The 53,554-nt window shown below is 32.0% G+C and overlaps 1 protein-coding gene across 2 annotated transcripts; it reads right to left on the reverse strand.

Moving 5' to 3' along the window:
• Window positions 1–20,444: 20,444 nt before the first annotated feature.
• On the reverse strand, window positions 20,445–25,101 carry LOC134680713 (integrase/recombinase xerD homolog). Of its 2 annotated transcripts, none has more exons than XM_063539913.1 (2): window positions 23,940–25,101; window positions 20,445–22,246 (listed from the first exon to the last, which is right to left on the reverse strand). In XM_063539913.1, exons 1-2 carry the CDS (start codon window positions 24,682–24,684, stop codon window positions 21,234–21,236), a joined length of 1,758 nt encoding a protein of 585 aa, XP_063395983.1. In that variant the 5' UTR covers window positions 24,685–25,101; the 3' UTR covers window positions 20,445–21,233. The 2 variants fall into 2 exon arrangements, with proteins under 2 accessions (XP_063395983.1, XP_063395981.1); XM_063539911.1 differs by lacking the exon at window positions 23,940–25,101 and adding an exon at window positions 22,482–23,622 and having other exon boundaries at window positions 20,447–22,246.
• Between the last annotated feature and the right edge of the window lie 28,453 nt (window positions 25,102–53,554).

The following is a 53,554-nucleotide window of genomic DNA, read 5'->3' on the forward strand; positions in this document are numbered from 1 at the left end:
AAAGCAATCATAAAACATAAGATAATTTCAAAAGCATCACGGAGTCAGCGTTCTTGTATTATGACTGATAGTTGTCATCATACCATATGACTACAATTGTGTAACATGAGATTTACGGCAGAATTTATATGTTCATTTTACGATAATAATATTGCAGACGTGACATCTAGATACGATTTACACGCTGGTGTCCACTGTAAAACACGGCAGGCTTAAATATCCTGATCCAACAATAATTTATCAATACTTGCTTTGCGTTAAGAAACATCATGCGATAATTGTGTTTAATTTTTTGGAATTAAACGCAATTTTCCAATATGACTGTAACTGATTGATGGAAACTTGACTCAAAGATGGCGGATGTTTGACTGATCGAGGAATGATCGGTGATTGAAAACCCATAGAATCTGACGGATTTGTCAAAAAAGCTGTGTGAGAGTTACCACTAATACAGGCAATTATGATTCAGTAAATTATTTGTATGCACGGATCGGACAAATACGTATATTCATAAAATACTACAGTAACTGTGAAACGAAATCCACTGCGTTTTTTTATTTATCAATATTAAAATTGTGTTCGCATTGTTTATAAGATATGCCAATATTTTATCTTTTTATTAAAATTGATTCACTGGTGTTGGCAGTTTGTTATTTGAAATGCCTCTGAAAATTCTTTTGTTATTAAATGATAATTATTTAAGGATAAATATGCATACGCTTTTGTTTTTGTTGAACAAATTAGCATTCATTTCTTAATGAAAATTTCATCTTTTAGTAAAAATAATTGTTAGCTGCCAATTGTTTTTGGTACTTTCTGTTATTCAGGAATGGTTGTGATAAATTAAATATGCTGAACGTCATTTGCAATGAGTCGTTAAATATTGTTTGAGGCTACTTATTTTATATCTGATGTAAAAATAAATAAATAAAAGTAAATGATATTTAAATCTATGTTTGTGATGACTAAGAATGCAATTCATTCTTTCTTTCATTGGTGTCATTGATAAAAAGTACCAACATTTTTCTGTCTATAAAATAATAATGCACTGTTGTTTACAATAAGTTATTTGAACTGCCTTTTGATAATTACCTTTTTTTTTAAATTTGAATAATATATTTATGAGTAAGATATATCTTTTTGATTCATTAAAGGGGCACTAGTTAAGAGATATATACCAAATTATAAAATATGATCTATTTTGTTTACTCATTCATGAAAGTGCAATAATATATCACTTTTAGCATCAAGTATGGTGCAATTTTGTCGAAATAAGGTAAGAAAAATTGATTTTAAATTATTTATTTACAAGTGAATTATTCGACCTCATTGAATCCGTATTCAAGTGAACTTCACCTAAATCCCTTATCTAGAGATTAATAGCGCATGCATTGTGCGTATTCAGTTCTTTAACGGGAAAGAATGTCAACATGGACATTTAAACAAATAAAAGATCAATCATTTAATTGATTGATTCGATCCACAAAAAATCAATCATATTTGTATTCTCCACTTTTTTAAGTTCTTTTTGTTTCTTACAGATGCCATAATGTTTTAATTACTTTGACATTTCGAGAAAAAAAATCTGCATACAGGTCTATGTTTTTAGTTATCAGAATTCGATTTCTTATTATTGCGATGATAATTACCTAGTCGCATCATTCGCATATATTAAACAAACTGTCAATAATTTTCGAATTTACAGAATAAATTGATTTTGTTTTTTGACTAAGGGATTGTCATTGTGATATTATTTTAAACTCTTGTCAATTAGTTATCGAAAATGAAATGAGGCATTTTTTAAATTTTTTCTAAATATTGTGTGGTCACTTAAGCTGGGGTCACACATTCACGATTTTTACTACCGTTCTTGACAGGACCATTCCCGATTAAAATTTATTAAAAGTCTGATCAAGATCCTGTGAATCGTGGATGGAAATTCAAACTTAAATTAAAATTTGTAAAAAAAATAATTTGATCACGACAACAATAAGATAGTGTTCAGGAAGCACCGATATTCAACCGTTTCTAAGCGAATAAGTCCCGATAATCCCGTTCTAAATTCGCTTCTAATCCGATTTGTATTTTTCGCCAGGTAAAATTCGACCGAGTCTGTCACGACTGCGTCCCGACTCTACCGAATGTAATCCGACTGAGATCAGACAGTGACCAGACAGTGAACCGACGCTGACGGAAGTTATTTGTTCGAAAACTGTCGGCATGTTCGGGATGATCAGGTACTGTCGGAACGTAATCCTATCACGATCCGCTCTATCGCATTGCAAACGGCTTTGTCTGGTCTCAGTCGTATTGTATTCTGTAGTTGTCGGGACTCTGACGTGGGTATCATTGACGTATTTCGTATTAATAACGGGACTGTTTCGGAACGGTTTCGGCATAAAACGGTTCGCAATCGACAAGATCTGGATGCAATCTGGACTCAATCGGCAGAAAAACAGCTATGAAAAATTACTCCGGATCATTCCCGTTCCACAGGACACCGTCCAGAATACACAAGACATTGTTCGGAATTCGATCCAATACAGCAGAATCTGTCACGACATAGCCACGATTGTAATTCGATTAGACAAAATCGGCTGAGTTGCCCCGAATGTTACGGGACGCACCTAACTGTCGGGATGCTTTGCCGAACTATTCGGACCCTTCCCGATCCGTAGGAATCTGTTACGAACTAAAACGAATGCGTTCAGACAATGATAAGACATTCCAGATAATTGAGGATACCAATCCGACTTTTTCACTTTTCATATCGTATTGCTGTCTGATCTCAAACGGGAGCAATAATCGGCAATGTGTGAACCCCGCATTATCAATCAAACATATAAACCGAAATCACTGAAATGGCACGTCATATATATATATATATATATAACACAAACAACATTTTCCAAAAGACCAAAAAAGTGAAAAAGTGTATTTAAACAAAACGCATTTGACTAACAGGTCGAACAACTGATGTTCTTTAACCCTGCTGACTGCCATTGGCGATTGCCAAATAAAATTGATCACAAGATGTAACAAAATGGATCTAAATAAATTTAATACTAAACAGAAAAACTTTTTAAACTTGTGGCCGCGATGTTATGCCACAAACATACGGTGTCAATATATTTTAGTACACCAGATCCGGATTTCGACAATAGATGTCTCTTCAGTGATGTTAGGGATCGAAACGGTATTTGGAAGGCCATATAAAATCCTCATTTTTAATGCGTTTTGTTTAAATACACTTTTTCACTTTTTTGGTCTTTTGGAAAATGTTGTTTGTGCTGTTTTTAGACCCTTCTACAACGAAATTTGTTTAACATGCACACGTATAAAAATTGCGGTTTTTATCCAACGCAATCATAGGTTTGAACGTAGTTTTCAATTTAGACTCGTTTATATTTTTTGTTTGGGCTTTGTATCATATTTCCCCTCCGGTTTATATGATCCGTTCATCCTATATTGACTCTTTAAATTCAAGAGTTTATCTAAAAAATGAGGGTACTTTTTCTAAAAATGAGGATTTTATATGGCCTTCCAAATACCGTTTCGATCCCTAACATCACTGAAGAGACATCTATTGTCGAAATCCGGATCTGGTGTACTAAAATATATTGACACCGTATGTTTGTGGCATAACATCGCGGCCACAAGTTTAAAAAGTTTTTCTGTTTAGTATTAAATTTATTTAGATCCATTTTGTTACATCTTGTGATCAATTTTATTTGGCAATCGCCAATGGCAGTCAGCAGGGTTAAAGAACATCAGTTGTTCGACCTGTTAGTCAAATGCGTTTTGTTTAAATACACTTTTTCACTTTTTTGGTCTTTTGGAAAATGTTGTTTGTGCTGTTTTTAGACCCTTCTACAACGAAATTTGTTTAACATGCACACGTATAAAAATTGCGGTTTTTATCCAACGCAATCATAGGTTTGAACGTAGTTTTCAATTTAGACTCGTTTATATTTTTTGTTTGGGCTTTGTATCATATTTCCCCTCCGGTTTATATGATCCGTTCATCCTATATTGACTCTTTAAATTCAAGAGTTTATCTAAAAAATGAGGGTACTTTTTCTAAAAATGAGGATTTTATATGGCCTTCCAAATACCGTTTCGATCCCTAACATCACTGAAGAGACATCTATTGTCGAAATCCGGATCTGGTGTACTAAAATATATTGACACCGTATGTTTGTGGCATAACATCGCGGCCACAAGTTTAAAAAGTTTTTCTGTTTAGTATTAAATTTATTTAGATCCATTTTGTTACATCTTGTGATCAATTTTATTTGGCAATCGCCAATGGCAGTCAGCAGGGTTAAAGAACATCAGTTGTTCGACCTGTTAGTCAAATGCGTTTTGTTTAAATACACTTTTTCACTTTTTTGGTCTTTTGGAAAATGTTGTTTGTGCTGTTTTTAGACCCTTCTACAACGAAATTTGTTTAACATGCACACGTATAAAAATTGCGGTTTTTATCCAACGCAATCATAGGTTTGAACGTAGTTTTCAATTTAGACTCGTTTATATTTTTTGTTTGGGCTTTGTATCATATTTCCCCTCCGGTTTATATGATCCGTTCATCCTATATTGACTCTTTAAATTCAAGAGTTTATCTAAAAAATGAGGGTACTTTTTCTAAAAATGAGGATTTTATATGGCCTTCCAAATACCGTTTCGATCCCTAACATCACTGAAGAGACATCTATTGTCGAAATCCGGATCTGGTGTACTAAAATATATTGACACCGTATGTTTGTGGCATAACATCGCGGCCACAAGTTTAAAAAGTTTTTCTGTTTAGTATTAAATTTATTTAGATCCATTTTGTTACATCTTGTGATCAATTTTATTTGGCAATCGCCAATGGCAGTCAGCAGGGTTAAAGAACATCAGTTGTTCGACCTGTTAGTCAAATGCGTTTTGTTTAAATACACTTTTTCACTTTTTTGGTCTTTTGGAAAATGTTGTTTGTGCTGTTTTTAGACCCTTCTACAACGAAATTTGTTTAACATGCACACGTATAAAAATTGCGGTTTTTATCCAACGCAATCATAGGTTTGAACGTAGTTTTCAATTTAGACTCGTTTATATTTTTTGTTTGGGCTTTGTATCATATTTCCCCTCCGGTTTATATGATCCGTTCATCCTATATTGACTCTTTAAATTCAAGAGTTTATCTAAAAAATGAGGGTACTTTTTCTAAAAATGAGGATTTTATATGGCCTTCCAAATACCGTTTCGATCCCTAACATCACTGAAGAGACATCTATTGTCGAAATCCGGATATGGTGTACTAAAATATATTGACACCGTATGTTTGTGGCATAACATCGCGGCCACAAGTTTAAAAAGTTTTTCTGTTTAGTATTAAATTTATTTAGATCCATTTTGTTACATCTTGTGATCAATTTTATTTGGCAATCGCCAATGGCAGTCAGCAGGGTTAAAGAACATCAGTTGTTCGACCTGTTAGTCAAATGCGTTTTGTTTAAATACACTTTTTCACTTTTTTGGTCTTTTGGAAAATGTTGTTTGTGCTGTTTTTAGACCCTTCTACAACGAAATTTGTTTAACATGCACACGTATAAAAATTGCGGTTTTTATCCAACGCAATCATAGGTTTGAACGTAGTTTTCAATTTAGACTCGTTTATATTTTTTGTTTGGGCTTTGTATCATATTTCCCCTCCGGTTTATATGATCCGTTCATCCTATATTGACTCTTTAAATTCAAGAGTTTATCTAAAAAATGAGGGTACTTTTTCTAAAAATGAGGATTTTATATGGCCTTCCAAATACCGTTTCGATCCCTAACATCACTGAAGAGACATCTATTGTCGAAATCCGGATATGGTGTACTAAAATATATTGACACCGTATGTTTGTGGCATAACATCGCGGCCACAAGTTTAAAAAGTTTTTCTGTTTAGTATTAAATTTATTTAGATCCATTTTGTTACATCTTGTGATCAATTTTATTTGGCAATCGCCAATGGCAGTCAGCAGGGTTAAAGAACATCAGTTGTTCGACCTGTTAGTCAAATGCGTTTTGTTTAAATACACTTTTTCACTTTTTTGGTCTTTTGGAAAATGTTGTTTGTGCTGTTTTTAGACCCTTCTACAACGAAATTTGTTTAACATGCACACGTATAAAAATTGCGGTTTTTATCCAACGCAATCATAGGTTTGAACGTAGTTTTCAATTTAGACTCGTTTATATATATATATATATATATATATTAGTAAAATGACATGTGTTATATCTGTAGAACATAAACGAATAAATAACCATATAAGTATGCACTTACTATGGATTTTCTTGCAGCCTCGTATAAATCTTTGTAGAATAAAAACCACTGCAACAACGACTGAATTGATATATGTAAGGTTGTGATTAAAAATGTAACATTTTATTGCATAAAGAACTATCACACATGAAGCATGAGGTGATATGAGTAATAATTAAGGACACGTGAAACAAATGCATAATCAAAAGAGGCTAATTTTGAAAGTTCTAAATTGCCTTACGTCTAGAAAATGATAAGAAGACTATACCTTTACACAGTAGACTTTGAAGAATTGGAGTTCTAAGTTAAACAGAAAATATCAAAGATCTTTATTCAATTAGAAATTCTTACCAGGCTTCAAATTAGTAACCCTCATGAGGTACCCTAATTCTGAACATATACACTGTAAGACAAAAATTTGAATTATGTTTGACGGTCTTTACCCCGTTGCAAAACGTTCAAATATTTTGCACACAAGCAAAATAGAAAATTTAAAAAAACTTCGTACACAGAGATAGTTGAATAGATCTCAGTTTACCATATTATTATGGTGTAAAAAGGTATTTAAAAAATACATGCATGCAGATTTATAAACATGATATTTAATTAAATATATATGTAAAGCTTTCTTTAAATATTCACATTGTGAAATAAACGATTTCTATCAAATGGTGTATAATGTGAACAAAAAAGTCTTGCCCTAAGTTGGTCATGTTATTTGTATAGCAGTTGACGTTATCAAAACTTTATTATGGAAGATAAGATTGAAATTTGTGTATCCTCAAACTTACATTTGTTTAAGGTTCTGTTTTTGAAAAAGTTAACCGATCAAAACATTAACTATTATCGATCAATATCCAAAAGTTGATCACCAAGGTCTGTAATTTACCGATTGTTAAACAAATAATAGTTCTTTGTATAAATCAAAAAGTGTTTTTCACTTGTCAATATATTAACATGTTATAAACGGAGAAAAGGCATTTGTTGCAAAGAGCATTTTGTTCTCAACTAAGTTTAAAGAAATACACAAAAAACACAACTTTTAGATGAAAAGTAATTTACGCAGGCATATTATGTCACAATAAAAGAACATATAATTTGAAAATAAAACTGATTTTCTGTATACTTTCGTTTTTGTATATATCACCCTTTTGAAAAAACAACATGATGACCAATTACAAAATTCATGGCGTTAAGCATGGTAATGAACCAAATATAACCATTTTAGTACATCCAATATATCTTCTTTATCTATCTCAATATAGTTATATATCATTTAATTAAGGAATGACTGTAATATTTTTTCTGTCTATAAAGAAATAACATCAAAAATGTGGTGCACACTGAATAACGCGCGTAGCGGGTTACTAAAAGTGTGCACCACATTTTTATGTTATTCCGAATAGGCAGAAAAATATCACTGTCATTTCCTATAATTTAATTCTAAAATCCATTTTAAATTGGAGTAAATCATGAAAAAACGTTGATGAGGTCACGGTCACATGACAAAATTATGTCTATTGGCTGATAAACAAAACGACATCAGCCAATCAGAAGACGCGTTACACCCAAAATTAAATAATTCAAACGTATACTGAAGTTTTAGAAATATATTTTTAGAATGTCAAACTCCTACATTATCATGATGAAATCAAATTTAAATCATATTTAAATACATATACGTGTACTCACCAGGATATGATATTAATGATATGAAAACACCAACTATTGCATTGGAACGGTTATCTGCAATGACACATAAAAATAAGTACAGGGTTCAAACAGTTAAAGTGTGGATTTTTTTGTTTCTTCTACATTGTAAATAATAAGTTGTAGATGTATTCAATGCGACATGAACAACAATTCTTATACATGAGGTTTAATTTGAAAAATATAGGTATAACTTTTATTTTGTTTCGATCGAATAGATTTTTTGACGTTTAACATATAATGACATCCTTTTCGTAAAATAAAGAACAAAGTTTATATACTAGTAATTGAAAAATCAAAGCACAAAAAAACTACTCAATCGTGATATTTATCTTTTATAATTCATTCATCAGAAACTATTAGCTTGCATGAAACAATCTATTCTAAAAGATCTAAAATATGGCAGTCTACTAGTTTTCCGAAATTTGTAATTTTGCACATGATTTGCTTTCCCCATATTATGACAATTAAATTCAATTCAATATTTTATTTGCTTCTAGCCTTATGCGTAAAATTACACAATACATTTATAAAAGATACATTTTGTAAACATAAGCCAATCTGTACAGATTTATGTATATATATTATAGAAGCAATAATGATATACAAAATGTTGTTGTTTTTTGTTTTTTTTTAAATAAACCTATAGTTTTCTTTACAACACAAAAATTTAAATATACGATTCTTTTAAATCGAATATTATTTAAAGATGATTTTGCTATGATAATATATAAAATTTACAAAGTAGATGACATAATTTTATGAAAAAAAGTTTGAGTGAAGACATTACCAAGATAACATTGAATGGTGAGATAATCTTGATTAAGAAGGAATTGCGGTTTTTTATATTCCTCTTTAACTTTTGGCATTCCGGATGAATATTTGTTTAAGTCATGTTTTGCATATCATTTCTACATGGGGAAAAATCTGATGGTTGATCATGAAACAATATACACAATTGTTTCAAATAAGAAACTAAGATATTGCTGTTGTTTCAAATATGAAAATCCTTGACAACTCATTGTGTTGTGTCAATTGATCTGACCTCAACAATAAATCATTACGAAATGCTTTTTTCTCGTTTGTAGTCAGAAAATGACCAAATCAATATTTCAATTTAGCACTACTATATTTACATAACTTGTACAGAAAAAAACACCTTATATCAGTCATTGATATTTTCTTGGATGTCAAGTGTGGACTACACCATTTGTAATACATCGAGAATGACACCATCAAAGCAATGGTATAAACCCAGTGGTTGGGAAATATCGTGAACATTACCTGAGTTGTAATCTACGAGATCATTCTATGAAATGTGACATTTCATAATAGCTCATAGATGCAAGAATCATTCACCAAGCTGCAATTACGTCGACACATTCAATTGAAAACTAGAATACATAATAACAAATATTGTATATCAGGAAACTGTGGAATCTATACAGGTAAATTTGTTTGAATATCTTGAACAAAGTGGTAATTGATCGTAATAATTTTGTATATAAAGCAACACAATCCTTTTTTTATTATCTGACTGCACTGTTGTCGAATTTATATAATCATATATTATGTTTTTTTTTCTTTTTCTATTACAACTTACTTGTAGGAAAATGTTTGTTGTACTTGTAGTCGTCAAAGCCATTGATCTTCAATAACCAGAATGTATCAACCCTTTCAAAAAGAAATGATGGTGAATTAGGTAATTTTTTCCAGATAACATCAAAATTTGGCACCATAATATTTGTTGATTCTATTAGAAGAAAAGATATGTAATGGCACCATTGATTCGTCGTTTTGGATTTAGATTTGATGCATCAAACAAAATTTGTCTATTAGAATATGTAAACATTTTCGGTCTCGAGCGTTCTGATTATTTTACCCGTTCTTTTTATATTTTAAAATATGTATTTTGGTCGATTCAGTTGCTATAGTTATAAGTGTATGATTAACAATGAGACAACTGTCTACCAGAGACAAACTATCGTGGATATAAACAACAACAGATCATGCATCATACGGCCTTCCACTATGAGCAAAACCTATACTATACAGTAAGCTTTAAAATAGTCCTTAATATAACAAATTGTAAAACAATTCAAACGAGAAAACAAACGACATAATCTATGATTGGTTGACCATTATGGAATATCAGTTTCACAGATGACGAGGATATGTTCTTATAGTTATTACAACAATCCTGTCCAATTCCTCGTGAATATGACATCGCCGAGTAAAAACTATCACCTGAGCAGCTGAGACCAACCCCGTTTTTTTATTGATTTAAGCTGCTTAGTGTTAATCGGTGATGTTTTGTAGACTGCTGTTATGCTTTCATTTTTTTTTCTATTTCAAATAATGCTTTGGTATGTACTGTCTCTTCTTTGTGTACAATAAAGTTAACGAAAATCATACAATAGACACCAAAAACAACAAACAAACCACTGAGTGACAAGCCCCTGACTTGGAATAGGCACTAACAACAATTCATGTATAGAAGTATAATTATAAAGATCAGTTCAGTTTCTTGTATATACCTCCATTAATGGTGGAGCACTACCCAAAGGGTATAGTTTTAGCAACTATGTACACCTTAAAACATAAGGAAACATTTAATTATATACAGATGACTGAATTTGGTTATAATACTCACTGAATAATAAACATCATAATTAATTTATTAGATTGTCATTATAAAGTTTTTAAAAGATATATAATTATTCATATGTGCTGGGGTATAAGAAATATTAAGTAACAACTGCATATATTTACAAATAAGAATTAAAAGGGTCTCAAGTTAATCTTACTTATAATTATTAGTTAAGAGTGCTAAACATACATCGGGATCTATAATTAAAATGTTATTTTATAAAACTTATGTAAAATGGTTGGGGTATGGAAAAAATTGTAAGCTATAATATATACATAAAATTTTCTTCAAAGTTTAATTTACTATATGGAGATCTTGTCATTATTCTTTAAATTATAACTGATATCTTACAATTTTTAAAAAGAGAAGATTTATTTTTAAAAACTTTTTTGATCAAGTTTTTTGTTATCCTTTTTGTGCGCAGCAAGTGCATCTCATAACAAAGATTTCTAGCCAGAGTTTCGAAGTTTTCATACACAGTTGAGTAACAGTTTATGTCCTTGCTAATACAGTCCATTATGAGCTGCAGTAAATTCCCTTGTTGTATGATCTTCATGTATGTTGAGGTATCAATTTCATCCATTGTCTGTTCGATTTTTGAGCAGTATTTATATCTTATTTGCTCTAATTCTTTGCAGTGTAGAATAAAATGTTCTAGATCTTCATTTCCCTGATTGTACACATCGGGTTAACTTTCGGATCGAACTTAGCTCTTTTGGCTTGGAATATGTACGTTTGAGTACTTATTCTTGCTTTTATTTCTCCTGCCTTTACATCTTTACTATTGTTTTTTACACTTTTCCATAGATTGTGAGCTTCATTTAATGGATTGTTCTGTATCTGTATGTACTTAAGTGATGTTTTTTCCAATTTTTCATTATGACATTCATTTTTCCAGTATTCCTTGATCTTTATTCCTACTAGTCTTTTCCATTCGATTTTATTCAGTGGATTTTCTAGGTAGTAGCTACTAGATTTCAAATTGTATTTTGAAAGAGTTTTTTCTACTCTGTTGATAAAGTCTTTTCCTCTTTGGTCTGAAAATACTATTTGTCGGTGCAGAATATAACATTTTATGGTTCCTGAATTTCGAACAATATAAGAAGGTAAATACATTTGTGTCTTATGTGATAGCAATAGGTTCTGCTCCTACCAGGGTATAGACAGCCATATTTGCTGTATTATTTGGAAGCCCTTGAATTTGTCGGAGGATTTTTCTCTCTGCCAGTTCTAGCATATCCTTTTCTTTTGCAAGTAAGTTCATCGCCTCAAGTCCGTAGATGCTTCTTGGTACTGCATATGTTCTCCTTAGCTTGTATGCAACCATGGGTGAAAATCCCCTTCTGACATGTAACCCAGCTCCAAGAAGGCTGTGTATTGTTGCCCTACCGGTTCTTATTCTTTCTGAGATATTTGCACGGTTTTGATCGTTTCTTTTGATACCTAGATGTTTTGTTTCATTGGTTATACTGATGTCATTGTCTTCAAATTTCAATGTTGATATGTTTGAGCCTTTTGCATTGTATAAAACAGCTTCAGTTCTAGTTGGATTGATTTTGACTAGATCTCTGCTTGTATGGTGTTGTACTATGTTTAATATTCCTTGTGCATCTGCAGTACTATTTGCCAGGACAGCAATGTCATCGGTACATGTTGGTGCAGGGACTTGTACATCACCAATACATGCTCCAAGTGCACTTTTTAATATGCTATCCAGTATGACGTTGTTGTAGCATTTATATAGTGTTGTAGACAGTTTTGCACCTTGTTGGATTCCTTGTAGCACCATTACATCTTCTGTACATTGCCCTTCCCATTTAACCTTAATGCTCATTCATTTATACAAGTTTCTCAGTAATATCCAGAGTTTTCCTTTTATTCCATAATGGTACAGCTTCTTGAATAGGATTTCATGGTTTAGCTTGTCAAATGCCTTTTCTGCATCAAGAGTTATTAAGATCAGCAGTATCTTTAATTTCTTACTTTCTTCGATTGCTTCTGATGTGAGGAATGCTGCACATAGTGATGATACTCCTTCTGTAAAGCCTCTTTACAGGGAGTTTTGTATGTTGTTAAATACAGAGTCAACTCTATCCTTCAATATAATTTGTAATATTTTTGCAAAGGTTTCAGTTGCTGTTATTCTTCTATAGCTAGATGGTAATGTTTTGTCTTTTTCTTTTTTTAAGATTGGTGTTAGAATCCCTGTCTTTAGGAAGATTGGTACATCCAAATATGATAATATTAAATTGAGCAAATGTACTGTAAGGGGAATTAACTCTTCCATCCCATGTTTGTAGTGTTCTGCTGAAATTCCATCTTCATCGGGTGCTTTTCCTGCTTTACGTTTTTCTATAGCTTTATTTACTTCCTTTACATTAAAAAGATCTATGCCTTGACCTTTTGCCCTTTCTATGGATTCTATTATATTGTTTTGTATTTCTACTAGCTCTAGTTTTTCAGAGTCAAAATTTTCATCTAATGTTGGTGAAGCTAGTTGTTGGAAATGTTCTTGCCAGATGTTCATTATGCTTGGTCCATCTTCTACAGTCTTTTCATTCAGTTTCAGTATCTTGGTGTTAGTAAGTGGTGTTTTTCTTTGCATGTTGATAAGCTTGTAAAAAAGTTTTGTATCTGCATTTGAAGCTTTCATAATTTTTCCCGCTGTTGATTCTCTCTGCGAGGCATAGGCTTGTCTTTGTGCTGTTCGAAGTATTCTCTTTGCATCTGTCATTTTGATTTTGAGCTCATTAATTCTTTCTTGATATGCTCCATGTTGCCTCCATACTTTATATGCATTTTTTGATTGCTTTGATGACTTATCTATTAGTTCATTCCATATCGCCTTTCCCTTTGATTTGATTTTGATTTTTCTTCTGTACTTTGGGATTGCAGCTTCTCTGGCTTTATGTAGCAATTTTTCTAGATTTCTTATATCTTGCTCAATGATTCTTTTTGATTTTTGCATGAGTTTTGGTAGATCTTTATTGATGACTTCCTTATAAATTTGATGGTCGCAGTCAGTCCATTTAGGTTTTGCTATGATAGTTGTTGCTTTTTCTCTGACTTTTTCAGTTGGCTATTCAGTGTCAAGATAACAGGTCCGAGGTATTCTCTTGGTCAGTATCAAAGACATCAATTTTTCTGATTTTGTTAATGATTTCTGAGTTACTTTTGAAGAGGAAGTAATCAATTTGTCCTTTCGATTTACCATTCTGGTGATAAAATGTTTCTTTTACTGGGCATTTCTCAGTATTTCCTATACATTTTTCCTTGCAGAACGTCTTTAGGATTTATAAGACATATTGGTTTGTCTCCTTGTTGAATATGTATGGCTTGTATTCTATTTTCACCGTCTATCAGTTCCTTTATATTTTCATTAATTTATTTTTTCCAGATTATGGCTACTCCACCATATCCCCTATTCATTGATACGTTGAAATCAGGGTCGTCATTATCATCAACACTTTTGGCTATGTATCCGCTTTTTTCAGTAATTTCAGCTATGATTTTCTTTTCCGCATTGAAAAGCCAGTGTTCTTGAATGCATAACACATGTACATCCCTTAACAAGTTTTTGATATAGAGGGCGTTTGATTTCACATTTTGTCCATTGAGTGTACCTCTAATGATATCCTCCCTTTTATTTTGTTTGATCGGCCGCTGCTTAAAAAAATGATTTTCTTTCTATTCCCATCTTCTTTAGCTTCTAGATTGTCATCCTGAACTAGTCCCTTTAGATGCTTAGGACCACCAACATTGACCCCCTTTGAGAGGGGGATTTTCTGATGGCATTCCGCTTCATGCGGGGCGTCCCCACTAGAAGCCGTTGTTATAAGACCAGTTCTGGGTGTGAAAAATTCTTGATGGCTTACTTCTGTATGTGCTTTGACTTCATCATTTTTTGCGGCAGTTGAATTTGTCAGATTGATGGTCAGTCTAGCTTCTTCTGTTGGTTCTTTGTCTATTTGGTTAATATTATCAGCCTGATTTGTTAGCTGTTGCAGTTGTTCTTGTCTTTCAATTTCTTCTGCATGACTTTGTTTAGCTATTTCTGGCATGCTTGATCTTTGGTCATAAAATCTTTTATTAACGTTTCTTTGACTTTGTTCTTTCTGTTTGTCTGTTGTTGACTATATCCTTGGTGGTAATTTATATTTTGCGGTAAAGGTTGTGGAGTCATCCTATATTGCTATCTGTATAAATGTGCATTTTGTATCATGTTAGTGTTGATACTGCCATTTGGTACATGTATACTTCTATAACCAGGGTAATGGTGGCTACTTTGGCTATTTACAGGTATAGCCTGTATTCTTCTATTGTGGTACATTGGCGCTTGAATATGTCCATGATCTATTCTGCTCTGCTCTGTTGGTATTTGGCTATAGTGTGGAGGTGCCATATGTTTCATGAATAGGGGATTGGCTTGGTTAGGAATCCTGGATTGCTGATTTATAAGCTGTACTCCAGTATGCTGATCACTCATTTGGTGATAGTTTGAGTTCCTAGTATTGTCCATATTCTGATTATAAGGATAATATTCATGACTTTCTGGTCTTTGCCACATTCTTACTTCTTTCTGTAATTCCATTATTTGCAGTTTGTTTCTTAATTCATTCATCTCAATTTGATGTTTTATTCTTAGGTCTCTATTTTCCATTTTTAGTCTGAAGTTGTTCAACATCATATCAACTTTGTTTATAGTATGATCCTGCGAATTGTTGCTACAGCCATAATTTGGCTGGTAGGTTTTTAAGTTACTTTTGTCAATAGTGCTTTCTTCTGATTGCATCCTAAGTAGATTGGTTGTATTTCTATAGTCTCTATTGGTATCTTCCATTATGACTAGTCTTGCTCTACATTGTGCTAATTGATCTTCAAGCTGTTGAGTAGTTTCATCTATATTTTTGCACTTATATTGCCTTTTCGGTTTCGCTTTCATGTTTTTTGGCTCATCTACATTTTCTATTTTTTTCATTTCTGCTGTTCTGTACCATTTGGTTATTCTGTTTGTATGAAGCCGTTTTTATCATTTCTAGCATGTTTAGTACTTCTGTGTTAGAATTTCCTGTTTCTTCCTTCGTGATCTGTGTTCTAGTTGGACTGTCTTTAGATGTATTGTCTGGCATATTTTTTTAACTATATGGCCTATTTCGCTATAATCCTCTGTCGAGCCTTGTTCTTCTAGAATTACTTTTGGTATTGTTTCTTCTGTATCAATAATTGAGTTATTGCTTCTCATTGATATATTTACCACGTCCATGTCCATAATAGAGCAACTCCTACATGAATAGTGTTCTTCTTCAGTTTGGCTTATCCTTACAGGATCAATGTTTTCACATGTATAATGAAACAGTTGACTGCATGCAATACAATCTATGGATTTTTCTGGTTGTGCTGTCTGATTGCATATTGCACAGTAGTTATGTATAGTAGACATGTTGACTGCACTTGTGTCCTGACTGGGTGTTAGTTCATCGTTTGACCAATCAATGTCTCTATTCCAGTTACTTAATAATTCATTGTCTGTATTTTGTATACATTCTGCCTCTTTGGATACTAGTATTCTATTTATGTGGTTGGTTTTATGTTGATTATTTGTTGTAAGTGATTCATTCTGTTTTCCTCTTATTGCTATATCAGCTTCATTTCTCTTGATTATGTTTATCTGTTCCTCAATCTGTTTGTTGTAAATCTTATAGTTTCCTCTTGATTTCATTCTTTCTTTTATATCTTCAATATGGATCAGGAAGGGTTCCATACCTTGGCCATTAACCTCTACCTTTGATGTAGTATGGAATGAATTGATACGATAGAGTTGTCTGTTATTACTTCTATTTCTGACCGAATGTGAAGTTCTGATGCATAGCCCTTGATTATCCTGCTGGTGTTTGGGCAAGAGCTTGTATGTAGAGTTTTGTTCAAAGTATATGTCTATTTCCCCCTTTAAAACTTCATAACCAGCTGCTGATAGCTCTAGGACGTAGTTTTGATGTTTCTGCTCCATTTTTATGTCCATTGCTCTCTTACATGCTTCTAGTTTTTTCCCAAGGCCCTGGTTTTATTGATACTAAAGTTTTCATATTTAGCTGGTGTATAGGGCTGAGGTTTGCTCTTGGTTTTTGCTGATGTTCTAGTCTGGATACTCATTTTTCACTTTAGATATTGTCGTTTTTCTTTTAGCAAGGAAGTTCTATGTAGGTTAATGTGCAATCAGCGGGGCGTCCCCACTGAAAGCTAGATTAGATTAGAATTTTTCAGTTAACTTTTATATCTTCCGATAACAGGGTTTAATGAGTATGTAGATATATATCTCTATATTTGCAGGTTATACAATATAGACTGGTGATATATAAAAGCTGCTAATATTTCTATATATGAATGTTATTGTATATGGAATGGATACATATGGTTGGTATAAAGTTTATATATGTATATTATTCTATTCTACTCTATCTTTAACATTGATGGAGAATTTTGGTTGCTATTCTTCTCATCCAGAGCTTTGCTGGTAATAAATTTGGATGTACGCCGTCAGTTCTGTATAGATTACAGTTGTAGTACTCGTCAGTACCACCTTTTCTTTTAGATGTTTTTCGAATGTCTAGATCAAATTTTGGTGATTTTTCTGCAGATTGATTTATTTCTTGGATGAAAGGTGTAAATGGTGTTGAAGTGTTTGGTCGTCTTCACTGAAAATGACCGAGTTTTTGTGACTTTGAGATCTGTTCCAACGCTGAATAGAGTATGGCGGTATTTCGAAGAAGATGATTTTTGATTTTGGTTTGATTTTGGTGATGAGTTCTTTAAGTTCGATGAATTTTCTTCTTAGATACCTGACGTTTGAGTCGTTTTGGTTCACAAGAGAGATGTATCTGGTAGTTCTGTTAAGTTCGGTTGAATTGCACGTTCCTAGCCAAATATGAAATGTGATGTTTTTGTGTTGATGACAGATTGATGGTAATTCTTTTTCGGCCCAATCTATAGATTGCTTTACTTTTTGTCCTTTTTTTGTGATGAATTTTATGTTTAGGAAATCTTCAGTTGTTATAGCTTTCCTTTACTATCAGATATAATAATGGGTTGGCTTTGGGCTGTTTTATCCTGAATATCTCTCTTATTTACTCTGAAGTATCTGCTTGACTTTATAGTTTTATTCTCAGACATGTATCAATCTTTTGCGGAACAGAGTACTAGGTTTTCTTTTATCAGTCCAACACAGGATATTAGTTGAAACACAAGTACAGAGTGTTTAAAAATTTAATTTAACTATTTATTTATGCGATAACAAATTTATTTAGAAAATAAAAAGAGAAGGGGTCTAAACAAAAGACTATATGGTCAAAAGACTATATGGTCAAAAAATTTTAAACTCAACTAAGTGGAATAGAAAAGTTTATTTATATAATCCAATTGATTATCAAAAAGTATAAATTTATTTATTCTAATTATTTATAAGTCACGGAAATACGTTGACTTACTGTATGAAAAATAAATTTATTTGTCAAAATAAAAAAATGGCGCTGAAAATTTTGATGACCGTCCAGCACGGCCAGCAATATAAATTAGTTCATAACACCGTGCAATATACAAGAATGCCTGAAATAATTAGCTAAACAAGGTATAGTGACCTATAAAATTAAACTGTGAGGAACAGGGGAAAATACAGACTTAGAAACTCTCCGTATTTGGATCTGTGATATGTGCAAAATCTTCGTGCTGCTATACAACGTCCATTCAATACCCTTTCTGTTTCGAATTATATATATAGATACTCCAACTGCATCGAATGTGCTACGATATATATCCACTCGAAAGAGTTGAATTTTCAAATTTAAAACGCGAGGCTAGCCGATCGTTTAAAATATTTTAAATTCAACTGTCGAGAGGTGAAAAATATCGTATTGCACGGGATTTGGTAAAGAATGTTAAAAAAGAAGATGTGTAATGATTGTCAATGAGACAACTCTCCTCCAGATATCAAATGACATAGACATTAACAACTATAGGTCGCAGTACGGCCTTCAACTAGGGGCAAAACCCATACTGCATAGTCAGCTATAATAGGCAGCGAAGTGACACATGTAAAACAATTCAAACGAAAAAACTAATTGCCTAATTTATGTACAACAAATAAACGAAAAACAAGTATGTAACACATAAACAAACGACAACCACTGAATTACAGGCTCATAACTTAAATTGGGACAGGTACATACATACAGAATATGGCGGGGTTAAACATGTTAGCGGGATCTCAACCCTCCCCTAACCTGGGACCGTTGTGTTACACTACAACTTAAGAACAAAAATAAACAAATATCAAATAACAGTCGTAACGAACGACAAAAGTAATTCTACATGATTCATAAATGAAAAAATAAATGAACTTACGTATTTCCCATTGAATGACTTTGTGTTATGTTTATTTGATGGTAGCACTTCAAATCTGAAATACAAACTGATAAAATACCAATAGAGGACCGATTAAGATGTTCCGTTACCTTAATGGTTATTGCTCGGTTATCATTTTTATACTAGTATGCAAATGTGGAATATTGAAATCATCACACAATTCACAATTACAAATATAGATATGATTGCATTATCTTCAAAATGGTATAATCAAAACGTTAAATAATCAAAACGTATAGGGTAAGGTCTAAAACGTACCGATCTTTATTGTTTTTTACATTTCAGTTTACTAAAGCTATTTTTACCTTCATCTGTTAACTATCGACTCATTATACTAATATTTGACCTTTTTTAAACTGGAGTAAAATCACTTCTTCACCATGACATTCATGTCCCAAATTATTTTTACATTTACATGTTTAGTGTTTGGTTTGAGCACTCCCAATTAAGGTAAACCCAGAAAATTGATTCGGATGCACATAATCTTTTTTCATTGGTTATATGGTTTAAACCTTGAACCTTTGAATGATTAATCACAAAATCAAAATGGTCTACCAAACATTAAAAGGGTATAATCAATTTACGTAAGGTGATAAAAAAAGTAATGGGTGAAGTAGAAAACATACCAAAATTTCAGTCAATCAAAGCTATTTTGACCTTAATCTGTTACCTATTGACCCATTATAGATTCATTATAGTTCCCTTAGCCAAAGTTACAACATCAAATTCCTTTGGGCTTATATATGTTTTATGGCTCGAAACTTTTTGTCCATGAACATTTGGTACAGCACGTTTAGAATTGAAAGGAACAGAAAGGTTTAACAGGAGCGTTCTTGTACGATCAACGTTTTATAACGAAAACATGAAAAAAATGCTCTAGAATATTATATCAACTAAAAAATACATCATATGTAGGTGCAGATGCATTGTAACTGCATACATATGAATTCGTCGCACAAATTAATTGGAAGATACATGACAATTTGTATTTAGGTAAAAGTAATTTGTTAAAAAAAAATAACATGTACGAACAGTAATATACGATATCGTTACCAATGGGGTACATACATTGCAGCTCAATACTTTCAAAAGTTAAATGACAAAATAATAATTATATAGTATTATATTTTTGCATTTGCTTATCAGGTACGCTTGGGACTACCCATTTTGAAACCAAAACATATACAACGTTTAAACGGGATAACACGGCTCAAAATTATGTGCTAAACTTGTCTTATATGAACTTTGTCATAGTTGCAACTTTAGATCTAGCATACTTACAGTATTTACTCTATTACCTTGTAACCGGCCTACACCATATCGTACATAAACACTATGTACGTTTACCATAATTAATATACAAATTAAGAACAATATTAATTTTGCCGACTAGCCCGTCAAGTACGCTGGACGCCGGATTTTATTTTAGATATACAACATGTAATAAATATGATAAACATTGTTTAAGTAAACATCCACTCATTTTATAATCATTGATCATTACAACTAACTTAAGAAAGTTCTTCCCCGTACCAACGGCCAAGACACGCCCAGGAAAAACCAGAGATAAAACCATACATTCTTTGATGGTCATAAAAGCTCTGGAAACCTGTGTTCTACAGCAAAAATATCTTTCGACAGACCGTCTCATAGGGACAACACGAGAACCTGCATTGATAATGAACTTTCACTCCTAATCAAAAACTACACTTATAATCTATATAACATTTCGAAATTGAAAATTAAAAAAATTAAAAATATACAATACTCCCACAGCTTTGAGATATTGATAACTATTATCAAAAATGTAATTTTGATGTGTACACTTCAAAGGCCGGCTAGAAAGTGAGATACATTTACATGTATACCTTTTACCTGTAATCAATTTTGATAACAAACAAATCCTGATTGGACAATACCTTATTTACAAACCGTTAATACAGACATTTTCCCGCTATTACTAGTCTAAACGCGGGAAAATTCATGTATTTACTCTATTACCTACTAACCGGCCTACACCATATCGTACATAAACACTATGTACGTTTACCATAATTAATATACAAATTAAGAACAATATTAATTTTGCCGACTAGCCCGTCAAGTACGCTAGAAAACTTACAAATATAGGGGGAACCGGAAGTAATGAAAAACAAAAAATGTTTACAACCCCAAATGCTTGGTCACTTGCAGCCTTTTATCAACTGAATCCACAACGTTACCATCCTTGCTACTGTCACTTTTCCAACGACCGTGTCGTTTCCATACCCTATCATTGACATCCGAATTTGCTGCAGCAGTAGCCCCACCTGACCGCATTGAATGCAATCCAAGCTTCAGGTCTTTTGAAACTAGTTTCAGTCTAGAAATAATGCTTTCTCTGGCTGTAGTATAACTAAGCTTTTTGTTTTTATATATAAGTTTACAAATACTTTTAGAACGAAAAATAGGTCTAAACAGGAAAAAATTTGATTCCAAAATGACACCTGAAAGATTTACATATTTCAAAAACATCTCATATGGGCAAGCAATGGTATCCCCCTTGGAAATTAAAACCTCATTACCATTACGATACTGGTCAGTCTTACTCTTCTCTATATACAAAATTAAATAATCTGATTTAACTTCAACATTTTTACACAAAAGAGAGCTAATCTCATCAAAACGCAAAAACCCAGCAAAAGACAGTAAAATCATTGTTAAATCACGAACCACAAGTAAATCTTGGCTATCTGAAAACATGCTACACAATTTCAATAACATATCTAATGAAACGGGATCCTTCTTGTGTTTCTTAACAGTAGCCACTCTCTTGGCAGATTCTTGTAATGAATGTATATATGAATTTTTAGTTGGATCTGCAAAATTACTCATTTCATGCACCCATTTTATACTATATATAGCAGAATTAATAGTGTTACATGTAGCACCAGTGTCAAGCAAGTAAGTTATATATAAAGCTATATGAACCGGCTGTGCTGGTAAAGCTTGAAAACCATGTTTTTTAATAAATGTTTCCCAACGTTTAAATGCATATAAGTACGATTTTGATGTATTATCACTTCTACTGTTCACAATATAACTGGACATATGTTCTGCATACTTGAAAAGTTCAGATTCCTCGTCTACTCCGGCTTCTTTAACATCATCCTTAATTTTGTCTCTCAAACCTATTCCTGGAAAACAGAAAATCAATCTATGATAATCTTACAACCTAAACTTCAATACGCATAGCAACGAAATTGAAATTTTGTTTAATCATACCAAATATCCCATTTCGCCCTCTTCCTCTATGAGTTATCCCTGAACCCGGAAAGATTTTATGATTTTTAACAAAATATTTGAATCTGTTATCCTCTGACAAGACCGGCCAATAAGGAGCCGACTTCCATTCGGGTATAACTAACGTACCAACTGCTCCGTCTTTCAACATCTTTTTAACTGTTTCTGTAACTAACGAAGGAGGTGGGACTAACCAGTTATTTTCTTTACCCCAGTGCTGTTTGAAAGCATCAACACCGCTCGTTCCCTGACACCAAAACTTTGAATTAAATTTATCACATTTTTTGTTATATGAAGCCGCAAAGCGATCTACTGTATGAGAACCCCACTCTCTATCTAGCATACGAAACAGCCATGTTTGTACACCCCAGTCATCGCAATCGTTCAACCTACTTAAAGTGTCTGCATGTGTATTATTTTCTCTTGGTATCCATTTTGCAAAAAACGAAACATTGCTTTGTTCACATGCATTTTGAATTTCCATATTTATATCTTGCAAGTGAGTCTTTTGACTACCGACCTTCAAAATAGTTTCAACATTCTTATTATCAGTATGTATTTTTACACTTTGCCCATTCAATGTAGGCAAATTAGTTTTCAAAACCCTATGAACAGCCTCAAGTTCTCTCCAAGTAGAACTCATGTTTGTTTCATGTGCATCCCATGCACCAAACATTTCTACCATTTTGCTGTTCCGTGCCTCGGCTATATATCCTCCATAGCCTTCACCTGAGGCATCCGAAAACATGTTTACATCACATGCTTCGTTTGTCAACTGACTAAATAATGCACCATCCGCATTTAACCTTACTATGTTTGATAACCAAAACTCTAGTTTTACCTCTGCTTCTGGAGTAACCCAGACCGGTGCCTCCCATGATGTTCTATCCTGAACACAATCATATGCATACCGAGTCCTTAACCTTACAGTTGTACCCAACACACCTTGTGTAGATATTAACTGACCAACAACTGAAGCTAACAGTTTTACTGATATCACACGTTTGTCTGGTAACCTGTTACAAATGCAGGATATACATTTTAATATCCTGTTAATTCTCTCATCCGTTATTCTAATTCTACCTTCAGAAGTGTCCCATACCATTCCCAAAAAAGTTATCACCTGAACCGGGTTCCAGTTACACTTTTCCTCAGCAATAATGAAACCAAAATCAATTAAGTCTGCCCTTATTCTATGGCTAACTTTGGTGCATTCATCATAATTGTCAGCACCCCCTAAACCATCATCAAGATACATTAGGATCCTAATACTGTTACATGTAGATCTCCAATACTTTATAAGCTCTCTTAAGACTTTTGAGAATATAAAACCTGCTGTAGCCAAACCGAAACACAAAACATTAAATATGTAAAATTTAGACTCCCACTGACAACCCAAATATGTTCTGTCTTCCTGCTGTACCATTATATGATGATAAGCTGACTTCAAATCAAAAGAAAACAGATAATCACCCTTAGAAAACAATTTTCTTGCCACAGTTGCATCTTCATATTTATATCTAAACTGATATAAATGTGGATTGATGTGACGACAGTCAAGCACTAATCTAAGTTTTGACTTGTTACCTGCAACCGTTAATGGATTAACAACCTTAGGCTTTACAAATACTTCTGATATACACCCTTTAGATAATAATTTCTCGATTTCATCTGTTACAAATGATTTGTTTTCTTTAGCTGATCTATTATTATCTAATAAAACATTCTCAGGTAAAGTTTTTAACGGTAACATATACCCTTTTTCAATAACATTTAAAATGTAATCACTTGCTTGAATGATTTTCCATTTGTTTATGTGTTTTCTCAAATTATTAACTGGTGATTTAATTGTATCAACCTTTGTACGTAAATTATCTACGTGTACTTCTATATTATTCCTATATAAAGTATTAATATTACTTATCTTATCATTTTTTCTTTGCTGTTTCTCAGGACATTCCTGTTTCCAATGACCTTTTACACCACAATTAAAACATCTGCCTGGTTTTCTTGTCATACTAGTAACTGCTTGTTCTGCTGGTTGTACGTAGGGATGCACTCGTCTAGCTTTCTTTGTCTTATCAGCTTTCACCTTTCTTTCCGCTATGTTTTCAGCCTTGTACAATTTCCTTTCATCCTCCGAATCATCTGCAAGCGGGTTGGTTTCATATTCATGTACAACTCGCCAGCCCAGCTCGGATGAATCAGCAATACGTATTAACTTTTGTCTATAGTTCATTAAAGAAATACCTTCCGCTAACTTCTCCTTGGCTTTGCATACGGTATCTGGCGTTGGATTGTTACCGTCCAATATACTGTCTGCTTCTTTCATTTTGCTGAGCACCTTCACGTTTTGCTTAAATTGCTCTTCATTCCCTCGTTTCTTGAATTTGGGTCCATCCGTCAAGGTAGCTTCTATCTTGGAAACCTGTGTTTCTGCAAGCTGTTGTTATTGCACATGCATCTTTCCCATTTCACTGGATATAATCGAACGCATTTGGTTCATCATGTCATTTTGGTTTACCGTCAGAATATTCGAGACTTGAATTCTGATCTGCTCTTGAAGTTCGGCGTCCATTTTGATGTGTACACTTCAAAGGACGGCTAGAAAGTGAGATACATTTACATGTATACCTTTTACCTGTAATCAATTTTGATTACAAACAAATCCTGATTGGACAATACCTTATTTACAAACCGTTAATACAGACATTTTCCCGCTATTACTAGTCGAAACGCGGGAAAATTCATTTATATCATGAAGGAATATATTACAATGTGTATTATTTGAATCGCGCTAGTACCGAAGGTTAGGTTATAAGTCGGGTAAAACTCATTTATTAACTAGAAAACTTCATATATTCCACTACCACATTGTTTGCTGCTTTGTTGACACTTTGCAAGTACTGGAAGCATGTATCTGCTGTTGTATTTTTTATTTTGGTCGGGTTGTTGTCTCTTTGACACATTCCCCATTTCCATTCTCAATTTTATTCTTATTTTTGAAATAGGCGTAGTATATTGTTTTAGATATTTTCATAATATGATATTCAAATATAAAAAATATTCATATATGCATTCAAATATACTTTGTACGTATACATAGCATTATATTTGTTATCATATTCTTCCCATTGACAACAATTTTTACAGTTGATTAAAACAAATGACCTGCGAGACTTTTTCTAATCTATTTAAGATGGAGGAAGATATTTGTTTCCTTTTTTTAAATTTGTTAACCAGTTTTGAACGATAATACGGTCCCCTGTAAAACCATGGGAACATGGATCAAATTTAAAATTAGATGAGTCAAAAACTCCTTTGTATGGCATTAATATTATTTTCTATACTAAAGTCTGGTGAAACTGACGTATAGTTTAAAATTAAACTTCAGCTGTTGTTTATTTTAGGGATACCATATTAAAGGAAGGTTATAAGATATACTAGACAACTTGATGAAATCAATACCTCTGTTAATATATTTAAATATATGAGAAAATGGCGTTTAATCCTGCTGCAAATGTTTGCCCCTGTCCTAAGTCAGGAATCTGATGTAGTTGTCGTTTGTTTATGTATTTATACGTGTTCCTCGTTTCTCGTTTTTTTTTAATTTAGATTAGACTGTTGGTTTTTTCCGTTTGATTGGTTTTACACTAGTAATTTTTAGGGCCCTTTATAGCTTGTTGTTCGTTGTGAGCCAAGGCTCCGTGTTGAAGGCCATACATTGACCTATAATAGTTTACTTTTATCAATTGTTATTTGGATGGAGAGTTGTCTCATTGGCACTCATACCACATCTTCCTATATCTATTAATGATATTCAGAAATAGCCTTCGGTGACAAAATGATGTAGTTATTCCCGTACATCCATATAGTAGGCTAGAAAAAAAGAGATTGTGTCACACTCCTCGACAATAGCCTATAATTGAGTACTTGGTATTTGACCGAGTTTACATAATAATTAATGCTCTAACTTGTTTTTTAAATATAGAAATGGAGTCGTCAAGTATATAAATCAGACGTTCTTAAATTCTTTAAATTTGGATGGATACGTTTGCCGAGCAACCTATTATTACGATTTCCTTTATCAACAATATACATGATATCAATAGAAAACGTGTTAGCAATGTTTCCTTGACCCTTTATATTGTCATTTAGGCCAAACAGATATGTATTGTTTAATTGTTTAATCGATGACAGTTCGCACATTTTACGGGAATCTTTAAATTGTTTACGTGATTGACGTCCATGATTCTGAATCGTTTCGAGTGGGAGGAATTATAAATAAATAAATAAATGCAATATTGTGACTGGAGTTGCCTAAATGCTAGTAAATTAACCTTTATAGTGGATTAGGTTTCCAGAAGTGGTAAAGTTGTTCCTGTTTTTCTTCTCAATAAATTACCCGTTTCACCTATCTAGCTATTTGATATTTACCACTCTTTGGCTTAGTTAAAGTAACCAGATAAATGAGGCTTATAGTTTTCGAGTTATAGCACAGGAAAATCTTTGCCGTTTACTGCTGTCTTAACATTAAAAGAAAATAATCTAGACACAACAGAGCAGGTTTGTCAATTTGCTGAGCATTCCTCAGGAATAATTGTGATTATCCACGTGCATTTTTGTTTCATAAGTTATCTTCAGCATGCATCAAAACCTTTGGTACAATTGTGAAAGTGTTGAGTTTAGAAGTGAATTTCGACTGACGCTGGTTGTATTCATGTTAAGAACGCATGGTTTAAGCACACGAAAACCCGTGGAGTATGTTATGTTTTGAATACTTTCAATTCCTTAAAATCATGATCATTTAAAGTAATTGTAAAAATTAAATGAGGACTTAATTAATAACATTGAATAAGGATTACAAAAAACGAAACATGTAAACAACACTAGATTGAGCTGTTCTTATAAAAACTATAACGCAAAGCCAAAGGTAAGTAAAATATAGCAGAAATATAACACAGGGCAAATACAAAATTATATAAGAATCCTTTTTAAACTATCATAAAAATAAACCATTATAATCAAGTTGGTAGGAAGATTTTGTACAACTGTTCTTTTTTACAATTTGGTTAATATAAACAAGCATATAGAAGTCGTTAATAGAAATCATGTCATCAGATTTCGGTATTGTGTTTTAGCCATTATGAATGAACATAAAGATATACCCGAGTATGTAACTATCAAAATATGTGTAGAAACCTTTCAAGGATCTTGTATTTCGTTGTTTTAATTTGTTGTATGGTAAGTTAAAATCAAACTGACACTACATACCATTGCCGCTTCAACAAACAATAATATTTTTTAATATTAATTGTTAGAAAGGAACTCTACGGATGTGCTTTATTTTTAACAGTGTATTGATTTGAAAAACAATATTTTAATGTCACCTTTTTTGCCGAATATGTCAGTGTCCGGAGTGATGTGGATATAGCAAGAACAATCTTCATATGAAGGATTGCAGTAACATTTTTTATCTGGAGTCTTTACAAAAGTATATCCTTTACGAGTATCACACACACATAATCTGTCGGACGTGTTGTTAGAGTTTTCATCATTTCCATAAGTCACCTGACCTATTTCATTGCAAAGAGATTTCAGAAAAATGCAGTCACTGTAACCAATTGTATCAAAAATAAAAGGTTGATATCGAGTTGAACTGCAGTTTGCTCTATTTAAGTTAGGCTGAAAGACATATTTATAACCTGCAAATATAAGAAAATATAACCTATAAATTCAACAAATAAAGTTCATAATAAACATCTTAATATCAATGAAAATTTCAACTAAACATGTGGATGTTTGCGTAATTCAACCCTCTGAGTAACTTCAACTAGACTAAATAATCTTATTAATGAAATAGAACTGTATTTCATTACTTCTTAATATATAGTAAAAAATTAATGATATATGATAAAAATACAATTTTGTGTAAAAATGTCATTGAAATATTTGTAAGATAATTGGTTTGAAAGATATTGTTTGATGTAAATCAAATAAATCCGCTGTAGCGTTAACCCAATACCTGTGTATATAACTATGAAAACTGTTTTAAATACTATACCAGCAGCCAAGATTCTGGGTTTACTACATTTGTCTCTGTAAACGTTTTTTCGAAAGGTGACATCAAATAAACACGTATAATTTCTTGGAGGTATACACATGGATTTTGCTCGAAGCATCCAATGTCCGTGAGATGGACAAGAGAAGTTGAATGCTTCATTCAGGGACAGCACCTAAAAATAAATCAATTTCTATTGATGTGAATTTCAGCATTGATCGATTTGGGTACTCCTCATTACGGAATCATGGATAGTTTGATGGTCGATTCAAACCCATTTTTCTATGACTCAATAGGGATTAAAAATCAAATTGATGTACATCTATAATAAAGAAGAATACGGCTACAAAATAAACACAAAATGGAATTTTAGTCTTTATAATAAAAAAACGTAGGTGAAAAAACTGTCAAAATAGGTCCAATTTGGGTACCGTAGCGTTATTAACAATAACATAAAAACAAAACTTTAAATTTACTTCGATACATTTTTAAACTTTAAACGTTTTATGCATATACTTTCTAATAAGTTTATATATAATTTTACCGTATCGATTTCTTAAATAGAGACATTTGTTCTGTTTCAAAAACATTCCATTTAATATCTAAAATGTACAATGATGCCCTTCAAAGAATATAAGAATACTTCAAAAAAGGTACAAGTTCTAACTCAAATCTATAAAAACTATAAGATAATGCAAAGTCAACGTTACTGCCCTGCGTCGGAAGATTTCAAACATCAGTGATGAATCATATTTTTTTATCAGAACACCGACTATAAACATATAAAAAGCATTGAATTCAAAAATTGCTGTAATTTGTAATATCTATATTTAAAACGGTATATAAACTCAGAGTATATTTTTTGCCTGATAATTCTAGGATAACATTCTGTAATTATCAATGCATAGTTTCTACAAATGTAATAAAGGCGATTCAGATAATGATAGTGTGTCTTATTCAGTACTAGTATATGGTTGGATCAGCAAAACTTGATTTCAGAAATGAAAGAACTTGTTTCATTTGAATATGTTTATACCTGAAGGACGAAAAGTAGGATAGAGTTGCTCATTATAATTCAAAAAGACGTTCCTTTCGTACTTATAAGTGTCATCTACAACGATAAAACATAGATATCAGTGGTATATTAATAAGACGTTTCATTAAATGTTTGATTTGGATGCATAATAATATACAATTTCTCAAGATAAAATATAATATTTAGCTCTTCAGCACAATTTCTCTATTTAGTCTTACGTCAGGTGTTTCCTTGATAAACCATGTCTGTTGTTTTTTGTATTCTGGTTTTGTAGCTAACATGTGATGTAGGGTACTTAATAACGGATAGCGGCATTAGCCGAACATCTTTTTATCTTTTTACGTGATTAAATTCCTGTGTGCTGGTTTATTATTTTGACGCCAAACTTTGCAACTTTCAATTTCAAATATGGGTATCATTATGGAATTCAAAAATACTATATACCAAACTCGGCCAAATGGTATCTACACGACTCAACCTTCAAAGTCGCTTATCTAACCCTTCTATCGATAAGTGTCATATTGAAAATTACCTCCGGTAATCTATGCCTGGGATAAGAAAATCCTTAGTTTTTCGAAAATTTCAAAGTTTTGTATACAGAAAATTTATAAAAATGGCCACATTATTGATATTCATGTCAACACCGAAATGTTGACTACTGGGCTGGTGATACCATCGGGGACGAAACGTCCACCAGCAGTGGCATCGACCCAGTGGTGTAAATAGTTATCAAAGGTACCAGAATTATAATTAACTACGCCAGACGCACGTTTCGTCTACATAAGTCTCATCAGTGACGCTCATATCAAAATATTTATAATGCCAAACAATTACAAATTTGAGGAGCATTGAGGATCCATAATTTTAAAAAGTTGTGCCAAATACGGCTAAGGTAATCTATGCCTGGGATAAGAAAATCCTTAGTTTTTCGAAAATTTCAAGGTTTTGTATACAGAAAAGCGATTTGATTTGATGAGGTTGGTCCGTTTTTCATTGAATTGTGATCGGAAGCTTTAGCCCAAAGTATAACATATTTAATCAACTGAAGTATACTAGAAGGCGTTTTCCTAGAAAATTTTAAATTAGCTAAAGTAATTTCAATATTTAAAACTGGTAATAAACACATGCCAGAAAACTACAGTCTTATATCAATACTTCCTATTTTATCGAAAATATTTGATAAACATGTCCAAAACATTTTTATTTGTTATATCAGACAAAATATAAAGTATTAAAATAGGCACGATATGGATTCCGATTTAACCATTTATGTCAAACAGTCAAATTAATTGACACCTGGCCTAAATGTTTTGATGATGGCAATGTTGTAGGAACAATCTTTCTAGATTTAAAATACGCATTGATCTGGTTAATCACGTCATTCTCATTTATACAAACGACTCTGATCATTCAATATAATGGGTTAAGTCGCACCTATCTTACAGAAAACAAAAAGCGTGCTTTGTTGATACAGCCTCAGATTTAAAATGTATATAATATGGGGTTCTCCAAGGGTATTTATTAGATTCCTTTCTGCTTGTTTTATCTATAAGTGGCATGACAGTAGCCAATCATACAGCCATTGGTATGTATGCTGATGATACAACTCTTCATGCAAATCGTAACAATTAGGAATGAGGAGACAGAAAATTAAATTACGATGCGAACACCATATATATTTGGTATTTGAACAATAGAATGGTTATAACTTTTTTAAACATTAAGTTTGTTTACATAATGATTCACAGTTATGCTCTCTGTGTTGCATCTCACTGAGACATAACGTGGGAATGTTACCAGTAAATATGCATTATTATGCACATTGTTCATATTGAAATCCGTAGTAATCCTACAGTTAATAAAATTAACGGTACCAATTTTCTTGCACCAGATGCGCATTTCGACAATACATGTCTCTTCAGTGATGCTCGTGGCCAAAATATTTAGGTAAGTTTAGTTCCGAAATTTAGTTTTAGTTTAAACTCTTATAAGTTCGGGGCATATAAATGTTGAAAATATGCTGCACAGCCCTATATTTTGACCTTTGAAAAAACCTAGTAATGCATATATGATGTTGCCATGCTAGGATGTGATATTTTTCTTAAAAACTTCATTGTAAAGGTGGTACAGTTTTAGCAGTAAAGGGAGTTCCTATGGGAAATTGCATTGTCAATATTTACAGAAATGCACCAAGTTGACTATGGATGTATGTACACTCGAATCACACTGCTGTCTAGAATTAAGAAGGTTTTTACCATAAGAAAGTAGACAGCTGTTTTATAATGCTTTTAATCTGCCCATATTTAATTTGTGTTGCTTAGTAAAGATGGATATAAAATAACAACACAAAATTCAGAAAAGAGCTGCAAGGATTAAGCTTAATGCACCAATACTAACACATAGTATATATTTATTTACGGAGCTAAAATGGTTAAATTTCAGATCTAAAATTTCATATTATGATTGTATTCTTGTTCATAAAACTCTCAACGATAAAGCACCTAATCATGCTAATTACTTAAAGGAACTCTGGTGTCCTTTTGTCTAAGGACATCTGCAAATATAATTTAGCTGCTGTGCGACCGAACACAAATTCAATAAAGAAATCTTTCTCAATTACCTCTTCAATACTTCAATACAATAAAATGGGCACGTGTAAACAAAAGTGTATAGATTGCTTGACTGTAAATGATTTATTACAATTCACTCATATATTTTTTATGATTTTGTATTTGAGGTTCATACATTGTATATGAATTTTATTTTCACATGTTCACATACAATGTTTAGATAGTCAGCATGAATATTGCATCTAAATAATATGTTCAAAATTGTAAGCTTTGTAACATTTGTACTATTTGTTCTTAGTGAGGACCTCAAGGCAATTCAGTGAATGCTAATTGAGTCACCCTATTTAAATAAAGTCATAACTTACTTTAAGTTATCAACTTACTGATTACAATGTGGTGAAATACATTTAGGGCAAATTAGATCAAAACTAGAAAACAAAAGTAGATCAGCTCTGACTCGAAACGGAAATTTTCTGTTGAGGGGTCTGGAAGTTAGTTTGACTGCTTCAAATTAAAAGATGCAAATAAAATCTTAATTGTTTGTTCTGATAAACTTGCAATATATATTCATTTCGGTATCTGTTTGTAAACTGTTGTGGGTTGATTGTGCTTCTTTTAGTTCACAGTACTCTTTATATAACCCTTAATTATTAATAGGATTAATGTTTGTTAAATAACGGCGACAGTACTTTGCCGAATTTGCACTAAGTCACAATACCAGAGAAAAGGACAGAATCTGTACAGATCAAACGAAGAAAGGGGTATACGACCTTGATAACGTGTCGTAAGTGAGTCGAGATTTCGACACATTGTAACGGTATATCAATTCGTTAGGGTAACTTTTAAAATTATGTAGGTTCTATTTCAAGATATGTCTGTCAAAACATAACAAACATGATCAGTTACATAACAATTAAAGGCTACCTTACTCGTTTCGTTCAATTTATTAAATCACAGCTGATATTCAAGTTGGCTGTTTTACTACTATTGACCTATTTTTGAAAGAGTTATTTGAATAATCAATAAACCTTAATTCCTTTAAATATATGTCCAATGCCTCGCATGACTAAATATATTACCTCCTATATATTGCAGAGAATCCATTGGTTATGCGATGTCACGTGCGACATGACTAATACACGTCACGCACAAGATTTATCGTTATTAGTATTACCTAATAGAGAAAACAACGCAAGCGACATATTAAAGTATCTACTTTATACGTTAAATGTTACTTAACAATGGTATTTGTACGTTTAAAGCGTCAACTACATGTTATTTATAACTTTCATTGTACATTGTACGTATGAAAGTGAAAATTATTAATTTGGATTGTCTTTCTTTTAACAAAACCATTTTTAGACGTTAAACAGGCGAAAACTTATGTATAACGAACTTTATCACTGACTTTGCATACGTAAAATGATTAGTCGGTGATTGTTTGGCAGATTTATATTAAATTATTAATTTATTTTAGTAAGCTAAAAAAATACATTTTTTATAGATAAAATGAAATATATCAGTATCTTTTTTATTTAAGTTGACATATTTGATACATTTTTTTCCAAATTGACTATGTAAGTTTTCGGTGAAGACGTCATTTGTATTTTTATAGTTGTTACGTTAATGTGCAATGTTTTTTGTCAACTGATGAACATTTATTTAGGTTACTAAAGGATCTTTGTAGAGTTCTCTGTCGTCGATTCTAATCTTGTTAGATGCGTTGCAGCACATACTTCAGGAAATCGAACAAACTTTTATGTGTTACATATTTGTTTTTCGTTCATTTTTTTACATAAATAAGGCCGTTAGTTTTCTCGCTTGAATTGTTTTACATTGTCATATCGGGGCCTTTTATAGCTGACTATATGCGGTATGGGCTTTGCTCATTGTTGAAGGCCGTACGGTGACCTATAGTTGTTAATATTTGTGTCATTTTGGTCTTTTGTGGATAGTTGTCTCATTGGCAATCATACCACATCTTCTTTTTTATATATTACAAGTTTGTCCAAGGAATTAAATCAAAATTTTATAATTATAAGGAGTCAAAACAGAGAAAAGAAAATGAAGCTGATGGCTGCAAAATGTAATTATTTTTTTGCTTTCTGAAAGTTTATTCTCTTTCATGCAGAAAGAGTAAGAGCCATTACAACATATGAAAAGTAAATTTGCAGATATGTCAGTCATGCAAACACTGGTACACAATTTCATATTACATTCAATTATTTATAGTCTAAGTGTAAAGCCATTTTCAATTAATATTTTATAGTGCGTCTTTTCTGTTTGTAATGTTATACTGCTGTATCAGGTTTGGGGTGAAGGTTGGTGCCTGTTAAATCGTTCAAACCCGCTGAATATATTATATGCACCTGTCCTAAATCAGGAATTTAAGTCAAGAACAGTGCTTGACGTTTGTTGGTATGTTTGATAAATGTTTCTCGTTTTGAAAAATAGATTAAACCGTTGATTTTCCTGTTTGAATTGTGATAAAATGGTCATATTGGGGCCCTTTATAGCTTGCTCTTATGCTCATTTTATTCTTATGGGGTTTTGCTGCTGCTGCTGCTGCTGCTTATGGATGGTTATGATTTTGCTGTTGCTGCTTTTAAGGATCAGATAAAAGTAAATCACATTCAAACTCATTGCATGATTTTTTTTCTATATTTATATGTTTATGAATTTAAAGAAAAATCAAAAGGGCTGAATGCTCTATAATTTGCCCAATAGCTGTTCCCGGTTATTATTTTTTAGTTGATCACAGCTGCTCTGAGATTTTTCAAACTGCTTACAGCAACTATCTTTATTTTTTACATCACATCTGCTCACAGCTGTTGTCAATATTTTCAAGTTGCAGGAGCATTGAAAACAGTTTATTAAAAAAAACCTTAATATGAGTATTTGAGGCAGCAGCAACAACAACAACACTCTATCCTCAAGTAGCGGCAGCAACGACACTCACAAGAAGGAAGTGAGCACAAGAGCTGTAGGGGAAGTAAAAGCATTACATGGAAACACCTTGTATATGACTCTGAAGCAACAGCAGCAGCGATAATACTTTAAATTGTGAATTGCGAACTACTACACCAGTAGGACAACCGGAAGGGCCTGAGTAAGGATATCGGCGCTCAGTGATACAGTTCATTAGACGACGTTGTTAACACGTAATGGCGGCCATTATTTGACGTTGGATTTGGCATTCCACGCTGAAAAGTTGAATAAATAACATTCTTGGATGCTTAAACTTTATGCTACACGACACAATAAGGTAAAGGTTTATTCCAGATATTTCAGTTACTTATTATCAAAAAAGTCGGATCCAACGAAATGATTTCAACGGCAAAAATAAAGTGTAAAATTATATCAAAAACCAAATTTTTCATCATTCCCTTTTTATATACTAGTATTGAATCAACTATTTACTGGTGAATTTCATTCGGATTTCGTTCTAAGGTATCCGCCCTTGTCTCCGGAAATATAATACCCTCACAAGTTGTCAACATCCGTTTTCAAACTGGTCAATCTCCCTGGAAAAGATTCACGCTATCACTAAGTCTTCTTATTCTAATGATAGAACATTGTATACCTCTAACTGCAAATAGTAATACGGATCAAAATGAATTAAATTTGAAAGAACGTATGATCACGTTTCATGCCGATTGTAAGTTCCCAAAAAAAAAGGGGGGGCGTGTAATTTCCCTCCTAAAATATAGGCTACTGAGGCTTCACGAATTTTGCTGAACGTCTCGGGTTCAACTCAAAAGTCCATGTACTAAATCATTGGAATGTAATAGATATTCACCCTAACTGTTGGCTATGTTATACCTGGTATAATATTTCATTTGAAAAATAAACTATTTGTGTCCCTGATTTCATATACAATTTAATATTCATAAAAATGAAATCTTTCATGAACATAAAATAAATAAAGGTAAAGCTATCACAGGGCACTTGATTCACTCTACATACATACTTCTCTAAGCTCTTTCCCATAAGAAAATAAGAAAGCCATCCTTTAAATTCATATCTCATGTATCTCTGAAATTTTAAAATAAATTTACACATTGAAATTAACCCCTTAATCACCCACCCATTTGAGAGCTTACACATGCATTAACACTATACCCATGGCCAGAAATTAACAAATTTAAAATGCCTGCACAATTTCTTTATATCCATCATGTTTTATTATTCCTATAGGCTATAATAATATATATATATATATACAAACTGATTAGAAATTATAATCCATTGACAATATTAATTTCTTTCAAAAACTGTACTTGAACTTCATTAATGGTGGCATGACAGTGGTGGTTCGTGGATTTGAATGGGAAAAAACTAGGTTGTGTCAGTGAGTGCCCCAAAATGTATAAAATTTCAGCTTGCATTGTACAATGGACATGTTATGATATTTATGTACCCTATTATATTTTTTATTTACATGTATATAATTAAAACAAAAATGTTAATGAAAGGATTGTTATAACATAAATTTGGTCCATGGTAAACAATGTTAAACCTAAATATTATTATTTAAGTTTGAAATGTTTTCTTTGCCTGTAACTTTTATGTATTGAGCAGAAATGCTAGAGGCATAATTCTTCAAATACTTAATGAATATGTAAAATTGAGAATGGAAATTGGGAATGTGTCAAAGAGACAGCAACCCAACCAAAGAGCAGACAACAGGTGCCACCATTGCAGCAAGAAAAATATATGTAATGTATTTGTCAAATTTGTATTCATGTGTTGGTAATAACAATGCAAAGTTTAATTTTGCTTTGAAAAATTGGTATATTCAATTGATTTAGTAATTGTATGTACATTTGCTTTATATTTACAGGATGGAGAAAGATGTTCACTTTCAATCAAAAATTCAAAACAGAGGACTTTTATATAGCAACAAAAATACTTGCAGTACATGTACATGTATGATTTACATACAAAAAGAAAGCAGTAATCAAATGGAATGTCAACAGCGGTTGATGTTAAAAACAAAATGATTTTGTTAATGGAAAACAATATGGCTAGAATATACTTGTATAAGGGTTAGTAATCCAAAAGTGTCTGTTTAGGGTAACAACAGTGGGTTATTAACAATGCACTATGAATTCAAACCCACAAATATGAAACAAAAACTTATTAATGGAAATCATATTAAAACTATTTTCATAAGGAAATAGACTGAAAATATTCTACCTTTTAACAGTCAGACAAGAAAATTACCAATGGAATAAATTTGGAATGGAAGTTAAAATTTATAGTTTATAGGTCAAAGAATCATACACAGATTTTAAGGCCAAATGATATACTTTTAATAGTTTAAAGATTTTATTCTATTATCTTTGCTGTATAATTTCAAGATAGTTTCAGTTAGGTTTAAAACCTAATTTAAAGAATGAAGGGAACAGTAATTTAAATAAAATTAATTTATATGATAAAAAAAAACAATATAAGGGAATTAACTCTTACACGATGTCCATCATATCCATGAGAATGAAGTGTTTTAATAAACTTGACCATTTTTTTTCAGATAACAGAATGCCTTGAGCAGACCATATTGGGGTCATGGATGGCAATAACAATGAAATATTATATATTATAATTATCATTTATCATTACTTTTTGATTGAATCAGCAAACTTGATTTAATAACAATTTTTTTATTTTATTTTCAGTACACATGGTACACAACACATCCTTGATGAATAGTTTTACTGGAGGATGAAAATTTTGATACCTGGAATCAGCAATTTATATGAATTTTGTTAAGAGAGATATATTCATGTACAGAATGGTAACCGAGGTGGTTCGAGTGATTATTAGCAGACATTTTTGTTGAACTTAATATGCAGGATTGAATAAATGAAACATTAGCTGACTATGGGCTCAAAGTGTAGTAAAAAGACTTTTAAGAGGATTTTTAAATTTGCAAGACTCATCATCATTAAAATGTGCATATTAAGTGAAATGTCAGCATATTTAGTAAAAAAAATCAGATTACTAACTCAGTGCTCATGATTTTTTTTTTCAAAGCAATATATATCACTGTTGTATAATTAATAAGATTCCACGTTTTATTTTATACTTCTGACAAACAAATATATCTTCCCTCTGGCCTCAAGTGTTTCCCTTTTTAATTTGCATTAGTTTAATTTAAAGAAAGATCACTTTGACTTTTGGGCTACCGGTACATCAAGTTTTACCATAATTTTGCTTTGATATATTTTCAAAAATTGAATTACAAGGCTGAATTTGATCAAATAAGCTCACTTTTAAATATTTATCACATATCCCGTACTAAAATAATCTATAAAATTAAAAATGGAAATGGGGAATGTGCCAAAGAGACAACAACCCAACCAAAGAGCAGATAACATGATCAGAACCAATAATGTGCTTAGATTGATTTCTTTCACTTAAATGCCCTGTTGTTGAGACTTAGTCAAGTAAGTGAGGAAAAAAAAATTGTATTCCAATCAAATTGCGGGAGAGGGGAACCAGTATTCAACACTGCATTACTATATGTAAAAACAAAATGTATATCCTATCACCAGTTACAAATGTATGATACAGCCAACCATACAACATACGCATAGCCCCTGTGACTGAAAGGAGAAAAGAGATGCACAACATACAAAAAATATTCCATATTGCTAGCTACATTGTATCATTTATACCTGCTTATGGCTGGATCACAGTTCTAATATGAAAATAAGAAGTTGGGTTAGATTGCCAATGAGACAACTCTCCACCAGATCCCAATGACTAAAAGGTCAATAAATATAGATCTCAGACAGCCTTCAACATTTAGCAGAACCAATAACGTATAAAAAGCTACATGTACAAAAAACTCCTAAATAACATGACACAAGACAGGCTGAAAAGGAATATTTTACCTCTGTATGCAAAAGTGAATTATATATATTTAGAAATATGTGAAGCAATGAATGCAAATAAATGAATAGCCAATCCAGAAAAAAATCCTACTATCTCCAATGTTATGGTTTACACGTGACGGTTTATTAAAAACATTGGCAAACTTTTACATATTTCATTCAAATAATTTACATTAAACAAAATAACAAACAAAAGAAAAAGAACATGTTGAATGGGTATAAAGGTAGAAGACCCAGGACGGACAAGTACGTCTAGTAGGAACACACCAGGATTCCCTTTGATTCCCCACCACCTACTCCTATCTAGAATAGCAAAATTCAATGGTATTCCCCACTATGCATAGAATACTATATGTAATACTAATACAGCAAACCAGAAATTGAGAACCATGAGCCACTAAAAATTAAAAGAGCCCCCCCCCCCCCCCCCCCCTCTCTTGTTACAAAAAAAAGAAACAAAACACATAACTATAATCATGATAATTGTATTAACGAAAGAAAAATTATGAAAAAAAAATGTTATGACCTAATCAGATAAGCTGTTCATTCCAAAAACTCGTAACAATATTCACGAAATGAATTTTTATCAACTATAGGTACGATGTCAACAAGTCAATCCCATGCTGATGATGTAGAAAAATGTAGGTCTAAAACTGTTAGTTTACCAAGTTAGACCTGTTTTTGGTATAACGTTGATATGGATTCAACATATTGCATGATTTTCTTGACATTAAGATAAATGCAATTGCTGCAAAGAAGAAAACATTCCAACTTTTAATGACATTTTACGTTGACATTTTCGGCGCCGGATATTGACAACGTTGATCTACATACTGATACAACTTCGGTTGAGGTTGATTCCGGCAATTCTGCTTAAAAAAATCACAAGCAGGTAAAAGTTATTGATGTCTTAAAATATATTTGTTATGTTTCAATAATTTTTGGTGGATAATTATTTTCGAGGGATGAATATCTATCGTGTACTTCAGAAACAAGGTTAAGGGAGGAACACGCCCCTATAGTGGGGACAATATACATAATAAAGATGACTGTTCTCCATTTCTTCTAGATAGAAGTGCCTAATTTTTCCATAACACATACATTTTGTACCAAAGATTATTATATGGAAGTATAAAAAAAATCGAGGCGAATTTTTTTTTGAAAACATCTCATAATTATAGCATACCAATAGACGTAGTGAAAAAATAGAACGAAAATGGCGCCTTCTTCAATTTCGAATAAAATTTATAATTTTACAATTTATTGACACATATTTCTATTTTTTAAGGGATATCATAGCTAAGGATTCACTATTACATGTCATTTGAATGTTATTTTTGTGTCTGCTCAAAGGGAAGAAATCTTACATATAAGTTTTTCGATAATTTTGAGATGCCCCGCTGTCTGTAATGTGTTGTTATTGACACATTTATGAACAGTTAAACAGTAATAATAGGAATTTTAAAGTCAATGGACAAAACTAATTGAACAAGTTTAAAATATAAACCAACACATTTTTAAACTTCGAGAAAACAATTCAAACAGATACAACTTCTAATTACATGAACTAAGATTTATTTCAATATCTAAACATATTCAAAAGCAAGTATATTTATTAACTGTAAAAGAGGGACGAAAGACACCAAAGGGACAGTCAAACTTGTAAATCTAAAACAAACTGACAACGCCATGGCTAAAAATGAAAAAGACAAACAGAAAAACAATAGTACGTAAACGTCTTAAATCAAATTTAATGTATATTTAGATTTGGCATTTATTTTATTATTCTAGACTTTGTCGTAAATTTAGGCATAAGTGTTTTACACGGATTATGTGTCATAATCTTGGACAAAGGTCTTCAATGCATTTACTCTATCTATTTTATTACCTAAGTTGTAAATAAACTCCTGGGAAATACTGTGTAGCAAAGCCATTGATATCCATGTTTGAATTAAACATAAATCATAATTTAATTACAACTTTTATTTTATATATATACATCACAATTATAATTTGGCCCTTGGGGAAACTACTCAGCTAAAAAAAAATTTTTTTTGCTTCATGCCTAAACCAAGAGCCTAGCTATGTGCATACTGAAAAGTAGCAAAGTATAGACCCCTGGCTTGACATCACACCAATCCAATTGGAACGATGGTTCAAAATAAATGCATGAGGCTATCAGGAAGCCTATGAGGCTATAATTCCTAGAGGCTATCATGCCTATGAGGCTATGAGGAAGCCTATAATGAGACAATGAGGAAGCCTGTAAGGAGGCTATGAGGAAGCCTAGTTGTGTTGATGTTGAATTGGTGTTGGAATGAATTTGTATGAAATTTGACAGTTTATTCCCAGAAATTCTTGGGGGATGAGTGAAATTTTTGAAACAACCAGTGATAAAATTTCATAAATGAAATCAATAAACATAATGCTCAGATTGCTTCCCCTGTCATGGCAATATTGAAGGTGAAAGGAGGGGTCGGTGGGAGGCAAGTTTTTAGCTAAAACACTATTAGCACTATTAGCCAAGATTATTCTATAACTGCTTAATCTGCATTTAGATAAATGAATACTCAAGGCAGCAAACACAGGTTTTTAATACACAACTTCTTAATGGGATACTCCTAAGTGGAAGGAGTTAAAACTGCACCCAGATTAATGTATCAAGAAACAAAGGACAAAGGAAGCCAAATGCCACAAGTTGTCACTAATTAACAAGACATGTATATTTGTATTGGAACTGATGAAATTAGACCTCCTACTAAGAACATGTGATAAACTTCATATCTAACTGATTGACATATGATAATAAATCTGTTTCATCTCAACAGCAAAGAAAATACACATCCTGGAAAAATCCTAAAATAATGATTACTGAGTAATTAAAATCAAATTATGTATAAACATAACTTATATAACATATAAGTACCTATTTATTCTCTGTGATAGTTTGGACTAAAATTTACAAATACGTGTCGGACACTAATTACTCTTTTAATCTATTGTTATTTCTAATTTGTCATCTGGTAATCTGCTTAATCCTTTAACTGCTCGTGCTTATATATATTGTTATTGTTTGTATGTTACATTACTTTTAGTTTGGAGTTTGTTGTTTGATATTTCCGGACTGCTGAAATAAAAGTTTAAGGAGCGAAATATTCCTTCTCGATTTACATTTAGTCAGAACTACATTTCACCCGGCTATATCATGAACGAACAAATATATATATAAGTGCATAACTTCATGGTCACGTGTGATAAAAAATTGTAATTGGAGATTGTTTACCACCACCGTACATTAAATTCACGTGTTCGGCTTCTATTCTCCATTCTGAGGCAAACCTGGATTTCGTAAATTAAAACAAGTTTTCATGACAATATCTCTTTATTGGCACCAAGAAAACATGCATCTGCTATTTTTAATTGCTATTCATATACGAAAAGCATAATAATTTAAGATTGATAAAAGGCATTGTTTTTCGTCTTCTGAAAATTACAGTAGATACTATCACACAAGCCTTAAATTGTTCTACGGGGCTATAAACTTTCGAAACTGATATGGAATTCGTACTTTAACTAATAGTATCTCGATTGGATAAATCCGATAATCCACTTGTTACTATGTAATAATTTATATTTATCAATTTGATGTAACAGATTATCAATTTGATATAACATATTATCAATTTGTTATAGCAGATTATCAATTTGTTATAACAGATTATCAATTTGTTATTACAGATTATCATTTTTTTATAACAGATTATTAATTTGTTATAAAATATTATCAATTTGTTACAAAATATTATCAATTTGTTATAACAGATTATCAATTTGTTATAACAAACAGATTATCAATTTGTTATAACAAACAGATTATCAATTTGTTATAACAAACAGACTATCAATTTGATAAAACAGACTATCAATTTGATATAACAGATTATCAATTTGATATATAACAAATTATCAATTTGATATAACAAATTTAATATTTGATATAACAAATTAAATATTTGATATAACAAATTAAATATTTGATATATACTAATTAATTATATATTTTATATCAAATAATGATTTATAAAAAATTACGATCGTTTATTGTCTAGTTTTATGCCAAGGACAGCATATGAGTGAAGTCTAGAGGTTAAAACAATTATTGAAAATTAATGTATTCAAATTTCCTTTACTTTTATAATGAAGATCAGCGGGGGTAAATATATTTTCTGGTTTTGTTACTAAAACTCAGGCTTTGCCTTTGCCATAAATTGGGCTAACGATTTTGAACCACAATTCCTCCTAAATAAGTTATCATAATACAATGAAACTTTCATAGAATCTTTACTATACTGTGCTGTTGTGTACTTTTTATTATTTTAATGCATTTTTAGTAAAAAAATATATTTTGGGGTTTTCCCATATCTTGAATTTGTTTTAAGGAGTGGGAGTCCAGAACTGATATGCACAAAACTACCTAAGTTAAGATTTGTTCCGAACGGACGGATTTTTCTTCATGTCCTACGATAAAATAGTATGTTGATTGGGTATCTTAAATTAAGTGGCTTTATGCATATCCGCCCGGCTGGTAATTTACCTATCAAAACCTATCGTAACGGTTTTAGTTATAGTAAAAGCTTCTGACCTTCAATCTAAATTTTTAATACTGTTTTGCGACACAAGTTTCGCACTTGCATTATATGAAAGTAAAAATATTTGGTATGATTTCTAATTGGACAACCACCATAGATGAAATGAGATGGCAGTAATCAGTTATTGGTCACTCTTAAGAAATTTACGTTAAAAACCTTTGTCAAAACATGTACCGTTTAGAAAAAAAAAATCAAATGAGAAAATTGATTGCCTTAATTTTATAGATGAAACGAAAAAAACAAAATTAATATGAAGAGGCTGCAATTAACGAAAAACGCTCAAGTTAAAGGTTGCTAAATGACTTCGGACATGCACGTTAAGATTAAGTCGTTTTAGAATAGGTTTCCAGCATTTTTGAAACTGCGCTGAGACTTTTACTGCCTAAGTCTAACACCAAAACTTATGGACTTGCTTTCTTTGACTCTATCGCTAAAATTTACTTGAGAAGACTATTTGTATATCAAATTATTAATTTGTTATTTCAAAGTGTTAATTTGATATACCAAATAATCAATTTGTTATTTTAAATCAATAATTTGATAAATCAAATGAATGCATTGTTATATCAAATTATCATAATCCATTTTATCAAATAGATTATGTCATATCAAAAAAAATATTTATTATATCAAATTATCAATTTGTTGTATCAAATTATCAATTTGTTGTATCAAATTATCAATTTGTTGTATCAAATTATCAATTTGTTGTATCAAATTATCAATTTGTTGTATCAAATTATCAATTTGTTGTATCAAATTATTAATTTGTTATATTGTTATATCAAATTATTAATTTGTAATATCAAATTAAATAAAGTAAATTAGCATGGCCCTAAAAGGCTTCCGTACTAAAAGGTTCCGTAAATAATGATTTAAAAAAAAAATGAAAACCTTCAATTTGACATTTAAAAATCAATAAATAAAAAGAAACAGGTTAACAGCAAATTTTTATCCAGTCATCATGACATTTGTTACATTATATAGACGGCGTGCACAGAGTTGACGGCAACTGTAAAATGCGCTTTTAAAAGATATTTTATGCAACATTGTTAAAAATATCTTTTAAACAGGAAGGTTTTTAAATGATGAAATAATAAATGCTAGCCATTAAAATTCACATTTTTAGTAAGGTTATCAAAATTCAATATATAAAGTATTAAACGAACTGAGAGAAAACGGCAAAAATATTATTATTATTATACAGTATTTATAATAGCGCATTATATAATATCAAAAATTACCCTAAGCGCTTTACAACATATCCATACAGATATACAAGTATTAAACAATAAAATATGAAAGCCCATGTTATGAGATCCTAAAAACAAACATATCTAAAATAAATGGCATATAAAAGTGTACTATTAAGTTTACTGATCAACAATCAAATTTAAAATAAAGGAGACATTGAACCCGTATAAATAAAAATAAGTTAAAAATATTTGCTTAAAAATTAAAAAAAAAAAAATTATATATTTGCTTAAAAAATAAATAAAATATTTGCTTAAAAAATAAAAAAAAAAAATAGTATTTGCTTAAAACTTTAAAAATTACAGTGATATAAAATATGTGTAACTTGTAACATTAAATAAGCATTAAATATATTTTTGGACCTAAAATGTATACAAATTTAACCTATTTACCCGCATTTTCGTATAATAGAATTTTGGTGGATTCGGACAATGACGTTATACGAAATTTACCCACCAAAAATCAAAAACGGCCATAATGAATGAGTTTGAAACGTAGTTCGATATGTGTAAGAAGTAGAATTTAGAAGGATTAATATTCGCAAATGGAAGAATCGGCAAGACAAAAATGTAATTGCTATTTCTTTAATACAAAATAACTTGATATTCCAAATGTGCATATCAAGAGGTTTAAAAAAATCAGCAAATTATGAATGATTCGATAGCCCAGACTGAACACCTGAACCTTTTTAATGTCCAACTATAATGTTACAATAAAAAAAAATGGCGTTTAAACGCTATTTTCTGAATAGTGTCCCCGACAAAGTCAGTAATCCTTTCAATTACACTGCTCTGAGCATATATTTATTTATATTTCCAGAATGTGCATTTGCTGCACTTCGTTGTTAAAAAAACGAGGAGTATAATGTACGTTTATGTTGAAACTAATGCAATAAACTAAGTGTCCAGTGTTTTTGTTACGCTTACGTTTTCTGGGGGGAAATGACGACGTCGTAAATGATTTCAGTTATTTGAAGACGTTACGTTTGTGGACTCAGATTTATGCACGCCGTCATACCCTTCACAATGAAATTTAAAGATTCAAGTTGACCAATCGGAATTGTCTTTCAAACGCTCAATGAATCGAATACTCCGTTCAAAGAGTTTTATATTTCATCACATTTAGAACAAAAGAAAACTTTTAAAGTGATCATCAAACATATCAACAATTTATTACATCAATCTTATTTGAGTTTTTCATATTTTTATTTGTTAAAATATATCATCTATTTATTTTTCTTTTTGTATTTGCAGCTCAATGCCAGTAAAGAGGTGGAGCGTGAAGTTGCAAATATAGTTGCAAGGGTAAGCACGCCATTGGAACAAGATGACACTCAAGATGACGGTCAATAAGACCAGGTTGAAGAACCGCAAGAATCGCAAGAAGAACCTCAAGAACCGTCTGGCGTAGCAAACAGATTTCAAGCGATTCATATTGCTGATGATGAGGATGAGGAGGAAGCAGTTCAACCACCCCAAAGAAAAAGGGTGCCATGGAAATGGCTAGGGACACATACCAAACTTACCAATAAAATTAAGAATGGAAATGGGGAATGTGTCAAAGAGACAACAACCCGACCAAATAAAAAACAACAGCAGAAGGTCACCAACAGGTCTTCAATGTAGCGAGAAATTCCCGCACCCGGAGGCGTCCTTCAGCTGGCCCCTAAACAAATATATACCAGTCCAGTGATAATGAACGCCTTGACAGACTTAGACCTATAGAAAACAAAATGGAAAGGTGTATGGACAAATACCTATCTTCATAATAAATGTTATAAACTGTTATAAATGTTCTATATTATTTTACAGGAGTATACTGATATATAAAAAATGCTTATTCACCTTTATTATGCCTTATTCCGTCATTGTTATCTTTTTGTTTGTTTTAATTTTAAATGTTAGTGATAAATGGGTTTAAAAATACAATTTTATTTTAACCAAAAACTAAAATTTGCATTTGATAAAAAGAATGAATAAATTGTCAACTGAAATCATTTATCTATACAAGAACTGCTCGGGTGTTACTTTTTGGTTTTCCTGCGGGTTTTTTAAACAAAGCAAGACTAATACATATCTCACTTGCTGGTGTCGATATTTTAGGTAATCTGATACTTTATTGTGCCTAGGATCTGTAGATATAAACAAGATGTGGTGTGATTGTCAATAAGACAACTCTTCACAGGAGACCAAATGAAACAGAAATTAAAAAATTGTCACAGTAAAGCCTTCAATAATGAGCAAAGCCCATAGCGGATAGTCGGCTATAAAAGGCCCCGAAATGACAACAGTAAAACGTTTTACAATTCAAACGAAAAAAAAACGTCCTAATTAATGTACAATTTATTTTAACGATAAACAAAATTTAAGTAACACGGCACCAAACGACAACCACTGAATTACAGGCTCTTGACTTGGGACAGGCACATATGTACGTAATGTGGCGGGTTTACACAGGTTAGCGGAGTCCCAACCCTCCCCCTAATCTGGAACAGTGGTGTAATAGTACATCATAAGAACGAACTGTAAAAATCATTTGGAAAAGGCTTATTTGTAGATATGCGGTCTTAACAGTATTTCGTGTACCTTGCGGGTACCAGCAAATACATTTGCTCTTCTCTTTATTTCATAGCAATGTTATGTTACATATTTATATATGACGTTTAAAGCCAAGACGCAAAGATATGCTGATTAAGTTTAACTTGGGTTAAGTGTAATTGGTAATTAAACTTAATAGACCACTTTCGAGTTCATCCGTCACCGGCAAAAACTCGTCAATTATACACGCCTTTATGACGTCATTTACCAGATAGAGGGGCTCGCCTGTATCCCTGCACTATTTACGTTCATCAAGCGTCTTAGTGATCGTCTTTGTGCAGGATAAACTAGAAATAATGGTTGCTCTGTAGGTACTTACTGACATTTCCCTAATGACAGCAGTGTTGATTGTCAATTTTGAGAATTCAATTTGCCGAATAATTCGTACAATATAGAATTATAGTTTTCCAACCACTCGCTCAACATTGGAAGGAAGTGACGACGCCCCTAAACGCACAAATGACGATGATAAAGGCGCGTATAATTGACGAGTTTTTTCCGGTGACGGATGAACTCGAAAGTGGTCTATTGATTTTTGTTGGACTTGTGCCTAATTAGTTATAAAACATTTCGTTGATTGATATAGATCGTTACTCATTCAGTGTTAACTAGTTATATAAGTCCCTGACCTATGAAGTTGAAGCATAGGAGACTTTATTATATTTGTTGGTCTGTCTGTCTGTCTGGTTGTCTTCTTTGTCTGTCTGTCTGTCAGGTGGTCTTGTCTGTCTGTCTGTTTGGTGGTCTTGTCTGGATGTCTTGTCTATCTGTGTCTATCTGGTGGTCTTGTATGTCTGTCTGTTTGGTTTTCTGGTCAGTCTATCTGATGGTCTGGTCCGGTCTGGCTATCTGTCTGGTTGTCTTGTCTGTCTTAGTCTGTTTGGTTGTCTTAATTGTGTGTCTGTCTAGTGGTCTTATTTGTGTGGCTGTCTGGTGGACTTGTCTGTCGGTCTGTCTGTCTTATGGTCTTGTCGGTCTGGTGGTCTTATCTGTCTGTATATCTGTCTTTTTGGTGGTCTATCTGGTGGTATTGTCTGGCTGGCAAATGTTCATGATAAAATCCAGATCAATGGTTTCAAAACTTATCTCCATAGATGTCAAAATAAATCAGACCTCAAAGAAGGTTATTGAGCATCACTATCCCCCGATATTCAACTTACTGATTGTGTATATGCCATATTAGGTCACTGACGACATGTATAATATATGATATTTTTTTTAATAAAAAAATTGTTTGTAAACAATTCATTATTTTCAAATCGTCTAACATTACCTGTTTCCAAAAACAGTCAAATTGTTTTGCCTCTAGATATTGTAAGGCTTTCAAAGATACAGTTTTAAAATATCATGGGCGTAAACTGCAATAAACTGTTATGTGTAATATGTGCAACTAAAACCGAAAGTGCATAAAAAGATACAACTTATAACACATAGTTTTGTTTTAAATCAAGGATTTCAAAATATAATTCATTTACCTTGTGAGGCGAGCGCAACAATCATCGGTTCAGAAAATCAATTCTGTCAACATTTTCCAAATGATTCACATTTATTTAAAAGACACCATTCACAGACTTTAAAAATTGGCCAGGTATGACATGTTAAACACTGAAAACAATGACTATTATAAACATATTTTGTGAAGTATTCAAATCAGCGTTTTTTAAAGACCTTCTGGCCCTACATTTAAAATTGATAAGATCAGTTATACCACCAACACATTACTAAGGAACATTGATTTTGTTTTAATATGAGATATGTTTACAATGTATATAGGATTGTCATCTATACTATTAAACGAGAAGACCTCATTTTTGGTGTCGCTTCTCTTCTTTCCACAATAAATTAATCAACACGCCTCTGTGTCCTATAGGTACAGTGCATAGTGGCATTTGTCATCCATTCATATGATTATTCAGATTGAGTTATTTTTGGAGAAAAACGAGAAAAAAAGGCATCCGGATATTGTTCCGTCATTGGACGAAATTTTAAGTAAGATTAGACTTCCGGTTTGCGTTTTTCTGTATACTTTGAACATACATATACAAAGAATAAAGTGTATTTTCAAAATTCTATCTGCTATCATTTTCAAGTTAACTATCCACGGCATTCACAGAGTTTATTAAATAGAGAGGGTCTGTATACTTTATCAATGACCACTATGGATCGATTTGTAAACTTCGAATATACAAAGAATAAAGTGTATTTTCAAAATTCTATCTGCTATCATTTTCAAGTTAACTATCCACGGCAGTCACGGAGTTTATTAAATAGAGAGGGTCTGTATACTTTATCAATGACCACTATGGATCGATTAGTAAACTTCGAATTGAAAGTAAATACACTATATTTATATAGTAATGAATGTTCATAATATACAGATAAGCTCTACAATTATTCATGTGAACTTTTGATACCTTTTCTGAAAAATTTTACAAGATTCATTGATTACAAAAAAAGAAGATGTGGTATGATTGCCATGATGAGACAACTCTCCAGGACCTGTGTTCCGGTTGCAGGCATGGCAACACGCATAATTTTGGGCTCTTGAAAAAGTGAGTTTTCAATAATATATTGATCGTTTAGAAGTCTGAAAAGTGTTCAAGAATTAGATAAGGACCTACTTTTACCTGAACGATCACTAAAACAGATAAATTATGACTAATTCGTTACTTTTATAGAGATAACGTTTGTCGCGAAAAGAAATCCGGTAACATATTAAGGTCGCTACGTCGTCATAGAAGATAACGTTGGTAACCATTGTCTAACCTTAAAAATATACAAAATGGCTCTTAACACAAAATCGCTCATCGAAGAAAGCAAGAAAGCAATGGAACAATCTGACAGTGCTTCAAATATAAATAAAATCTTGACAATCCTAGAAAGAATAGATGAGCGGCAACAGAAATTGGAAGATAAGCTTGGTAAGATAGATGAAATGAATGGATCTGTCAGCCAAATGTGCAACAAGATCAATGAAATTGAAACTTCTTTACTGAATATAATTAAAAGGAATTCACTAATAGAAAAAAGTGTGGAAGATATAGGAGAACTGCTTAACACTGTCATTGAGAGGTGTTCGGGCAACAAAAATGAAATAGAGAAAATGAAGAGTAGAAACGAAGAACTCGAAAGGAAAATAGATAATGACGACCTGAAAGACCATATCAAACAAATGGAACATAGCCTTCTAGATTTAAGGTGCAGGTCAATGAAAAACAATCTAATATTCTCTGGGTTAGGTTTTCACCAAAATGAAAATTGCGAAGAAAAGCTTCGAAGCTTCATGTATAATGAACTAGGAATAGAATTCCACGTTGAACTTGGAAATGTCCACCGATTTGGCAAGCCAGGACTCAATGGTGCTAAACCTATTGTAGCAAGGTTTCTGTACAGAAAAGATTTGGAAGCGGTGCTACGAAACACGAAAAGATTAAAAGGAAAGAGTTTTGGCGTTAATGAACAATTCCCCGAAGAGATTGAAAATCGACGGAAAAAATTGTACCCGGTTCTTAAAAAAGCTAGACAAGATGGGAAGCAAGTTAAAATGATCCCAGACAAACTTTTCATTAACGGAAAACAGTACCAAAATACAGGATCAGAACAGAATACAGAATCTGAGTACAGAGGTGCCCTGTTAAAAAACAGTCAACAGCAAATCAATAGAAGCCCTCCAATACCACCTAGACCGTTTAAACGAACGCGAACCGAGTCATCTGATATGAACAATGAAGAGAATAGATATATGTAGGACTACGCCGCTACAAGAGACAAGGTTTCAACAGAACTTTTAAACTATGAATCAGGGGGGTTAAAACTTTCTTGTATAAATGTATGTGGCTTAAAATCTAAATTGATTATCCCCGAATTCATTGAAACTGTTCAAAATTACGATATTCTAGTATGTATTGAATCAAAAATTGATGATCTTGATATGCTATCTTTGCCCAAGGGGTATCTTTCTTTTTCAAAATGTAGGAAAAAATTCAAGAAAAAATCGGGTGGCATCTCAGTCATTTATAGTAAATCAATAGAAAAACATATCAAGTTTATCAAAACCGACTGTGAATTTGTTCAATGGATTCAGAACAGTCTCCGGGACAAGTTTGCAATTCCGCTGAGTGCAAAAGTTGTCACCTTAATTTTTATAGTTAAGTCAAAACAAAGTTGATAACTTGGTTGGTAATGGTTCCCTGATATTTGTCCTAAAAAATTTTGGCTCTAGCACCACTGTTGAAAAAGTTATGCCCCTTTTTTCAACAATTTCCTCAGAGGAAAAGTACTTTTCCTCAAGGGAAATCAAATTTCCCTGAAGGAAAAAGATTTTTCCTCAAGGGAAATTGTTTTTTCCTCAAGGGAAAAAGATTTCCCTTAGGGAATTTGCTGTATAATTATTTCCTTTGAGGAAATTCTATTTCCTTAGAGGAAATTCTTTTTCCTTAGAGGAAATTCTTTTTCCTTTGAGGAAATTTGCAGCTTCAAATTTTCCTTCGAGGAAATTTGCAGCTTTAAATTTTCCTTTGAGGAAATACTTTTTCCTGTGAGGAAATTTGTAGCTTCAAATTTTCCTTGGAGGAAATACTTTTTCCTGTGAGGAAATTTTTGACAAACACTTTTCCTTGGAGGAAAATTCAAGACAACAAATTTCCTCTGAGGAAATCATTGTATTTCAAATTTCCTCTAGGGAAATTTCTGAACATCAAATTTCCCTTAAGGAAATGTTTTTCCTCTATGGAAATCTCATAACAGTACAAACAGTATTAATATATTTTCTGCTAGACTGAATTATTGATACAAAAGATAATTAAAACTTTAATACTGTAATACAAATTTTCATGGTGAGTATTTAACATACAAAAACAAAAGGCTGAATGTTTAGCATGTTTAAGACCATACAATAATAAGCAAAACGCTATGAATAGCATACCATTTGTGATGTTATTAATATTGTGCTCATATTTGAATATTAAATAAAATAAACACTTTTCATGTCAAATTAACTTGTCTTCTGTTACAGCTGCTGTGTATTCAACCCCCTACATAACAGTTCAGTGCATAAATAATTCAATCCACAAGACATCTTCCTTCAATTTGTTGAATAAATTTTTTGCAACATGTTCTTCATACATCTTCTTTGTATATTTGATATGATGGAGCCATGTACATGAATGGATAAAGCAGGTGTTTATTTCGACAACAAACATGACAAAGACACTATTATTTTTCTTAATTTCTCCATAATCCATCAGTGAATATGAATGTAGGTTGTTACATTTTACACAATTGTGTTCTTTGATAGTACTCCATTTTGTTTATAGCAATTTTGTAGGATTTTTTTCTATTTCTTTTTCCAGAAAAACACACAGTTGAGTTCATTTCACATTAGTAATCCAATTAGCACATTATGTAGAAAAGTATTAACAATTAAAATTCCTCTTCAGTATAGACCTGCAGGACCTGTTGATGATCATAAAAACCAAGATATCTGAACTATAAATACACAAAAGAAAAATAAAATGTTATAAATTGAGAAAAAAACAGCAATATAAATGAGCTTATTTTATCACGTTTTAATGAACATTTTGAGAAACTTTCATTTGATATTCTTACTTGTCATGCTTATGAGTTCTCTTATTTCAGTGCTTTGTGTAAAAGATTTAATATTCTTTGTTTAGTGCCTTGCAGGGATATTTAAAGTTGAGCCACTTGCAATAGTTGTTATAGAATGTTCATATGTTGTGTTAATATTTGAACCACTGTCCTATATTATGGTCAGGTTGAGTGCTCACAGACATGAGGCCTAAATTAATATATTGTTTGTTTCCCTAATCCCTATTCTGACAAGCCAGGTGTGTCTAGGTAGGTAGGTAAATAATTTTATTTTTCCCAAAAGCCTGAATATTATCTGATGATCCGGTAAGCCCGAAAAATCAGAAATGAATATAATAATATTTGGCTTAGTTTTGACAATAAAATTTTATGAGTAGGACCATTTTTGCAGGGTCGGTCGAGATTGGAGAAACAAACAATATTGTATATTAGGCATGATTTTTTTTTATTAATTGTTATTGCCTTTGAACAGAACATGTTGAAATAAATTGGATTGTTTAAATCTTTATATGTTGGGATCTTTAATGAA

The sequence above is a fragment of the Mytilus trossulus genome, chromosome 8 (genome assembly GCF_036588685.1).
Source record: "Mytilus trossulus isolate FHL-02 chromosome 8, PNRI_Mtr1.1.1.hap1, whole genome shotgun sequence".
NCBI classification, from domain to species: domain Eukaryota; kingdom Metazoa; phylum Mollusca; class Bivalvia; order Mytilida; family Mytilidae; genus Mytilus; species Mytilus trossulus.

Excerpts from the sequence above, each read along its gene's own strand:
- LOC134680713 (XM_063539911.1), bottom strand. The coding sequence starts at position 23,610 with ATGTATCTTGATGATGGTTTAGGGGGTGCTGACAATTATGATGAATGC. Across the intron at positions 22,247-22,481 it reads GTTGAAAGACGGAGCAGTTG|GAATAGGTTTGAGAGACAAA; the intron begins GTACGTTAGTTA and ends TCTGTTTTCCAG.